Source organism: Melospiza georgiana, chromosome 2 (genome assembly GCF_028018845.1).
Source record: "Melospiza georgiana isolate bMelGeo1 chromosome 2, bMelGeo1.pri, whole genome shotgun sequence".
Lineage (NCBI taxonomy): Eukaryota > Metazoa > Chordata > Aves > Passeriformes > Passerellidae > Melospiza > Melospiza georgiana.
This window is the reverse complement of record NC_080431.1, coordinates 14819364-14891452: the sequence shown is the minus strand read 5'-3', so window position 1 is coordinate 14891452 and position 72089 is coordinate 14819364. Positions and strand designations below refer to the sequence as shown.

The 72089-nt window shown below is 44.9% G+C and overlaps 2 protein-coding genes across 2 annotated transcripts in view; both read right to left on the bottom strand.

Annotated features, from left to right (window-relative positions):
- The window catches only part of UVRAG (UV radiation resistance associated), an 87090-nt gene extending 68365 nt beyond the window's left edge, over positions 1–18725 (bottom strand). Inside the window, exons 1-5 of the mRNA XM_058045746.1 lie at positions 18555–18725; positions 4256–4373; positions 2813–2847; positions 898–1059; positions 1–73 (exon numbers count right to left, since the gene is read on the bottom strand). The exon at positions 1–73 is cut by the window's left edge and continues 2 nt beyond it. Of these exons, the coding sequence (XP_057901729.1) occupies positions 1–73; positions 898–1059; positions 2813–2847; positions 4256–4373; positions 18555–18635 (469 nt within the window). The 5' untranslated portion in view covers positions 18636–18725. The remainder of the gene's footprint in view (positions 74–897; positions 1060–2812; positions 2848–4255; positions 4374–18554) is intronic.
- A 9918-nt stretch (positions 18726–28643) lies between these two features.
- On the bottom strand, positions 28644–53219 carry DGAT2 (diacylglycerol O-acyltransferase 2). Its single transcript, XM_058045153.1, has 8 exons — positions 53083–53219; positions 44911–45030; positions 43832–43939; positions 42951–43021; positions 34221–34425; positions 31658–31832; positions 30824–31026; positions 28644–30057 (listed from the first exon to the last, which is right to left on the bottom strand). The coding sequence occupies exons 1-8, from the start codon at positions 53120–53122 to the stop codon at positions 29903–29905; spliced, it is 1077 nt and encodes a 358-aa protein (XP_057901136.1). The 5' UTR covers positions 53123–53219; the 3' UTR covers positions 28644–29902.
- Positions 53220–72089: the final 18870 nt, after the last annotated feature.

The window sequence follows — 72089 nt, the reverse complement described above, 5'->3', positions numbered from 1 at the left end:
TCTGTTCAAATGAAGCTCCATAATAACCATCATTGAGACCAAAAATAATCTCATTTGGGTTTCTTGCATGGATCTGTAGGGAAGGAAGAAAACAAATCAGTTTACACCCAGCTTACTGCAAATTTTCACACCAAATGAGCACAAATTGCTCCAAGAGTCTAAGGCAGTTTTTCATCACTCGTAATTCTAAAAGAACACAAAAACTCACAGAAAACTCAATTTAACATGGAAAATCTGTTTGCTTCACAGCTTTAGCAACAGTCACCATGCTCAGCCATTCTACTTTGAACTCAGAAACACCAGACAGAGCATCTTTCCTATATTGCATTTCCAGGTGACAAAAATAAATTAAGATAGCTGGAAACTAAACAGAGGTAAGAGTCAAGAGGTTGATGTGGAGAAAAGAAGGCTCCAGGGAGACCTTATAGCCCCTGCCAGTGGCTCAAGGAGCTCCAAGAGAGCTGGAGAGGGACCTTGGACAAGGGGGAATGGCTTGTCCCTGCCAGAGGGCAGGGTTAGATGTGATATTGGAAGAAATTCTTGGCTGTGAGGGTGGCCAGGTCCTGGCACAGGCTGCCCACAGGAGATGTGACTGCCCCATGCCTGCAAGGGGCCATGATGGGTGGGGCTTGGAGCAACCTGGTCTAGTGGAAGGTGTCCCCACCCACAGTTGGGAGTGGAACTGGATGATATTTAAGGTCTCTTCCAACCCCAACCACTATATGATTATGATTTTATTTTAAAGCTCTGATGTAAGCTAACATGAATATCTGTAATCAAACTTTAAAGTGGAATCTTTAAACACATTCATTTCCTTTCTCAGCATTCTATATATTAATTCATCCAGATGTTTTGTTTCCTGAAGAAAAAAGTTGGGAAAAAATATTTTCACATTACCTGCTGGCCCAAGTACTTTAATCCATCTAAATTGACCTTCCATTCAATCAAAAGCTGAAAGTGTTCCTTCTTGCCACCCCAGATCCTCACAACAAAACAAGAGACAGAGGTATCAAGATGATCAGGCATTATTCCAAAGTCCAGACTCCTCCATGTTGGATTCTAAGCATTCAAAGAAGGATAAATACAGTTAAAACAAGATGAAACTAGTCCATAAATTGACAATTCAGAAAGCAGCAAAGCCTACCTCAAAGATTTTTTAAAATCTTAAGAATTAGGAACAACACCCATTTCAAGCTCTGCTGCTTCCTTACACGGTTTGCTAGAGAGAATTCCCCAGTTAAAAGGTACATGCTGTAAAGTACTTCAGAAACTGTGAATGGGTTTTTCTTTCTTCCATTACAAGACTTCAAAGAATTTACTTCAGAAATTACTAATTCAGTTGAACCAAATCAGGAACTTTCAAAATGGAAGTAGCATTTCTTTCACAGTTATAATTCAGCTTCTGAAAACCAGACTATAGCATGTATTCCCAAAGTTAAATGCTGATATATTCCCCAAAAATTAAATTTGCAGAACTTGCTGACGTATTTGTTCACATTCTTCTCCTCTTGACTGATGCTCAATCCTGAAATGCTGTCACTAAAAGCTCATCTTTACTCCACGAGATCACTTGCACCTGGAGCTTTTCAGAACCAGCTCACATTAAGCTAAACTGCAAATTCCACCAGAACTCAGACTTACAAAGATGATGTGTTCCAAGCATTTCCACTCATCTCTAACAACATCTAAAGAACTGACCCAAGCTGTAACAAAACCAAGTCAACCCCACATTACTAGTGCCAAGACACAACAGGGTGTCCAAAGGCAGATATGGGAAGGTGCTTTTATTTATATTTATTTCTCTCCCTCCTCTGCTGAACACAGAAACAGTAGCTCCTGCAAAACAAAAGGTAAGAATCCACCACCCCAAGAAAGAATTCACCTTCCCTTCTAGTGCTTAAGCAGCCTGGAAAAGCTGCTTAGCTTTTCTAGCATCCCTGAACTGGAATGAGTCAATTTGAAATAGGATGCCTCTGAAAAGAAGGGAGAGGCAGAGTTACCCAGTAAAGATTACAGAAGAAATGCATTAATCAAGTCCTCCTAACAAGAAGGAATATTTCATAGCTATTCAGGCCCAAGAATACCAGGTAATATACAAGATGTCCTCAAGACATTTTTTATTTATATTTTTGTTATTCCATCTCTTATATCCTGTGGTTAGTCTCCCTTTTCATTTCTCCTTTTCCTGATTTAGAATAGACAGAACTAAAAACCCTAACAAGAAAAACTGGGTAAGTTAGCAGCCTTGAGTAAGCAGACAGCTCTTCCTTCATTCAGGAGGGTTTCAAAGCATTTACCCAGGGTGCTATAAATGGAGCAGATTTACCTTGGTAATGCAGGAATTAAAGTCTTCAGCAGGTTTTCAAACTCCCTTAGCCAACATTTGCAACATCCTACTCCTATTCTATTATTATCCTTCCTCAGTAACTAAACAGTAATAAACTGTTTAGTTCTGGCCCCTTCATTCATCTAAACTGAAAAATTTAGAAAATCTAACATGTTTTTAAACTTCAGTTTCTAACAGCTACTAGCTCTTCAAAGAATACATGTATATATCTGGCAGGTACATGCTCCTTGCTGTTTTCCTACACAACACAAAGATGTTAATAGAAATCAGCATTTCTACTACTCAGCAGCTCCCTTTTCTAACCTTCATAAAAAGAATCTGAAAAGGAGGAGAACACACTGCTCCTAACAGAACCAAACAGTGGAAAGACACATTAAACAGTTATGGTATTCAGCAGAGAAATCAACATACTGTACTAAATACACAATTTTTAAAACAAAGTTTTTTCACATTAAAGTAACTTACCAGAGAATTCTTGATCACCTCACTCTTATAAAATTCTGAAGAAAAATAAGTAAAAAATAACCCTTTAGATTAAACACTGATAAAAATCTTAGTATTTGAAACAGAAAAAAACAAAATAAGTAACAATCAAGAAATACAACTGTTAGTGGGTACAGTTTATTAGTAACCAATTCATAAGATAGAGTTTGAAATTCAGTCATGGTTTTGACTAAAATTACTCCTTCACACCTATTACAAGTCATGATTTAAGCTTAGTATTTCATCTTTATACCCATGATAACCCCCAGGTTTTAAAAGGCTTTGATTTCTGATGAAAGAACATGGCACAGTAGTTAACAGATTTTGGATGACATTTGCAAAAATGACTGGTTTGCCACACTGGTTTGCTCTTCCTGGAACACAGCAGCTGGGATAAATAATTTACAGCACTTTCCTGCAGAGCGATGGTGATCTGTTCCAGGTGCTCAGAGAGGAAACAGCCAAGTTACCTGACAAAGGTGCCAACAACCCTGTGTTTAAATGGGAATAATCAACTGCTGGCACATGAACCTTGGCTTTCCCAGTCAAAGCAAGAGCTTAAAAAACTTTAGCTCTAGAGGCAGGAATACAGATTTTGTACAATATCCCTGCCCACTGGAGATCAGAGATAAAGCTTTGATAAAATGCAGAAGAGTCCCTAATACCAAACACTGCAGGAAAAGTCATCAGTGACCAGTTTAACCAACTACCACAAAAAAGTCCAGGCAGCAAGCTCAAGTTTTGTATTCTTATCCTTCTAAAACACCAACCTTGGTAAAAAAAGCAAGGCAAGATGCCAGATGTGTCACTGTGCCAGATGAAAATAAAAATTAAGAGAAAAATCAAAATTCATCTCCAAGCATACCAAAAGGAGCATGAAAATGTATTTTTAATAACATCTCTCCACAATGAACTATATACCATAGTGGGAAACAAAAGCAAGAAAGAGAGGAGATCTAATGTTCAAACACAATTATCTAAACTAGAACAGGTGCCTGGATGCTTCATGGCATTGGCTGACAACTCTATTTTTTGAAAATTTTGATAACAGTATGTGCTGATGTAGGCTCTGTAAAACAGCTGGTATGCACATAGTGGGACACTCTTCCCCACAAAAGGCAACCAAAAATGTGCCCTTGGAAGTCCCCAGTTTCTTAGATCAACACTCAGGGAAGAACAATGACAAAAATAGGGTGATTTAAAAGACTACAAAAACCTGTCATCTGTTTTGCCTCCTTGTCTGCTAACACTGAAAGCTTTCATGAAATTGAGGAAACTAAAGAGCTCTTTTCCAGTGTTCGCAAAGGTGATGCAACTAATGGCAGAAAGTTGTCAAGCCAAAAAAAATAAAAGGAAGAAAGAGAATTCATATCATAAGAATTCAAAGATTAACTAGCAAAAAGGTTGATAGCAAGGCTGGTTTACCTTTGTAGATCTTGGTGTTACCACACAAGTGAAGAGTGAAGTAGGTATCCAAGAGGCGGTGACCATTCTTATTAATAATGTTACGTGCAGCAATATTCCGAAGATGACGAAGACGGCGCTAAAAATAAGGAAAAAAATTCAAAACTTTTCTTAGATTGAAAATTACCCTTTCTCTTTTTTCAGAGCATTTTAATGATTCCCAAAGCAGTGTTGTAAAAACAAAATCCCACCAAACACTCAGTTTTCTCTGTCAGACAGCAAGTGTAAACAGCCAGGATTCTGCAAAGCCACAGGACAAGCAATAAGCACCTACAAGCTTGGATTCAGCAACTCTGATATTCAAGAGAAGCTGTTTTTATTCATGTTCTATATGTCATTTTTATCCCATATAACTATATCACCCTGACTCTGAGCAGTTCCAAGCAATGTGATGCTATCAGCTTCAAACAAGCAGCAGCATCACCAGATGTTTTGCATCATCTCACTGGAAACACTTCCCAGCCAAAGCTATTTTCAACAAGCATTAATGGCCAAATAGCTCAAACCAACCACCAGCTAATCCAGAGCCATAAGGAACTGGCTGAACAAAGCTTCCTGATTTCATGGTAATCCTGGAAACTGCTCTCACAACCTTAAATAAAAGTAAAATACATCAGGAAGACATATCAAGATTTTCAGGGAAAATTAAGGGCACAGTGAAATTTGAGATTTTCACTGTCAGTTACCATCTGCTGTGATGAGAGAGTCCTTTTCCCTTGGAATGAATACAGGAGGATATGTCACTAAAATATTTAGTTTAAGTGATTTTATCCAACTCCAACATTATCTTGGTTTACTACATTACTGCACCTTGAATGAAAATCATCAGATCAAATCAATCTCCTCTCTGTGCCCAACAGCTTTAATAGCTGTGACTAAGGTTTTAGCTTCAAGGCACATCACACCCTTAATCTTTGACAAATATTTTACATTATTAACTTCTTATAAAACTTAACTAGTTAACAAAGCCCTTTTGCAGGGTTGTCACACTTAAATCATTGCTTAGCTGTTGTTTCTATTGTAACTTCAAAGACCCATGCTTCAATCAGCCTCCCAGGAATGCAGCACTCAGTGAACTGCCAACTCAAATACATCGAGTTCTCACCAAATCCTTCAGTGGAATATTTTCCCAATCAATCCCTCAACTCACCAGTGTCTCACCCACTACCATGGGGACATTGACAAATGGCTCCACATACTTTGTGGATCACCACAATATACCAACAAGCCTCAAACAACTGCTTAGTGCATACTTTTACCTCAGAGCTCATCTTACACCATTTTTTCCCAAAAGTGTCTTTATTTGCAAGGCTCAAGCCACCTTAAAAGCTGATTGACCAAAAGCACATTTTAAAAGCTTTTGAAACCAAAATTTGAAGACTATTTTCCTGTTTGTTGCTTGTATTAAAGGCTTTTAACAAGAGTTGAAAGGCCATAATCAGTTTTAGAATCATAGTATGACACTTGATGTCACTTAACACCACTCCAGTGATATATCAGTTTTCCTTTATGGAAAGGTATGAGGAATATTCAATTTTTGTTTGACAGCCTAAAAATCACCGATTGAGTCATTCTCTTCAAAGTCTATTTATGACTCAGACTATAAACACAGCCTGAGATGGGATCCCCAGGTACCTCTATTACAAATATACAAAAACTTAAAAAATTAAAAACAAAACAACCTAATAAAGAAAAAACGCTCTGTGAGACTACATGGTCTTATTTTCTTAGAAAGTGGTATCAAAAATGTCAACAGAAATATTATGCCTCACTTAAAAGAAGCCATATAGACCTTTAATATTTTTTCCACATCTAACCTCAAAGCTGGGTAGCTTCCCTGGCTGTTTTTATATACAACTGAAACACTTCTTAAGAAACAGCTTTGCACATGAATTTTGCTACCTATAAAAATGATTCAAGATTTGAATGTGCCATCTCTCTTTTAATTAACATCAGGAGAAAGCAGTAGCAGTGAAATCAATCAACTACCACGCTCATTCCCTTCATTTTTGTTATCTTTTTTGCCTTTCATCCCTTACAAAGAACAGCCTACACTGTACTCTAACTAAGACAGCAATTTTCTCCAGGTCTCTTTAGGATTGCAAACTGATTTGTGTGCCTGCTTTAAGGAATATGCTTCATTGATTAGCTCTCAAGCAAAGTTAAACAAGTTTCTTACCACTTACAGTACACAATGAGGTCAATGAGGTTTGGGGAAAAAAAACCAAAAACTGTGGAGTGTCCTAACCTACACCTGCACTTCTGAACAAGATGTGAGTCCTTATCTCTCCATGATCTGTGACTTCCTAGCACCCTTCAGCATCTGGGGGTTAAAGTCACACTTCTCCTAAACCTGTTGGAAAAAGATAATTGAATCTGGGAGAGATTTAGAGACCACAACATAGTTAAGAACTCAATGTGCAACAGGTAATGAGTATTTGAATCTGCAGCTTAGCCAGAACTCTCCTCCAATCCATTTAGTGAAGTCATGATGACAGAGAGACTTTAATCCTGATAATAAATCTTCCCATTCGCCCACTATGTTCACTGATATTACACTGAATTATTCAAATTTCCTCAGAACTCTACACTGGCAACATTGAGTTAATTAACCTCTCCTGATCAAAGATAATTAGCTTAAACCAGGAGACTATCAGCTGCAAAGACACACCCAAAGACAACTGAAATAGATTCTAGAACTCCTCATCAAGGGCTTTGTTTTGTGACAAAGCAAATATTAATTTTGAGGGAAGTTTTAAATATCTAGTGTTAGCTTCTATGCATCTGATATCATTTTGTGCTGGAGACACTGGAACACACAAAACAAAAACCCCACTGTGCTGCAGCTCAGCCAGCACCAGCATCAGCCCAACAGTGCCAACCCCCAGCACTGCACCACCCTTTCTTGTTCCTCATACCATAACAAGCACTCGTGCAGCTGCTCACAGAACCCTGTCTGGGAACCAGTGTGGATGGAAACCAACCACATCTCCCTTTTGCTGGGTTAGTGCCACCAGCTCACTTCCCCAGTATGGCTGGAGCAGCAGCTGAGCAGACCAAGGAGGGCACAAGCAGCAGCAAGAGGCTGAAGGCAGGGAATGGCTGGAATGAAACCATCAGCCTGAAGTGTACGAGGGGCAGCAGAGCCTGGCACTGCCATGAGCCAAGGGGAGGCAGCTCACAATGAGGTACCAGAGCACTGCAAACTGCAAAAGCAACTCTTTTTAGAGAATAAACCAGTATGGTGAATGCACCAGCTGCAGATAACACACAATTCTTTCATTTCCTCCTCCTTCTAGGTGAAGTGCTAAAAAGGGTCCCTTCTTTATAGTGACAAGTTTCAGCTATTTTGCTCTTTCTGTAAAAGTGTCAAGAAATCTTCATCATGAGGGAGGTTCCCCCAGGATAAGATGCTCTGCACCAGAACAGTCATTCTAAAAAGCTCACCTTAAAATTCAAAATACAAGGGCTATAAAACAATCTAAGGGCCTTGACAGCCTCATGAGTCACTCAACTTCAAAAAGGCCAGTGTGAGTGCAAGATGATAATGCAGGACCTGTTTTCATTTTTAAAAAAGAGCAAAACATGCAATGAGTATAGCTAATTTTCACTGCTATCTCCTCAGTGAGTGTACAGGTTACCAGCAATACAGGACTGAAGACCTCAGAGGGGCATCTAAAGCAAGTATCTTAGTGAGATATCCTACAGCACAAAAAAAGCTATTTTTGCAGAATACATACAATGGAAAAGGTTGTTTAACCTTTCCAAGAGCTCACAATTCAGCACATGCAGCCTTAAGAGGGGCAGATTTGGATCAGTTCTTAGCACAGTGGTACAGCAGGTCTAACAGGTCATTCTCAGGGGGTTGTGACACAAGTTATTTTGGTTAAAACTGTCCTAGACCTTTGCAGTTCCCAAGAAAACCAATGGAGCAGTGAAATTACATTACAGGCCTGGTTATCCTTTGCTTTAATTGCCATTCTAAGTTGCATTTGATTAAAAGCAACAGCTATATAACAACTACATGTTGATTCACATGAAAGAAATTAGTACTTCCTTCTATGTTGAAGACAAATGACTACAAACCAGGAGAAGAAATACACTTATTTTCCATTAGGAGAAATCCTAAGTGCATTTTAAAAACACTGCTGCATGTAAAGACAGCACAGTGATAAGCAGACAGCAATCCCAAAGATACACAAAGTCTGATCAGGAAAGCTGTAGGAGAGATCTGAAGAGCAGAACCTACCATCAGGTTTCATCCCTCACGCCTGCAGAGGCAGAACAGCTCCTTCCCAGAACACTGCAACAGCATCTGAACAGAGCTGCTGTGGAGTGCAGCAAAGCCATCCCTGCCCAGTGACTGCCAGCTGCACTCTAAACAAATCACACTGCTCCACAACCAAGCATTTCATCATCAGCCTTGTTAAGATGGCTTTTCCATCAGGTGATTCTAGACAGTCTGCCACGTCTTTTGAGGTCTAAAGGACTGAAACTGTCCGGTCCCCCCATGCTTTAGTCCCCTCAACACTAAGATACCGTAATCTTTCACTACCTCTGCCTAGAATGCCACCCTCAGCACGTTCCCATCCTGCACAATGTGTTTTGTGCAGTCTTATGGTGAGGATCAAAAAATGAAACCAAGGTAAAGCTGCCAAAACCAAAAGTTAGTAAGGGTAACTAACTGGGTAAGTAAGGGTAACATCTGCCTAAATTCACCTCTCTACAGCTACACGATGTGCCCACCACCACAGAGGAGGCAGACTTCAACACTTAAGTTGCTCTGCAGCTTAAGTTTATCCAGATGCCACTCTTTGCTTTCCTCCAGGCCTGAGAAACAGAAGTGATAAGCTAGTGACTGCTTTTTGTCTAATAATCTGGTATCGTTAATAAAAATCACTGTAGAGATGACACAGCAGGGAGGTAAGAAAAGGAGTAAGTCAAATGAGAGAGAAGTGCACTGCTGTTAACACAAGGTCAGGACTGCTCGTGGCAGGAGAACAGGACTACCTACAACAGCCTCAAGTATTCATGGAATTTCAGAATTATTTGCTCAAGGTCATAGAATGGTTAGCAAAAGTAAGCATGGAGAGTTCTGATTCCTCTTCCATCTTAACCACTTCATTATTCCCTTAAAAGAATCTGATGACCCTCAGATAAAAAAAAAAAAAAAAAAAAAAAAAAGAAAAGTCAGTATATCCAGGCTGGATGAGAACACAGCCAAACACCATTTTCTATTTCTGGCACTCAGCCATCCCACCGACTCCAGCTCTGGCCCCAAGCATCAATTGTGAAGCTCAGGTCACTAATATGGACAACAGCAAAGCCCATTCTAATCACATGGAGCCCATCCTGCTGCCACAGCTGGGATGATCTAATGGCTCACAGCTGGCAAAGGGGGAGCTCTGTCTTCTCCCTGTCCCACATCTGCCTTCTCCCAGTAGCAGTGTTCCCTCTTTAGCACTGGCTCTTTTAGCAACACCCTTCATGAATTCTGCTCTCAGCAGACCCTTTGACATGCTAAATAAATTTGCAAAGGTGTCAAGGGAGTATCTGAACTTAAGCAAGGCAGGCAGTTTGGTTTCTTCCAGCAAGAACCATCCAAGATGCCACCAAACAGTCCCCTGTGTGAATGGAGGGTTTGGCTGACAACTTCCAGATGTTGCTAAGTGACAGTGGGCTCACTGCACCCATGGCCATAAGCAAGTTTCAGAAATTCCTCAGGCAGATTTTCAAAGAATTTTATAAATAGAAATACATTTTCCAGAATGAAGCTTAAAATCAATTGTCCAGGGAGAAAGTTTTATGTATCTGTGACTAAATTTGAAAAAGGCTGCCCCACCCATCCCATTCCTGATGACTTTCCATACAACCCATGTAACCAGAAACTTGAAATGTAAATACAATGGTAAAACCAGCATTAAGAAAGCTGGGAAATCATCTTGTACAAGCAAAGTAAAAGTTTACATAAATTACTTAGCCCAAATTCACCAAAATTAGTCATCACTCAGGGCTCTCTCAGAAGCCTGATGAGCTGAAAAACTATTATTGTATTTCCAGAACAAAGAACTTTCAACACTGGCTAAAATTTCAGCACCAGGTCTACTTGCTTAGCCTTTAATGGAGTACCCTAGACAGTCTTCATCTCTGGGCACCATCTCTGTTTTCAGACTGCTGCCTTCCTCACAATCCTGTCAAGGAAGTAAATTCCCTGAATTCTTTTCTGATCAGGATCAGCTCTGACCTCTGTATGACTTGGTACACACTCTGTTTTTACCTGGCTTTCACATGAATTTCATAGCTTGCTTCCTTGCTCTATGGCCCACAGAAGCTCTGGAAGAATTTTAACAAAATCCTTCCAACTATTTTAGCATTAAAGCAGGAGGCAAAGATTAGTTAGCAACACAAATGTTACTCCAGCAAATCCACTGGTTTTGAACTGAATGGACCTGAGCTTGCAATGTCAGCTATTTAGATTTAGTCTGCATATTTGTCAGAATTAAGTCACATTAAAACAGAGGGCTCTGTGTGCCTTGTAGCTCATAGCAGACAGGTTGAGCTGGGTGTTTTTCTTAAAAAGCATAAAACCTCCAGCCCTAAAACACAAAAAAGTCACCAAAATATGATCTATATTTAGTCAACGTGAGCATTATTTATTATCACAGCACTGCTCTACACCTTCAATGCACCTATCAACTCCCTCAGATTTTCACTATTTGCTTTCACCTCTCCGTGCCAGTTTGAATATTAAGAAGCAATCACATGATCCAATCTCTTGAAGTCAAATGGTAGACAAAAATTCATAATTGATTTTACATAAGTTTTCAAGCTGCCTCATTTTCCAATTTAATACCTTTTTTTTTTTAGTGGAGCATATCTTGCAGAAGGTTGGGTCACCTCTGCTGCAAAACAAAGCTTTTAATATCCAAGAAATGTACATGGGAAGTTTAGGCATTACCTAGATGTATGGCTAATTAAAACCACAGGAAGGGCATGAAAAAGTTTGTACTCTAATTTACACACTTGCTAGGAAGATTTATGAGGTTTGCAATTTAACAGTTTTCCACAGTTCAGAGTCAAGAGAATCAAATGGGCTTTCAGATCTACTTCTGATGCAAAGCAGAAGCATTTGATATGCACTTTTTGTGGGACAAACCATAAGGAATTTTAAGGAATTCTGTTTTAATGTCTTCCAGCACACACTTGAAGACAGCAAGGCCCTCAAAGCTACACAGCCATAATTAGTTCAAATACAGCCATAATTAATCACTTGTAGTTCTCCTCATGACTGTGCCTCCTTCCTATCTCCATTTCCCCACGTCAAGTGACCACCAGCCATCCAGGAACTGCTTTCCCTTTCTAAGATGAAGCTACTTTCTTGCAAGTGCCTTTAAGAAAACAATTTCTACTAGGAATCAGAACTGAGGACAACATTGGTTTGAAGATGCACTGTAGGAACACAACTACACCTTTTTTCCTGTGAAGGTGCAACACACTCACATACATCACATCCCTCCCATTCCCAAAGATCTCATGCAAGGAACCAGGTACACTGAACCTGTGCAGAACGATTTACCCACAAGAAAAATCAAAGCTATTTCATCAACACGGGCTCAAAGTTTTCTAAGATGCACAACTGTGAATTTTAGTTTACAGATCCTTAAATCAAAGTGCCTCCTTTCCTTTACACTTCTGGGCATCTGAAAGGCTTTTGAAAGTTTCCCTTAAGAAGGAAAACAGCTATGCAGTTTTCATGTGAACACCTCAATGGTCAATATAGGTTTGTAGTCATCCATACCCCCTGCCATGGCTACTCCTGCTCCTGTCCTGCACTGAGAGCTTCAGCAGGAACAGGCAGCAAATGGGAGATGCTCAAAAGACATCAAGTCTGCCCTAATTCACACAAGGAGAAAGTAAAACAGGAAGAATAAGGAATGTCTCAATACTTGACATGGTCCAAGCAGAAATATAATTATTTTCCAGCTATCTGAATGCAAAACAGCCCTTTGCAAGGTCAGTATGGAGTTAAAGAATGCATCTGAAGTCAGTGTTAGGTCTAACAAAATATTTTAGCCTATGGCATTATCTGCTCCTTTAACTAAAGCAACATAATGAAAACAGATAACTATACTATAACTGAAAAAACTTAAGAATACCTATTACTCTTGAAAGACAGCTGTGTTCTCTGATCTCTCCTTCCCTGCACCCTTTCCTACCAGCTAAACCTCTGAACTACTTCCTCACTAAATAACTGCATTTACACTGAGGAGCAACTCAGAACTCAACTTCCACCCCCAAGGATGTAAACAGCTGGTAACTGTTCAGCTGGCACAACAAATCTTCTCTTTGTACCCCATAATCACATGCAGAAAATCTACACCATTCACTCTAGAGTCCAAAATGAATGAAAGAACTAAGACTAAAACTGATGGGAGCTCATGATGTTCACACGACTCACTGTGACAATCTTCTGTAGCTTTTTTTTGTGCTCATTTCTGCACAAAGACTCTAAAAGCCTCTTATTTAAAACATATTGTAGGGGCAGGTACAGAAGACACGTTCAGTCTTGGGACACAAACAGATGTGGCAAAACAAGACTCAATGCACAGAATTAACTTACAGACAATGTTAGCAGGAAGGACTCAAAAGCCAAATCATGTGCCTATGCAGAGTCTTGGGCAAATAAAGTTGTTCCTGGGTATTGTTTCAACAGCTGTATTTGGTTATGGTCACTGTAACATCAAGAGTGACAGATCCAGCGAGCTGGCAAACACCACAGCTCCAAAGAGTAACAACTGTCAGCACACCCTAAAACATTGCTCTAAACTATGGCTAAGAAAACCTTAGTGGGCAAATATTGCCCAGTGGCCAGATAAAGCTCTTCTTGCTAGGTGTTTACATAAGATGCAAATAATGGGAAACTAGACAGTCTTTCCATCTTTCACCAAAACCTTTTAGAAGAAGTAGCTAGAAATAACATCTTTCCTTATTGATGCTTTTCTCTGAGTTTGTCTAAGCAAGTGTTTAGTCTCAAGATGAAAGACTGAAAGAAACTGCAGCTGCTTCTTTGACACAGCATGGGAACTAACCCACCAGATAGAAGAGAAGATCAGGGTGCAAGTCCCATCCATTAATAACACTGCAGCAGTTGAGGCAAGTCCCTTAAGCCTCTTAACATGACCCTGGGGAAGGGAGCACTGGTCCACATTCCACATTCCATATTCCAGCTGTGGGAATAACCGGGGAATATCAAGATGATACTCAGAAAGAAGCACCCCAAAGTAAACAGGGCCTTACAGAAACAACAACAAAAACAAAACAGTGGCAGTTTTGACCTTAAAGAAGCATTAAAGGACACTCTGGGTTGCACAAGCAAACAGCATATGATGATTAATAACCTGAAGCATATTAATGCTGATCTTGTTGCTGGATGATAAATCAAGAGCAAAGAAGTCAGTTTCCCTTCATAAATGAGACTTCAGTCTTTAGCTAGAAAGTTGCTCAATTAAGAGCATTCCATAACCCACCACAAACATCCTAAATAAAGCATCAAAACTGATTTAGTACAGCTTTTGGATATAACAGTTTAACTTATCAACAGATCATTTGGTCTGAAAAAAACCCCTGCATCCCTTACAAAATGCAGAAGGTACACAGCAGATAGCAGAATTCCAGCCCCAGTCTTTTGGGCTGAAATTACAATTTTCCAGTAACTTTAACAACTACTCCTCCTAATTCACCTCTAACAAACACTAAACACTGATGCAGCTGGGTATGGATACAACTGAGTAAGATCAGCAGGTCACTCACACTGTGGCCTTTCACTGGAGCAGCACTTCCCTCCCACTCAGCATTTAAAGACAGTGTGTGTCAGAGAAGTGAAAGCAATATTCCAATACAACACTTTCCACGCATTCTGATTGCTCCCCTCCTTCCATATTTTGTAGGAAAGGGGAAGTAAAATATTTAAGAATCAGGGTTTTTTTTCCAGATAACTCAGGAGAATATGTAACAAGAGTAACAGAAAACTAGTGTTTAAAAAGACACTATTTTCTCATTGTTTAGTTTAAAGTCTCATTCATGCACAGCCCTGGGCCCACACAGTAACTTTCTTCACTTTTCCTACACAAGACCCTTCAAACACATCTGCCAGCACATTTTGAAGCCCCCCTTTCTGCCATGTTGCCCAAAATGTTGTGTATGAGTGATGCACATCTTGAAAGAAAGAAACCCGAGTTGAATCTGGAACCGATCCTGGTAGGAGACACAAAAGAAGGGCTTCTCCATGTATGCTACCCAGAAAAAAAAGCCAAAGAAGGTGTTTCCCCCTGGTAAATAAGGCTGGAAAACTGGTAACAGCTGATGAGAAGGGTGAGGTACTCAACAACTCTTTTGCCTCCATCTCCAATGACAACCTCTCTTCCTGCACATCCTGAAGGGATGGACAGCAGGATGGGGACTGGGGGAACAAAGCCCCTCACACTCTAAGGTTGGCTTCATGACCACCTGAGGAACCTAAATGTGCACAAGTCTATGGGACCTGACGAGACACATCACAGAGTCTTGAGGGAACTGGCTGATTTAGTTGCCAAGCCACTCTCCATGATAGTGGAAGTTGGGTGAAGTGCCAGGTGATTGGAAAAGGGGAAGCACAGTACTCATCTTTAAAAAGGCCAGAAAGGAGGACCCTGGGAGCCACCACCCTGTCAGCCTCACCCCTGTGCCTGGGAGCATCACAGAACAGATCCTCTGAGGAGCTGGGCTAAGGCACATGGAAGACAGGGAGGTGATTCCACAGCCAGCACGGTTTCACCAGAGCAAAGTCCTGCCTGAGCCACCTGATGGCCTTCTGTGATGGGGTGGCTACATCAGGGGACAAGGGAAGAGTTACACATGTCATTTATCTGGACTTCTGTAAAGCCTTTGACTCACTCCCCCACAACACCCCCTCTCCAAACTGGAGAGATGGATTTGGTGAGTGGACTGTTAGATGGATAAGGAGGTGTTTGGACGGTCAAACCCTGGGGGTAGAGGTGCTGGTGTGGAAGGCACAGGAGCCATGTACAATGAGCACTGTTCTTGGACTCATACAAGTGCATAAACTCCAACTGGAGCTTTAGGAACCCCAGCCTTAATGTTAATGGAGGCCACAGAGTGTCCTTGACAAGTTTCACTCACTGCTTGCTCTGTTTTGCTCTACCTTAAAACACACTTGTGACACCTGTAGCCAAAACCTCATTGCTGCTCCTCTCCACAGGAACTTCCACTGTCAAGAGATGCTTGTGAACTGAAAGATACAGAAAATACTGGGAGACCTGGTCTGACACTACTCATGGCTGTGCACAGTGGCACAATTTACCCCTTGCCTCCTTACCAGCACATCCCTACTCAGCAGACAGATCCCCCTCCCTCCCTCCCTCACATTCACCCTGCCAGGCAGTGGCTCTGCAGTCCATGACTGTGTGCTTTGCTGTCCCTGGACAAGCACACATGAGCTCTGTTTTGGCCAGCAATTAGCACAGCAGCACTCAGCAGATCATTTGACTGAGGCATGACTGCCTCTGTACACTCAGGCTGCATCTTTCTGTCCAACCCCTTCCACTGAGGATGTAGAAGAGTCTGAAAGGTTTGGGTCCCCAGCCCCTCCACTGCTTTGAACTGCTTCCAATGACAGGATTGAACAGTGTGAGCATTCAGAAATCCTTAAGTTATTATGACACTCCCAGTTTTCTTGCATCTACCAACTGCAAAGAGAGATTACTAAAGAATCTCTGCTCCTGAAGTGTAGTTATTTCACATTTTCAGTTCTGTTGTGCCAACTTGTACAGCAAAAGAAAACAACATCCTGACACAATTACCAAGGGATTCAAATGGGATTTTTATGCATTTCTTTACAGCCATATCCTCTATTTCTCTTTCTTAAAATACAGAATACAACAGCAAAAAGCATTCTTTGCCCCAGTCATCCCACCACACAAACAAGTTACAGAAGAGGTCAGTCACTTTTGACACAAGTATCATCACAGTAGCAAAAGGTTTCAGACTTAACTTTTCACTCCTGCAAGAGTGTCAGTAGCAGGAACATTGTTTTCTAATCAATGTGAATGTTACTGGAACAATTAAAGCTAGACTAAATCCAAATTACACTGGCAGTACTTCTGCCCTTAAAAAGTCACTTCAGTCATTAAAAGCACTCTCTTTGAATTCACAGTTGAGAATTTGTCTTTGGAGAGAATTATAGCCATGACTCAGACCATCCTGCTCTCAATTCTTATAGTCACTATAACATCTTATAGTCAAACAAATGTGGCTTTGGGTGTCCTAGAGAAAGCTACTGAAGCAAATCACTGAGCTGATTTTGTGCTGGCACACAGCAAACAATTACCTTGCATAGCATCACACAGCTTGGGTCAGCCAGACTGTGGCATTACAGAGGTGGTACAATATGGAAGGAATGACTTATCTTTCTCATAATTCTGCAGCAAAATAGCTCCAGCATGCTGAGCCCACACCACACCACAACAGAGCCCCTTCAAGGTATCTTGCACTTCAGTAACAAACTTTTGAGCTCAGAGAATACAAAGAAAGAGGGTGATTTGCTATCAGTGTGTTCAGCTGAGCCTCTGACTTTGATTCCAAGTAAACACAGCACACAGATCCCTCAGCACACGGTCCTTGTGTTGGCACAGCACACAGCAGGATACCTCAGTCTGTCACAGACCTCCACTTGCTGCAATTAACATACAAGCAGCATCCTCACTAAATATTTACTCAACTGGAACAGCCTATAATCGGTGACTCAATTTCTGCTCCTAGGAACTCCTGTAAAAGTGTCTGCTCCTACAAGAAGAACCCTGTGTTTTGGTCTCACTTTCACAAATGAAATCCAATGACTAATATCTCAGGCTTCTCCCTGCAGCATTCACTTGGTCCTTGCACAAGCCTGAGAAAGAATAAAGCCAAAAATTCAGCAAGGAGAAAGCCATACTTGATCTCATGGACAATCCATTGTTTCCTGTTCGTACAGAGCAGCGTTCATGTTTATGTTTACTAACACAGAGCAGACCCACATTCAGAGCAAGCACTTGCTCACAAGTGGTGGCCAACAGCCACCTCCATTTCCCTCCTTTGCCCCCAAGTGGATGTCTTCCATAACATGTTTAACAAAAGAGCAGTTATAGATCCACTTCATTAACATCTATTGATTTTTTCTTTAGGTACTCTTTATATTCCCACCATAGCTCAAGTAAAACAGATTGTGTGGCTAACTCATAATAACATCCACTGCACTGAGAGTCAATGAGCCAAAACAACATTCACATCTTACACTATTTCTAAAGAAGAACAAAATTTTGCTAATTACTCCTGCCTTCACCAGTCCTGCTCCAGCTCCTGTACAATCAAAGTGACCACATGCAAGAGGGGAAAGGGCACAGAGTCGGTTTGATAGGGATTGCTCAATGCTCAGCAGAACCTGGTCTTCCTCACTTAAAATCATTGCTCTCCAAAATGAAAACATGGGACAAATGCCCAGTAAGCCAAAAGCCAACTATCAGCAAACAGGAAAAACAGAGCTGGGTGAAGGAAGGACGCAACGGGGAGAGAACATTTCAGCACTTTTCAGAATACCCCTCATGTTATATCCTCACACTTGCAAGAGAAGGAGCAGGGGACACCCCAGCTGCTCCAGCCCCACGAGGTGCCCAAGTTTAACCCCGATTTTCACGGTGTTATTCCTGCTGCAATTCTCACCTTTAGTCTGATCTTTTGCAGGCACAGAAGTAGTTTTCTGGGAGAGGAAACAGCACCTGACTCCCCTTGGAGAGAGGCACAGACCCCTGCCCCCATGCTGCCTCTGGCCTTCCTACCAGCCTGCGAGAAAGGTGTTTAAACTGTCCCTTGACCCCGCTTCCATCAGCCTGGGGACTCTGTCTCAGGTTCCCTCAGACCTCGGGGAAGCCCCACTGGCCCCTCACGGAGCACCTGTCCCCCCCTGACCGCAGGGAGCAGCCCCATCCACCCGAGGGAGCAGCCCCTGGACGCCTCAGGGAGCTGCTCTCAGTTCAGGAAACATCTCCCTGCAGCCCAGAACAGCCCACACCTCAGTGAGCACGCCCCTGTGTACATCCCACACCTAAAACAGCACATCCCCTTCACCTCAGAACACCCCACACTGTCAGGGGACACCCCTGATTCACCTCAGGACACCCTCCTCCTCCTCCGAGGCCCCTCCGAGCGCCGCGCCGAGGCCCCGCCGTACCTGCTGCGAAGGCAGCTCCACATGCAGGGCGCGGGCGGCGGAGCCGGGCGGCAAGGCGGCGGGACCGGCAGCCGAGGTCATCCTCACGCAGGGGCCCCGCTCCGCTCCCCCGAGGCCGCCGGGCGCGCAGGGGTTAATGGCGGCAGCAACGCCAAGCCGGCCGCCCGCTACGGAGCCATATTACCGCAGTGCCGGGGGGTGGGCGGGGCTCCACCTCCCGCGCGTCCATTGGCCGGCGCGCCACGGGGGCGGGACCCCGCGCTCCTTCTCGACTTGCGACTGGCTTAGCCTGACGCCAATCAACGCCCCGCTGCGCCGGCCCTGTCAAACCGCCGGAACGCGCGCCGGCGCCGATTAGAGCGCCCGCTTCCGGAAGGCGGGACGGCGCCCGATTGCGGGCGATGATTGGAGGAGATGGAGTTTGATTGACAGCACGCCCTCCGTCACGTGTGCGGGAGCTGTTGTCATCACGTGAGGGGACGGAAAATAGTTCGGCGGAGGGGCCGAGGGGCGGTCGCCATGGCGACCCTGAGGGCCGGGCCGGGCTCCGCGCTGTGCATCGGGAATGGCGTCACCCTCAGCACCCCCTCCACATCACCCCGACCTGCTCAGCATCATATCCACCTGCCCCATGTGACACCTCCCCAAAACAGGCCCGCCTGCCTGCCCTGTGCCACATCCATCTGTGTCATGTCAATATAAAAGAGGCCTTAGGCTATTGCAGAGGGTCCAAATGTGAAAAATGGATGTGTTTTATGATTGGCTTTTCACAAATATTAAAATGAACATTATATGTGTTGGGTTAGAAAGTAATGCTGTATTATTGCTCTTAAGTAGTGGGTTAAATATAGTTTCAGGTTATAAAAAATGTAAAAATAGAAACTATGCTATGTAAGATACTTTTTTTTAAAGAAGGGACTTGCAGCAAGATAGCAGCCACAGGACACCTAAATCTTTCAGAGAGATAGAATTTATTGCTCTCTTATCAAAAGAAACAAACTTCTTCCCACCTTGAAGGCGCTGTTAGGATTCAGAGGAAGAAGTTGACACTGACCAGACAGAATCCTGTGTTTGAATGGAATTTATGCATCATGTATGAGGTGTATGAATATACAACAGGCTATTGCTTTTAAGGGTTAATCCTTTGTTAATGGGTGTCCTTTTTCGGACTCTTGCTGCCCAGCAAAAGGTACCCAGACATCTGTAACTCTTTGTCTCTATTGTCTCATATTGTCCTAATTCAATTTGTCCAAATTATTATTACTCTAATTGTATTACTATTTTTATAATCATCTTTTTAGTATAAAACTTTTAACATTTTAACAACAAGTGACTGGCATTTTTCACACAAAGAAGGGTCATAAGGAGGGTCAAGGGTCTGGACAGACTTATAAGGAGCAACTGAGGTCACTTTTGTTTAGCCTGGAAAAGAGAGTGAGCAACAAGAGCAGGCCTCTTTGAAGTCTTCAGTGTCCTCAGGAGGAGAAGCAGAGGAGCATATACCAGTGTCTTAACTCTGGTGGCCAGTGACAGGAGCTGAAGGAGTGGCCTGAGGCTGAGTTGGGAAAGGTTTGAGTTGGATATTAGAAAAAGGTTCTTCATCCAGAGGGTGGCTGAGCACTGGAATGGTCTCCCCGGGAAAGTGGTCACAGCATCAAATCTGACAGAGCTCCAGAAGCATTTGGACAATGCTGTCAGGCACAGGGTGGGATTGTTGTGGTGTCCCACACAGGGCCAGGAACTGGAGTTAACAATCCTGATGAGTCTCTTCCACCTCAGCTTATTCCATGATTCTGTGATTCTGTGAACCTTCCCCACATCACATCCACTTCCCTCGCATCACGCCAGCCTTCTCCATAGCACATCCACCTGCCCCATGTCACCCCAACTTGCCTCATATCATCACCCCAACCTGCCCAACAACAGACCAACCTGCCCCTCATTATGCCAACCAGCCCCATATCAGACAAACATGGACCCATCCCATTCCATGCCGAGCCATCCCACATCAGGCCAACTCTCCTCACAGCATACCAGCCATGATGCCTACGCACACCAAAGCCCACTGCAACCATCCCCTCAGCATCTACCTCCATCCCATGCCACCCAGGCAGCATCCATCCTGAACGGAGGGGACCATGCCCACCTGGAACAGCACCATCCCCACGCAGGGTGCAGCTCTCAGAGCACCAGTCCTGTGCCTGTGCCCACCAGGGCCGTCCATTCCAGGAGCACTCTGCAGCACCTACCTAGTGTTGGTGGTCACATTCAATGGCATGAATATGACCATGCCCATCCCCATGGCACTGCCAGGGACCATCAGGACTGAGCCAAAACACCTGACTGAGAACACCAGATCTGCCACCCTGCAGTGGCACTGGGAATGCCTGTCCCTAATGCATGCCACAGCACTGGAAATGCTTCCCTGGAAATGCTGCTCTGAAAGGGGTGAGTGTGCTGTGCAGTGCTGGGAAACCCCATCCTCTGCTCCTCCTCTCCTCCAGTCCTCCTGTCCTCAACACCATGCACCTCCCACAGCATGGAGAGCATCCTGCTGGAAGCCCAGCAAGCCTTCATTCACCTGCAATACTCTTTGGTTTGTAACATTCCATGCTCCAGTGAGGTGCTGTAACAACGTTGTCTTTAGCACTTATTTTGGTCTAAGGTATTCAAAAGTGAACTTGTTAAAAAGAGGAAGTAAAATAAAAACTGAAATGGAAAGTCATATTTTCTGGGGTTTGATTTCCGTCCTTGTAGCATGAAGTCATCTTCCATCCCGCTCCTTCCTTTGCAGCTGCTCACCATGGTCTGCTTTTCTACAAAATGCTTCCTAGTTGAAATGGAGATGCTAAACTTTTCTTCTGCATGATTCCCTGGTTTATCCCATAGTAACATATCTATATGGACTTCTTTTCCCAAATTGTTTGATTCTACATGTAGGCATCAAATAGATCTGATACCTCAAGCTTAAATTTTGGATATTGTTGAGCCTGGTGTGTGTGAGTAGAGAATGTTGCTGTCTCTGATCAGGAAAATTAATTAAAAACAGTGGCCTTTTTTGGAAGATCTGGGAAAAAAATGTGTCTCCATTATTTTTTCCTTCTGATAAAAAAAAAAAAAAAAACTTCTATTTCAGTATTTTTATAGCCAGTGTTCTGTTTTCAAGCACCCAGACTCCTGAGACATGCTGAGATCAGGAACTTCAAACACAGTGATTTTGGACCTGTTGTGTCAGTTTGATTCACCTCCTGGTTCCTGGTTCAGTACAAGACACTCCTTCCTTTTAAGCATTCCATCTTCACCTTGGACGATTGAATCTTGATTTTTAGGATGAAATCTGAGGATTTTCTTTGCTCAAGGTGTGAAAAATGCATTCAGAATGACAAAATTATGTAAACATCAAGAAATTTTGAGAATGCTTTCTGCCTTGGAGACTTTAATATGTTTCCTCAGAGAGCAAAACTAATTCTAGCTTAGATATAAAATCAAAGAAGATCACAGCTTTAAGAATAGTTTTTTCCTGAGATAAATCACTAAAAACAACTTATGGAAGCAGTGTGAAGATGCCACTGCTTGTTTGCCCAAAATATAAAAAACCCCAAACATCCTTTAAAAAAAAGTCCATCCTCAGATGAAACATGATGTTTCTGATTTCCCCCTACTTCTTCACCTTCTCCTTCTATAAAAAGTATGTTATCAACATTATTCTCATCCTAAATCCAAAACACAACCACATACCAGGTACTAGGGAGGAAATTAACTCTATCCCAGAGAACACCAGGACACTAATTTACAGTGAAAATTGCTGAATTTTAAGTCCATATGTCATTACCATAGCAGGATTTTCCTACTTTTCTTCTTTTCCACAGGACCAGACTGTGATGATAAAATAATGATGCTTAGAAAAGTCAAATAATTTATTTACCATAGCAGTTCACTGGCCCTGTATAAGGAGATTGCATTTGCTGCTTGATGTAGACTGATGTAGACCACAATTCAGGGACTAAAAAGTAAAATATTGCTCAGAGAAAAATTCAAATATGACCCCAAAACCCATGTGGATATATTGCTGATTTTGTAGCAGTGGAACTCATACAGCTGCAAAGAAGTCCTGGCAGTTTTCCAGCTCACACCAGCTCAAGCTTTGGCCTTATTCTAAATTTCAGATTTATTGATAGGTTTTGTTATGCTAACATGAGAAAGAACCATTTCCAAGGGCATTATAAAATGACAAGTTTGTAGGGATAAGGTTTCAGATTTACATCTGATTTTCATGAGTTTTGAGAGGCTTAGTACCTGTCTTGTATAGTTTACCACAATGACCATTCAACATGATGACAGCCATTTAATAACCCAGATTGTTCCTGAATTATAGAGCTTGCAATAATTTGCTCATTAATTAGGATTGTTGGATTATTTTAAGTAGAGCATTTTCAAGCTTCAGCTGGAGAATGGTTTCTTTTGCCCCTAATTATGAGCAGTCACTGGAGGCAGTAATGCTGGAGCAGTACTGCCCAACTCACCCATGTATATGGCATTACACAGGACCCTGTGTAACTTACTGATGCCCTAGGAAACTGTCATCTATAGATGGCCACTGAATTTTAGTATGTATTGTAGGTGGCCTTTGAGCCACAGTAAAATATCTGTATTGTATAAGTGGCCTATGAGTCTCAGTAACGTATATGTATTGTAGAAGTGGCCTTGCCTGGATCCTAGTTGTTCTAAATGGGCTGCAGCTGTAGCCCGTGAAGATAACTGGGATAAAAGGGGGTGGGCTTGGCCAGTCAGGGAGAGCCTTGGAGGAGTTCTGATGAAGAAATGGGAACAACACTGCTGTGAATAGCTGCTTGTGAGAAAACCAGCCAGAAGGAATGGGACTCTAGAAATATGATAACAACAGTTATCTGAATTTTTTAACTAAATCCAAAGGTTGTCATTATCTGTCTTCATTGCAGTAAACCTTTATTATGTCCCCATGGGTGTTCCTGCAGTGTGTTATCATAAAAGATGAAGTTCCTGCAGCTGCAGCAAGTACAGTAAACAGAGCACTCAGGTTGGGCGGATGGAGATGCACACAGTGCTCCCACATCCATAACCTCCCCATCTACCCAGCCTGAGTGGTGTGTCTGCTGTACAGAGGGAAGGGATGGTGTCAAGAGGGATCTGGACAGGCTGGAGAAGTGGGTCTGTGTGAGCCTTGTGAGGTTCAACCAGACCATGTCCAAGATCCTGACGGCAATTGATGAAAGAGACGTGGACTCCACGGTTTGCACACATGGAGCCATTTATTGATTCACAAAGCTGAGCTTATAGAGCTTTTCAGCAATTAGTAAAAATAGCACAACTATAACATTTATGTAACTAGGTAACATTGCTTAATTCAGAGCCTCCTACTAACTAGTGCAGGTATGTGTTATCTCATGGAAGTTCTGCTTACAAAGCACACTGCTAACTTCTGCATTCCTTCTTCAGGGTTCTGCTTTCTGTTGCCAAGGCTTGCAGCCTACTAAGGCTAACATATCCACTTCTGTCATGAGCTGGACAGTGCTCCCAGCTTGGCTTTCTAGCTGTATTCCTACAAAGTCCTGCACATGGTCAGGGCAATCCCAAGCACAAACACAGGCTGGGCAAAGAATGAGCAGGGGAGAAGAATTTTTAGAGTATTGATGGGTGAGAAGTTCAGCAGGATTGACCATGTGTGCTGAGAGCCCAGAAGCCCCCATGTGCTGGGCTGATCCCACAGCCAGGGCAGTAGGGGAAGGGGTTCTGCCCCTCTGTCCTGCTCAGGTGAGACCCCACCTGCAGAGCTGCCTCCAGCTCTGGGGTCCAACATCAGAAGGACGTGGAGATGCTGGAGCAAGTTCAGAGGAGGCACTTGGAGACATGAATTAGTGGTGGGCTGGGAAGTGCTGGGGGAATAGTTGGGCTCAATGGTCTCAAAGGCTTTAGAACTTAAATGATTCTGTAATTCTACGAAACTAAATATATTTTAAATGAGAAGGCAATTAAAGGAAGGAGAACAGCACATGGGGTCCATCACTTCCACTGACCTCAAAGTGGTTGCTACTACTGGGGACCACATTAAAAGCCCAGGTCAATCAACCAGAAGATGCTTTCTGATTTCAGTGGGTAGATCAAGGCCAAAGTCTAGTGGTTCAATACTGAGTGTCACAGCTGGTCTGTGGCTCAGCAATTAATTCAGCTATAAATAAGAAACCCAGCCCAATTCCATAAACTGGTCCCTCGGTGAACAATGATGGGATACATTCAAACCCAAACAGGGACTGCACCCAATCATTCCATCCTAAGCCACAGACATCACACTGGTCAAAGAGCTGGGTGGTGTTAAAACCAGACCAGTCAGTTTAGACCAAGGTGTTTCAAATCCCCTATATAAAGAGGATCTATATGAACAATAAAATCCATTGTTGGTGCATGGATCCCTGAAAGTGTGTGTTGTCTCTGTCTCTGATCACCGACCCCACATAACAAAGAAGCACTGGGACTGCAAGAACTGTCTTCCAAACAAGAATGCAAAATTCCTAAGCTCCCATGTAAGTACAGTCATGAAATATCTCCTTGTACATTACCATAAGTCCCTGAAGGAAACTTATCTCTGAATTCTGCTTGAAATAAAGCCCCTCCCTTTAGTGCACCTGCATTTTCATCTTGCAGAGGTGGTGATGTGATTTTATCACAATCTCATGTGTCATGGTTGTGCTTTCCACTCCTGAAGTGATTCCATTTAATCTATGGGAAAAGTAAATCCTTGTTTGCAATATTTATAGAGATCTTTAAGGCCCTTTGAATGAAAAGGTTCTGCTGGATGAAAGCTAAATATACATAAGAAGATAAAAAATCAGTATAGGCATTGAACTGGAGCCTACTGGCTGTTAAGCCTCCCCAGGACAGCATTTGCACCAAAACTTTGTACTTCCATTGGCTGTAAGCATCTCCCAGACAATATAATGTCATTATACCAAGCCACCAAGACTTTCTTATCTTTGATACTTATAAGGTATCATCTGTAGGTCATAATATCCTGATGAAACTTCACTGATGAAACCTTTACATCTATTTAAAAAGAATTTGGGATATCCAGACCTCTTGTGACAAAGGAAGAAGAATGGATTCTATGGTTGCTGATGCTGTACAGCCTATTTGCATAAAAGTACAGAATCACAGAATCATTCAGGCTAGAAAAGACCTCTCAGATCATCAAGCTCAGCTGTTCCAAAGATCTCACACAATGGCAGTATGACATTTTGGCACCGAGGCTAATATTGGCTCAGCCAAATGTGGCAGGAGGGTGCTCCTGCCTGCACTTTGCTGCCTTGATCAAAGCACACCCCAAAGCCAAAAACTACTGGGGGAAAAAGCTCCCAATGTATGATTAGCTAGAAGCGTGGATCAGATCTAAGAGGAATCAGAGACCCAGTAAATAATCAGACCATGGATGGAGTTCAGATTCCCACTAGGCTTACATTATGGCCTTTTACAACCTGTTAAAACATCTTCACTCCAAAAACCCCATCTGAGAGGAAAAAAAGATAACCACAAAGCAAAACAGAGAAACGCCTACATTAGCATTTTTTTTCCTGCCCTTTCAGCTGCCTAATGTGGTCCCTTGAATCCCGGGCACTAGCAGGCAAGAATATGCCTATTTTTGTGATAGTATGGATTTTTCTTTAAATGGAAAAACTTCAATTATCTAAGCTGTTGCCAAACAGAACCACTTTCAAGGGGATCATTTTAGAGCATGAAGCTTTGAGAATGTGCACAGTAGAAAAATAATTTGCTATTCCTTGTGGTACTGCTGCTTGGGCTAAATTGACAAAAAGTTCATTTAGAGGGTAATGCATCTATTTCTGGTCTCTGCCTCCTCAAAGGAAGGCTGTTCTAGTCTGGGTGAATGATTTCCTAGCTTGGCGTTTCCCCAAAATGCTTGGGAGCTTTGTTACATGATCATGGAGTTACTGACAAGCACCTTATGGGGGCAGCACGTCCTCTCTGTTTTTCAAATCTCCTTCATTAGACCCAGGTCCACTTCCACATTGAATCAAAAAAAAAAAAAAAAGAAAAAAGCTGTGTACACGCTTCAAACAGCATTATTCTGGTTATGCTATGCTAATTAACGAGGGGCTCAAAGCAAGTTGGTGATATCCCACCTTTCTGGCTGGTGCTGTAGGAAATAATGCTGCCCTGCTTCACAGGGTGGGAAAAAACAGCTGAGCAGACCCACAGAATCAGGACGATTGGGCAAGTCCCCTAAGACCATTGAGTCCAACCATTCCATACCGAGCCCACTACTAACCCATGTCCCCAGATACCACACCTACACTTCTGTTAAACCCCTCCGGGGATGGAGACTCTGCCACTGCCCTTGGCAGCCTGTTCTAATGCCTGACTGCCCTTTCAGTGAAGAATTTTTCCCTTATATACTGTGTAAAACCTTCCCTGGTGCAACTTAAGGCCATTTGCTCTTGTCCTGTCCCTTGTCCCCTGGGAGCAGAGCCCACCTTCAGCTGACCTCACTCTCCTGTCAGGGAGTTGTAGAGAGTGACAAAGTCCCCCCAAACTTCCTTTCCTCCACACTGAGCCCCACCAGCTCCCTCAGCCACTTCTGGCACTCCAGCCCCTTCCCCAGCTGCATTCCCTTCTGTGGACATACTTCTGTCCCCAATGCCCTTCTTGTCACAAAGGGCTCAAAACTGAAGCCAGGATTCATGTAAGGTGCTCAGGATGCCCATGGCTGGCAGTCAAGGAAGGGATAAATCACTGCAGGGGGCCTGCATCCAACTGCCATGCCTTTTCCATAAACTGAGTCATGTTCCCTTTTGCTCTGTTTGCCAGAGGGAGAGCTCTGATTTGAGGCAAAGAGGACAAAACAGGACAGTAACTATGTATAAACACATGAGGAAAAACTGGTGGAAGTGGAAAGTCCCCTCTTCCAGCCCGTAATGAGGGACAGATTTATCAGGGTTCTTGCAGGAATAATGAGGAATGTTAGGAGGACAGGGAGATCTTAAAGAACCACAGAAGTGCAAATATACTTCAACTTCATATATCAAGTTTGGCTTTCACCTTGGAGAACAGCATTGTGAGGCTATGAAACTCAGCCAGCACTGATAGATTTCTTCCATGGTTCACAGGACAGACCCAGCCCAAAAACAAGTTAAAACCTCTCTTGTTCCTAGAAAAGCCCACATGAACTTTATTCAATAGCTCACTGTGAGCTATTTCTGCAGCACTTTGCAGTAGTAGAAGTCTGGGGGCTCTGACAAGAACAATCAAAGAGTGGTTTGAATTGGAAGTGACCTTAAAGCTCATCTCATTCCAACTCCCCTGCCATGGGGCAGGGACATCTTCCACTAAACCATGGTGCTGGCCTGGAACACTTCAAGGATGAGGCAGCAAGAGCTTCTTTGGGCAGCCTGTGCCAGGGTCTCACCACCCTCACAAGGAAGAATTTCTTCCCAATATCCAATCTAAATCTCTTTTTTAGGTTTATTGCCTATTTATAGAAGTTATTATTTGGCCCTTGTCCTATCACTAAGCACTCTGTATAGAAAGTCAATCTTTTTTATGAAGCTCCCTTTTAAGTACTGGAAGGGGCTGGAAGGATTTCTTCACCTGAGGACCAGGGATGCAATCCAGCATTTTCTGTTCTAGGCAGCAACAAAACCCAAAGAAATCTGCTGTAAGGGGCAGTAGGGCATGTGCTTTCTGTATCTGCTTAGTGGAGATCCACAGATGGAGGCTGCCTCAGCTCCTTGTACACTCCCAAGCAAAACTCCAACTTTAAACCACAAAGATTTGCTTGAAGTATTCTGGCTGCCCCATGCAGGGAGCATGCAGATGGTAGGACAGAATTACTAAGCTTGGAAAAGACTTTTAAAGATCAAGTCCAATCCTTAGCCTAACTCTTCCAGGTCTACCACTACGCACTTCCAGAGATGGTGATTTTGGTGTGAGTCTGCTTTTGTAGAGACAAACCATTTTTCCCTGTAGGAGAAAAGGCACAACTGCAATGATACAAATTACTGCCACAAACCCTGCAACACTGAAGGGACCAAAGCAGCCCACTATTTTTGGCCAAGTTTATTTCTAGAAATTTGTACAAAAATTGATACTCTGTAATACAATAATCTATCAAATATGACAGATGAACATTTGTCTTTCGAGGCAAGATTCCAGGAATGTGAAGTACCATCCTCTTGCATGGAAGAAAGGCACATTTTAGAGCTCAAGATACACTCAACTGAACGGTTCAAAAGGCAGGTCAGACATGCAAGTAGTGCAGCGTTTCGGGTTTATACATAAACAATTTGTACTCCCAAGAAATCTCACTACAAGCAGCATTAACATCCACATAAACATTTTATAAATACTTTTAAAAGTAGCTCACTTTAGATCCTATGTGTGCAAAGGCTACTCCTTTACATTCACTGGATGGAGTAATTGGAAGCCATCTTCAGGCCAGAAGTAACTCCTAGATTTCCCCAAATACTTCTGGGATCCAAAGCACTTGCATCAACAGCCCCACTGCATTTTCCTCCTAAGGGCTACCCTAAAAGTCTGCAACACCAGAGCTACAGGACTGCACCATCCCACTGCTCCTAGAGCTTATCCTTGGAGTTCTGTGGCTATGAAGAAGCCTCATATTTCCAGCTACAAGCCTCTGTGCAAGCAGCACCTGGGACATACCTGCCTCTGAACTGACATCTTAAATACAGTGGTGAATTTACAGCCACAAAATCATCCACTGCACTATGGATCAAGCTTCACCTGACTCTCTGCACCATCCAGCACAGATGCCACACCAGGGGGGTTGGCAGCCCAACTGTACTTCCAGAAAGGGCTTTTCCAAAGCAGAAATACTCTTGTACTACGAGAGCATGTCTCAACAGGGCTCTTGTGCAACACACCTGTAAAACTGCCACGCTGCTCAAATCAACCTGCTGCTTTTTAGATTGAAAACCAGATGAATCCTACTCTCCCAAAACTGCTTGTGCTAGTGGGTACAGTAGCTGTAGGAATTTTTCTAATTCATTGCTGGTGATCCAACAGCATTATACAGCAGATTACAAAGGCAATCATTTATCCAAATCCTCACAGCAATGGGGAGTTGTGCTTTTTTTTTTTTTTTTGTATAAAAAGATGTTTTAATGGGATTTCTCTAAAGCAAAGCCTTTATTATTTTTTAAGTGGTTTAGCAATACTTTAAACACTTGCTTTGAAGAATACAGACACCCACACAGGCTTTCAAGTACACAGTGACAACTTGGACTCCTGGAAATGATGTGTTGGTTCTGAGAGGAGGACGTGCTGCTGAGCCAGTGCCTTCAGTTGACTTCCAAGACCTCAGTCTCCGGCAGGCCAAATCTGCTCTTGAATTTGTCAAAGAGTTTGATCAGGGAGTCCACGTACATGCTATGGTAGAAGTCCACATCCTGCTGGGATGGATTATCAATTTTGGGGATGGTGATGGGCTCTCCAACTGATAAAAAAAGGGACAAATCCATATTAGCTTAAATGTTCCTACAACCCAAGTTATTTGTCCTCTCTGGACACAGCTATCCATTCTGGCACAGCACAGTTTGCCATTACAGCAGAGGTTTGCCTGATTCCCCACAGTTTTACCAGGCTCTGAAGCACAACTGTCCCACAAGGACACACACCAAATCTGCAGCAATACCAGATCTGCTTTAGCTGCACAAATGCATCTACTGTTCAAAGTGGCTAGGAAGTCCCCCTTCTGTTTACAGCAGGGTGATGAATCCCTCCTCAATTAACATGAGCCAAGAGTCAGTTCTTAGGTATTCCCCTAAACACACCACAAAAGCAAAGCTGACCTTTTCCCCCTCCTCCCTTAAAGCCCTGCTGCTTTGGTTTAGAAGACTCAAATGCAAGATTTGGGGCTGGCTTTAAACACTCAGCTGTCAGACATCCATCCCACTGGAATATGGAGGGGCAGGCTGCTTCTGACTTTAGCTATGCAAGGCCAAAGAAAGTAGAGCTACAGCCTTTCCCCCCCAAAAAGAGCTCTCTTGCGAAGTTGCCTGGAAGCAGAACATTGATTGAAGGCTTGTAACCTCTGGAAACTCTTCTAAGCTCATTCTCAGTTTTGCTGGAAGGTTTTTATACAGGAGAGAAAGCCGTTTTATAGTCAAGACTCCAAAACCAAACTACAGCAGGTGTACAGCACAGACTCAAGTATTCTGCTACCTAGAGAGGCACACAGCATGTTTATACCAAAACCTTACCAACAGTAGTGATGGGCTTGGAGTAGGGTAACAAGCCCCAGGTGTTGGAGGAGAAGAGGCCACGGCCATGAAAGATGCATGGAGCAAAGCCAATGTGCTTCTGGAACTTCTTCTGAACCCATCTTCCCCAGGAACCCTCTTCAAAGATCACCTGCTTGTACACTTCATTTTCCCCAAAGGAGTAGACAGGAACCAAGTCCGCTCTAGAAAGACAGAAAAATTCAGAACGCCACCCCCAGGACTGCAGCTCACATGACAGCCCCACACTTGCTGCTGTGTGTTCTGCCAGGCTGCACAGCTGCTGGTGCCACTGCCCAGAGCTGTCTTAGCAGCACAAGGTACTACATAACAGATATACTTTGAAAGCACACCAGAGAACTGTACTGACAATGGGCCTGTGGAACACTGTGCTGTCAGGCATGGGACATGCTTCCATATATACTCAACTCCTATTTTTAATGGCCATCTCTTTTCAGGCACATGGGGATCAGGGGAACTGCACAGGTCATCACTCCATACTGGCACTGCCTCTCCTTGCTGTGGAAGCCTCCAGCTGTCCCAGGGATCCCCCTAGCCCTGCACCTTGCTCAGGGGCAGAAGGCAAAGGACACTCATGTCTGATGCACTGGGCAAACAGCCACAGAATCCCTCCAAGGTATCAGCTGCTTCAAGGAACAGAATCAAAGAATGGTTTGAGCAGGAGGGGACCTTTAAAGGCCATCTAGTCCTGTACCCATGTATTGAACAGGGACATCTTCACCTAGACCAGGTTGTTGAAATAAAAGCACCTTCCCCATGGCAGCAGTCCTGCTCCAGCCCTGAGGCTGCCCTTACCCATGCCGAAGGGCCAGTTTCACAAATCCCTTCCTGTTCTTCAGCGTCACAGAGTTCTTCCCTGGGGTGCAGTTCAGGGACTCTGCTGCCCCTCCGACCACGATGACGATGGCATTGCCACTGCCATTCTTGGACAGGATGTAGTCTATGCTGTCACGGTTCACAGGACATATACCTGCAGTCAGGACACAGACACAAGGCAATGAGATTGGCTGGGGACTTCAGGATCTTCTCACACTTACAGCACAAAGTTTGTGCCTCAATTGCAAGTGGACTGTCCCACCTCTCTCTGGTCAGAGCAGTGTTAGCAGGGAACCTATTCCTCAACTAATCAAGCAGTTCACAGACACTAGACTTGGTCGTAAACTCCACAGACCTCAGCTCTCAAAAATTTTCCTTTATCAAAAGACTTGAGCAAGGATTTTCTGTATCTAGTGATATCAAAGGCATTGGTGTCAGACATCCTCTCTCCATGTAAACTCTACAGTAGGATTTGGTTTACCTTCAGAAAGGAAGAAAGCAGTTGTATTATTTTGATGGATGGGAGTCTGATATTGACCAATTCCTCAGCAAAATCAGGTAGTTGGATAGATGTGGAATAGATTTAGCAATATCAAAAGAATAAATGGACAAGCCTTTAACACAGATCTGAAATAATATGAAGCTCTTGCAATTTACAGGACAGAGTGTTTATGTAAATCCATGCTCTGAGGAAAGTGTCTGTGAAGGTCTTTCCCTCCATTCCACACTGCAAAGAGCAGGACCTCCCTTCACCTTTAGTAAGCAATCTCTGCCCTAAAGCACCAGTCCCCATGAGACGTGGAGACAAGCGGCAATAGATAAAATTCTGCTCTTCAGCACATTCACACAGTGTACAGGGTTTTCTGGTCAAGCCCTCATGCCTTACAGGGTCCCTGCTGTACCTTAGCCTCTAGCAGGCTGTAAAATTAAGAATTCATACTAGTTGTAAACCAACTGTGTGTATTGGTACAGTGTTATGATTTGTTATAATTTCACCTGGAAATGGTTTATCCACAGAAAAAAGGACTGAGGGAATTATCAGCACTTTCCAAGTGATGTAAAGCCTTTCTATCAGCACCCTTAAGTTCTAGTATAGGGAAAGTAAAAACAAATTATGGCTTTCAAAAGGTTAACTTTGTGATACCTGTAGACTTGCTTAGATCCTAGGAACTGAAGAAGCACAGTTTTGCTCTGGTTTAAGCACAATGCTCAGGGATAGCCAAGCCAGCAATGATGTTGCTAATGCCTACTCCCACATTCCTTCCAAAAAGGAGAAAGCAGCTCTGGCTGGCCACAAGACTTGTCTGCAAGTCATACTGAACAGATTAAAGATATTTAAAAAAAATATAAAAAGGCTGCATGGAAACTTAAGCAACACAACTAAATTTACAGACATGACAGACTGGAAAGCAGATCCCAACTTCTCATGTACTGCTGTCCTGGGAATTCCCAAATTATGGGCTTCACATAACAACTAACATCAGTACAGGAAGAGAAAAACCAGCTTGAGATACATCCTTTCTAGATAGGGACAAACACCTCCTTTGCACCAGATCCAGTTAGTTTTTCTCTCCCTCATTTAAGACAGTAATCTCAGAAATAGTCAATTCTAACAAGTCAGAGTCAGGTACAGCTACTCCTACCATCTTCCCAGCCACGGTACTTACTAAGATATCTGTTTTGAAGTCATTTATTGCTGAATCAGTTCCAGAACCAGCAAACAGGTTACTGGATTGTTCAATTCACAGTCTTTAACACTTTATTGGTATTTTAAACACTGTTTCCTCTGCCCAGTCATAACTTACAAGCCCTCCAGCATTAAAATCCTGGATTGCATTAAAACAGACCTATTAGTGTAATTTGGCACACGTACATCACTGCATAATTCATGGGATCCATCTACAGGAACACATCCAGGGAAGGGGGTCTGTGAACAGCTGGTATCCTGCAATACTTCAGACTCTTTACCCCTGGCAGGCACCCAGCAGTGCAACTGGGTGGAGACAGCATCCACCACCACCACCACAAACCACAGATGTGTGACAAGTGATGTGGTGTGAGCCCAGGAGCCAAGCTGGCCATGGCTACTCAGTATTTTCAGTCAGTGCAACTTCTTCCTGTACCTTCACACATGAACTGGGACATAACTTGGTTCCATGTCTCCACCTTCCATAACCACAGTTGTCAGATGTCTTTACTATGGTTTTGGACAGGAGTATCCTAGAGTTAAGGATGAACACAAGGGAACAGCAGTCCCTACAGCCCAAATCAGGCATATTCACAGAATGGTTTAGGTTGGAAGGGACCTTAAAGATCATCCAGTTCCAACCCTATGCTAGGGACAGGGACACCTTCCACTAGACAGGATTTCTCACATTTATTCACAGCTTCCTCTCAACAATCATATGAAAACAATGTTTGGGTGATGCTACCAGCAGGAAGTGGTTACACGAGCTTCCTACACAGCTTTTCACTTGACAGAGGTGAAGACAGCTCAGAGGCAAGAGCAAAAGCAGAAATGGCACAGTGTGATTGTGCTTACCACCAGACATTAGGTAGTCCCTCAGTATGGGCATCCTGAAGTTCCCAGCCAGGGTAGCAAGGTATGGTCGGATCCCAGGGAATTTCTGGCCCACACCTGTGGCCTCTGTGCTGAAGTTGCAAAAGGCACCCAAGCCCATGATGCCATGTGGATGGTACCCAAAAATGTAATTCCTGGTGGTCAGCAGATTGTGGGTTTTAACCAGCTAGGAAAGAAAAAAAGAGCTCAGTTGAAGATGGATATTTTGAGATAGTAAATAAAAGTGGGAGAAGCAAAAAAGAAAAAAAAAATCATATCCCTCATGTTTTGTCTCTCTTCCTATCAGGAAGAACAGCCTAAGAGCTCATGTATATACTCTCCTGGATTTCAGAGGCTCTGGCAGGAGCAGCCATTTAGAGTTCAGTTTTCCAAGCAGAGGGAGCAAGGTAAACAGACTAATCTCAGACACAAGAAGCTGGCCAGCCAGGTAGGAACAGGGCATGGATTGCTGCAGCCTGGGCCTTTTGCTTCTCTGCTCCTACCTAAAGTATTCTGACACACCTCTTGCCCAAACCAATCAAGTTCTCCAGTCCTGTAGCCACAGCTGCCTCCTTCCAGGCCCTCTCTCAGCACATTAGTGGCTCACATCCCAGCATGAGGCAGAAAGAACATAAACACCACTGTCTTGCAGCAGAAGCAAGTTCAGCTAATGCCTGAAAAAAGAGCCAACCAGTTAATGGGCCTGTTGGCCACCTTCCAAGTGAGAAAATGTGCAGAAGGGTGGTAACCACTGGAAATTATCCCTCCCTTTAAGAGGTTCTGCCCTAGCCTACATGACAAAGGCTCAACAAGACACCTCAAACCATCTCTGATTCCTGCAGGGCACGCACTAGGAGTTGTGATCACATTGTTTCAGGGTGTGCAATATTCCTAACCATTTGCTCCTCTGTTTGCAGAACACGGACTCTCCACAGCTGTCTTAGCTAGCACAGAACAACCCATTTTCCCTGGTACCACTACTGCCAGAGGGGGCTTTTGTGATGCCATAGGTAGCAGCAGCATCCCATGTATCAGAGCATCTTCCCCAGGCAGCACACAGGACAAAACACAGCAGGGCTGCTGCATCATCCTACAAAAATAGAGATCTAATTTAATTTTTTCCATCTGTTAGAAGAGTTGGTGTTGGAAGAAACCTTAATGATCATCCAGTTCCAAACCTCTGTCATAGGCAGAGCACCTTTCTCTAGACCAGATTGCTCCAAGCCCTGTCCATCCATCCTGGCCTTGAACACTTCACTTCCAGGGATGGGGCAGCCACAGCTCCTGTGGGCAGCCTGTGCCAGGGCCTCGCTACCCTAAGAGTCTATAACCTCCTCCTAATGTCTAATCTAAACAGCTCCTCTCTTCAGGCTGCAACAGTGCCACTTTTTGCCAACTGCAACACCCCAGTGTGAGAGTGGTCACAGGGGTTCTTGGATGAGGGAAGAGATGAGAATGCTGACTATGTTCAGAAGGCCTGATTTATTATTTTATGATATATATATATATATATATATATTACATTACAACTATACTAAAAAGAACAGAAAGAATGGTTTCCTCAGAAGGCTAGCTAAGAATAAAATAGAATGAATAACAAAAGTCTGTGGCTCAGACAGAGAGTCCAAGCTATCTGGTCTGTGGTTGGCCATTAATTGTAAACATTCAAGATGGCCCAATCACAGACACACCTGATGCATTCCACAGCAGCAGATAACCATTGTTTACATTTTGTTTCTGAGGCCTCAGCTTCTCAGAAAGGAAAAAATCCTAAAAAGGATTTTTAGTGAAAAGGTGTCTGCGACACCCCAGCAGCTCTCAGACCTACAAGCTGAGGCTTTGGCACCCCATCCCTCAAACTATATTTGCAAAGGCCACTCTGCATCAGTTTCCATAGGAAAAAAAAACTCCAAAGATTTCCAAGATGTCACACCAGCATGTGCCACTGCCTTGGACAAGGAGTGTTTATGCAAGCTCTTTCTGTTGGATCACACTACAGGGAGCTGAAGCACCATTGCAACACCCTAAAGCAGTGTGCCCAGAAACTTGATTCCCTTCTCCCTGTTCTCAGCCTTGTCCTCAGATGAAGCTCTCAGCCTTGTCCTCAGACGAAGCTACAGCTCCTGTGCTATTTAAAACAGTGGCTGTGATACAAGCATGATGCAGCAGCAGATTCTGCAAGGTGACTGGCCCTCCTCATAATTTCCTCTGGCTCTGAGGTCATGTAGAACTCCAGGAAGAAGGCAGAGAGGCTTGTGGTGGCAACAGCTCTGCAGAGCCCATTGCCAATTCTTTACCCATTTGTAGATGACTTAGCTTTCACTTCCAGGATAGAAGGGCTGTCCCCTTGATCAGTTACAAGAAACAGGGATTACAGACTAAAGACCAAAAACCCATCTCCAGAAAAAAAGTAGTGATATGGTAAGCAACCTCTCCACCTATCAATTCTCACTCAGTTGTAGAGAAACTTCTGTAAGAGGCTATCCAGGGCATGGTGGACCCCACATCCCTAGAGGGAGTTAAAAGCTTTGTGGATGTGGCACCTGGGCACGTGGATTAATGGTGGCCTTGGCACTTCTAGCAGAATGGTTGGACTTTATGATCTTGGGGGACTTTTCCAGCCTAGACAATATTCTGACTTTTTGACTACAGGCCTGGTGGATACAGACACAAGGCTTGGCTGCACAAGCAGCAGAAACCCCTTCCTTAAAGCTCCTGTCAGAGCAAGGTAGTGATTTCCAAGCCTCATCTCTCACCTGCACCAAGCACAGCTCCTTTAATAGGAAACACAGCTGAAAGGAGGTTTGTCCTCATCCTTCTGGAGCACGAGGCATCTGCATGCTGAGCTTGGCAGAGCCACACATGGAAGACACGCTGTTCTCCTGCTCCAGCCCCTCCACACATGCAAGGACACCCAGATCCCAGTGCAGCCATTGCTTGGATACCTCACAGGAGCCCCAGCCAAGCTGCAGCCTTATCACTGTGGCTTTTTTCCAGGAGCTCCCCTTAAGGAGACATAGGGTTGGCAATACCCATGACAATCCATCACCCACAGCACTGCAGGAGCTGGGCAAGAGGTGTGCAGGGATCCAACCAAACAAAGGCAAGGGAGAGTGCTGAGATTTAGCCTCATATTCACACATGTGTGCTTCTCCCCTGTTTGTCCCATGCAGGCTGCCACTGCCCTCTACACCTGCCCCACAGCACAGAGGCTCCCTGAAGGTAAACGTGGAGGGTGCAGGTGAGGTTCAGCCTGTCCTCCTAGTGAGGAGTGACAAGAGGACACAGCCTCAAGTAGCACCAAGGGAGGTTCAGATCACGTATGATGAAAAATTACCCAAAAGGCACTGGAATAGTTGGACTCAATCTTCAAGGTCTTTTCCAACCTTGGTGATTCTATGTGCTCTTCCACCCAAGTCAAGCCAGGGAACCAGGGAACCTAACCAACAGACATCAGACAGGGTTGGGCAGTTCTCTGCAAGCAGAGGTCTTGAATCTGCTAATGCACAAACTCAGCCCAGGGATGGTATGACCTGCCAATACCTCCAATCTCTCCCTAAATTTAATCTGGAAGCAGCAGTTTTTGAAGTAGTGTAAACCATGTATTCTAGACTCAAGCAGGAGTGAAGATAGCAAAGTGCACAAGATGGGGCTTTGGAACTAGAATGCATTTAAAGGTCCCTTCCAGCCCAAACCATCCTAGGATTCCATGCCTCTCTTCAGGAGGCTGTTCACTCACTGCTGGTTCTTTGAACCCCTCCCCTTGAGATAACACAAGCAAACAGTGTTATCAGGCTGCCCCAAGGAATTGCTGTGGCTGTCACTGAACATCACCACTGTTCTGACCCTCCAGCTGGCTTTTCCTTTAGCCTCCAAGGTCTTGTCCATTTCCACACAGCTCTGTGGAGCCTCGGTGCTCCCAGGATGAGGCAGAGTCAGCACATCCCTGCTGCATCTCAGCTGGACAACCAGTACTGGGAGTGAAGATGAACCTTCACCCCACTGCACTAACATACCTGTTCCTAGCTGCTGTTAGAGACCAAACCTGTTTCTCTGGGAGCAAAGTCCATCCACCTTTCTAATAATGACAGATTTCTTTACACAGAATTAAGCCAGCCTACAGAAGCAGTACGCCAGTGCAATAGTGTAAAGAAAATGAGTGTTAATATTTCAGTGCCAGATACAGCTAAAGAACCATATTGCCAGCTTTATTTTTAGCAACAGTGGCACATTCAGTAGTGGAGAAAGAGGACTGCAGAACCACTGCTGCTCAGCACGAGGAGCCAGAAAGCAGGGAAAAAAATCAGTTGTCTGGGTGGGAGCTGAGCAGCACTGACTGGAAGCTTTCAGAGAGCAGAAAACCAGAGCTCATCCTGCAGGATCCAAGCAGCAGGTCCCATGAGCATGTAAGCTTGCAAAACAACCCAAAACCTGCACTTAGCCACATCACACCCTGCAACACAATGGAAGGAATTATCTTCCCTTCCCAGCAGTGCAAGCCAGGACTTGAAGACCCCTCACCAGGCTCCCAGTATTATATATGTCACAAATTCACAAAATGACTTGAGTTGGTAAGGACATTAAAGCTCAGCTTGTTCTAACTCCCTGTCATGGGCCTTCCACTACACTAGGTTAGGACAGAGCAATCAAACCCTTCTATTTCCATTCTGTAAATCATGTACAATGATTAAGGAGGAGCTTTGCCAGGAAGCAAGCCAAGACACAGAATACAAGATGAATTGAAGAAAAAAAAAAAAGACGCTTTTGGCAGCAATTCCTGCTCTGGCCAGATGCCAACTCTTCCACAGCAGTGAGCAGGTCTCCCTGCACACACTTGAAGTGCTCACAGTCTGACAAAGGTAAGCCAAAGATCTGAAGCCCTGGCTCCCTGGGATCCTGCTGCATGTGGAGGTGCTCACATGCACAGGTGACAGCTTGACAGCTTCTTTACCTAAACAAAACCTTTAGGTCATGGCACTGCCAGCACGACATCCTCAGATCAGCATGTGCTTAGGAGGCTGCTGGGATCAAGCATGAGATGGAGGTGGTGTGTGCAGGTGAGTGTGTGCATGGGACTGAGGTGGTGTGTGCAGGTAAGTGTGTGCATGGGACTGAGATGGTGTGTGCAGGTGAGTGTGTGCATGGGACTGAGATGGTGTGTGCAGGTGAGTGTGTGCATGAGATGGAGGTGGTGTGTGCAGGTGAGTGTGTGCATGGGACTGAGGTGGTGTGTGCAGGTGAGTGTGTGCATGGGATTGAGGTGGTGTGTGCAGGTGAGTGTGTGCATGGGATTGAGGTGGTGTGTGCAGGTGAGTGTGTGCATGGGATTGAGGTGGTGTGTGCAGATGAGTGTGTGCATGGGACTGAGGTGGTGTGTGCAGGTGATGTCTGCTCAGTCCAGCCCCATGCACACACCTGCCAGGGCTTCACCTGCACTTCAGGTCCAGGACTCAGTTCACTGGAACATTCCTCAGCCACTTCACATGGTCCTTAGCTTAAAGCACTATTTGCAAGGCCAGCCATTAACCAGCAGACAAACTGAAGTTTCTAGTGCCCTAAAGTAACTTATTATTGTCAGAGCAGCTGCATGAAGTTCCAGGGAATGTGGCCAACTCAGCTCATGCTGAGTAACTGAGACAGATTCAGGATGCTTTCCAAATCCACCTGGTATTACAAAACATGACCTCATATCTCCAGGTAGGGGTACAATAGTCCTGGTGTTTCAGGCTGGGAGGCACTGCTGACTCTAGTGAGACCAGCCTAATCAGCACAAACACTGGAGCAGAGCTTGGTTCTCATGCAGCTGCCTCAATACAGCAAGCCAAATAGGAAGGAATTCTTGTCTGTGAGGGTGGTAAGGCCCTGGCACAGGTTGCCCAAAGAAGCTGTGGCTGTCCCATCCCTGGAAGTGTACAAGGCCAGGCTATACAGCCTGATTGAAGCAACCTGGTCTAATAAAAGATGTCCCTGACCATGGCAGAGGGGAGGAAACAAGCTTTAAGGTCCCTTCCAACTGTATTGTGATTCTATGAATTAAATCTGAGCTGATAGCTGGTACCCATGCAGGTATGGGTGCAGCTACCACAGCTCTATATGCAGACTTTGCTGGAGGCCAGTCCAGCATTACAAGTGCCACCAGTGTGACTGTCACTGGTGTGATCTGTCCTGGCAGTGCTCAGCAGACACATGGAACAGGACTGTGACAGTGTTCGCAGGGAAGAGATGAGAATGTTGACTCTATGGTTTCAGAAGGCTTGATTTATTATTTTATGGTACATATTACATTAAAACTATACTAAAAGAATAGAAGAAAGCTAGCCTTTTGATGAAATCCTAAGAATAGAAAAGGAATGAATAACAAAGGCTTGTGACTGACCGAGACAGTCTGGACAGCTGGACTGTGATTGGCCATTAATTAAAAACAACCACATGAGACCAATCACAGATCCACCTGTTGCATTCCACAGCAGCAGATAACCACTGTTTACATTTTGTTCCTGAGGCCTCTCAGCTTCTCAGGAGAAAAAATCCTAAGGAAAGAATATTTCATAAAATGTGTCTGACACAGGATGAGATGCAGCAGAGGACTGTCCTGACAAACCATAAGCCTGGGACACAAACCAAGTCCTTGAGCCATTACACAGATCAGAATCCAGTAAAAATTATTTTTGCAGAGAGAACATTTAAACAAGTGATCCTCTGTAGAACCATCTCCCTCTTAGGCAAGAACAGGTAACTAGTTTAACCCAGGAGTTCCCATGCTCTCAGCAAGCCCAAGGCATGAAGAGACATTATTCATTGTTCATGCATCCGTCCCATAACTGCAGAAAAACACTTCTAGCACCTCTCTGGCCTAAGATCCCTGCAGCAGCTTTTCCCAGCCCTGCAGCCAGCTGGCTGCTCCCCCAAAACACGTGCAGGACTCATCTCCCAGCTGTCAGCACTCCTGTCCTGCCCTTTGCATGTGAAATACCAGTCTGCTCCATAAACCTTGCACAATTCCTCCTCCCTCTCAGCAGCAAAGGAATTACACCCATAAGGGGTTCTCACGAACGGATATGTGAGCTAGCAAGTATTTAAATAAAAACTGCTGCAAAGTTCAGTTTATCTACACCATCTCATCTCTAAACCTACCTAAACAACCCAGCTCTCTGACAAACTTTTAACATCCCCAGTGAATCCGACCTGCAGGGCTTGTGCAGAGCATATTTCCATGAAGACAAGGATAAATGTGCATCAAAGGAATGGAATGATGGAACAGCAGAACCAGCACTACAGGTGACCCTTTGGAACCAAGTCCCCAGCATAACAGAGCCCATTTCAGCAATATCCAAGGCAGCAGTGTTTAGTGCAGCACTAAGGACTTGGTACTAGAACACAGCACATCTGAGACCCATCCTGAACAGCAGAGCCAGCTCAGCTCTCTGTAAGCCACGAGACCCAGGCTGACTTCCAGCATGTGCAGGCATAGTGAATTTCTCTGTGTACACTTAGACTTGCCAAGAATTACCTGTTAACAACAGCAAGTTTCATGGTGAACTCGGCAGTGCTGGGTCAATGGTCAGGCTTGCTCTTAAAGGTCTTTTCCAACCTAAATGGTTCTGTGCTTCTCAGAGTACAACAAAAGGCTTGTTCACCAGCAGCACGTTCAGGTACCCCGAGAGTTCAAGTGACTTTGCAAGGGAAGAATCCAGTCTAAGCTGCTTTGGCATCCTGCTGGAACTGGATTCCCTGTTCCTTCCTGAGGCTAGACTATCTTGGGGATAGGTAGCTCAAAAGCTCTACCAAGGTCCCTCCCTCATAGTCAAGCTGAGTAAAACTTGCCAACAACCTTACATAATAGTCCTTTCAGCTGCGTGCCCTTCCAAAGAGGATCGAGTTCCCTCCTAGCCGAATTTGACCCCTGCTCCTTTTCCAAGTCATCCAGCTAATTCTGCTGTCCCAGAGCAGCCTGGCAGCCCTGTCCTCTTTCTGCAGCATGTCTGAACCAGTAGGAAAAATACAAGTATGTGGTGAGCAAGTTACAAGCTGCAGAACTGAAGCTATTCCCACTGCTGGAAAACCCACTTCTCCAAAGCAAAAAGATTTGAGGACAAATTTCAGGGCTCCCAGTGAAGTGCTGACTTTGGGTGCACAGAGGTCCCAGATACTCTGGCCCAATACATCCCAGAGCAGAAGTGTTACTGGAAAACAGGCAGAAACTGAGCTAGATGTTATGATTTATGAGAGGGGAACAGTGTTAGGGTCAGGCACTACACAGGACCGCTGCAGCACAGAAGAAACTCACAGGATGATTTGCCTTGGAAGGAACCTTAAAGATCATCCAATTCCATTTCCTTCCCATGGGCAGGGACACTTTGCACTAGACCAGGCTTCTCCAAGCCCCATCCAGCCTGGCTTTGAACACTTTGAGGGATGAGGCACTACCACTTGCTGGGACAACCTGTGCCAGTGTCTCCAGAAGCTGGAGAGATGAACAAGGATTGCACACTGCCTCCATGAATCTGGTAAAACCACAGCAGCTTCTGGCAATCACATTGCCACCACTGGTAATACATTTCAGATTTTCTAACCACAGCTGCCACCAGCAGCAGTGTGGCAACAGCAACTGAGCCATGTCCTGCTTGCAGTTCAGTGTCATAGACAGACTAGTGCCAGTGGAAGACACTAAAGTAGTTAAACCTCAGGGTACAAAGTTAAATTTTTACTTACTCTTATTGGAAAATAATCCCTGAAGTACCTCCATATAGCCCAGTTTCTCACCCACTGGGATCTTCTTCCCCCTGTTGAAAAAAAGGCATCATGTCTTTAAAGCTCTTTCCACATGGCTGTCCATCAGCAAGCCTGAAGGACTCCAGGGTTTGCTGTCTCACTAGAGGAATCAATACTCTCATTCCTCCCAGTGGGAGACCTGCACCATTCACTGAAATCAAGGCACATTCTGGAATACAAGGCACTTCAAACAAATTAAGGCTTGACTGCAAATTCAGGATAGACAACTCTACAATTCAAACTAGAACCACTCCAATGCAACCTTTGGGAAAGGCCAAAATCTCAGATGGTTTCAGTCACCTTGAAGCAATGGACACCTGTGCTCATCTGGCTGTAAAAGCAGTTGCCAAAGCTTACCACTGCTGGTTCCCAGAGCTGGCTTCTACAGGTTTGGGATTTTTTTCCTGAAATAAAGTCATCTGCTTTATCTGTAGCAACACTGACTCCACAGAGGAGCTACACCTTGATAATGACATCACAATCTGAACCTTGCAAGAGCTGGACAGGACAAAAAGGTCTTGAATCTTTAGATCTTACTGAAGTAAAGAAAGAACCTGTGCCTTATAAATATGTTAGTAAAAGCCAGTAATGGCATAACAGCAGTGAATGGTAATTTTGTGTTTCCCTCAGCACCACTGAAACCTGCAGTCACTGTTCATGCTGAGGGCTGACATTTAAATGCTACACTGAATAATGCTTTTGGTCAGTGATTCAGCCAAGTCCCACTAAAAGAGAAGTCATCCATTACAAGGAAGTGCTTCTTTGTCCAAACATGGAGACAGGGACACTTGAACAACAAGTATCTCTTCTGCAATATTTACCTTTCTTTGGTGTATTCCAGTCAAATACCAGCCAGGCTAAATAGAGAGCAGCAATCGCCCAGCAATCTGTGCACAGTATGTACATGAGGATTAAAGTGCAAGCAATACCTGGAGAGGTGCAAGAAAGAAGAAAACAAGGTTGCAGCAGGTTCTGGTCTCCACTTACACCCCCTGCCTTTTGACTCTTCTATGCTGAAATCTTAGTCTCAGTCTGATGTCATTAATCCTCAAATAAATTGGATTTGGTCAAAAGCCCCTTATGCAGGGCTGAGGCAGCTTCCTCTAGAGATCTGGAAAACCTCAACTTCCCCTTAATGGTGCCTCCAGGCATCTCCTCTATCTCCAGGGAGGGCAGCTGCTTCATCAGACTTGATGAGCATGAGGATTTCTCCACAGCCCACACCAATGGGATTTTCCCCCACAGCTACACACATCTCCCACAGGTTACACCAGCTCTGTATCAGCCATCCCACCAGGGTGCCAAGGATCCCACCCAAAACTGACACATTTCAGCACAAACTGAACTGGGAAGGTAGAGTGAGACAGATGCTGAGAGCAGCCATTCTCCAGTTTAATCATTAACAATCCAACAGAGCAGAGCAGCCTGAGGTTTCACATAATCCAAGTACCCCGGGATAAACAGGCTTCACTCTTTTACTGGTCTAACACAAACAACTCCTGCTCATCTCTGGTACCTCCTGGAAGCAGACCAAGCCAAGAGGAGAGCATTCCTGTTGCATCCACTTGCATCAGTTACCAGCTGCTTCTAAGAAATCTCTGTGGATATTCCCATGAGCCAGCCAATAAAGGCATTTCCAATTGTTTCAGCCTCATTTGCATGGTAGACACCAACACAAGCTAAACATCAGTCACTTTCCATAGCTCTTATGATTTGCTAGAGCCAGGAAAAGGCATTTATAGTTGAAAATATCAATGTAACTGGTTTACAGTAACCATGTACCCCAGGAACTACACTACACATCTAGTAATTAACACTTACAAAACAAGTTAACATTTTGCATTAAAATTCATCCAGAATTACAGCCAAAACCCCTTTGCTTTAGGTCAAAATGTGTTACCCATGATAAGGAAAGTGAGAACCCATTGCAGCACAGAGATGATTTGGAGTTGTTTCTCTACTTTGGATTTCAATAGCCAGAACAAATCCTGCAGAGCAGAAAGAATGTTCGATCCCGTGCCTAAAGAAAGAAAAATAAAAGAAATAAAGTTATATTTGCACACTGAGCAAAGGAAACAATATTTTTCCTTTGAAACAGAATCACAGAAGGAAGGGTCATCAAGTCCAGCTTATTTTAGTAAGAGGTTTCAGATAAACGTGCAGTTCGCTTTTACAGCAAGCCTTGCTTAAAAGCTAATATTTTCCATGGAGTTTGGGCATCCTGGAAGAGGAAGGATTGCCATGTGCCAACATCCAGCTTTTTTCAGAACACTGGAGGGGATTAATGAGTAATCATCAGTACCCATCCGAACAAGCCTCTGTTAACCTGACCATAAAAGGGGAGAGGATGTTAACCCATGTTCCTAACACCCATTATCACCTCACACTGGCAGCTCCTCACAGTGGTGTTTGGTAAAAGGGAACCCCATGAGCTCACAGTAAGATAAAGATCAGCTGCCTCACACCACAGGCAAGCAGGCACATGGCTGTGCTGTGAGCTATTCTCCCCTCACAAGGCCTGTTGCACAACTCCCAGGGCTGTTCAAGGAAAGCTCTGTGCTCCAGCCTTCCCAGCACAGCCCAAACGCTGGCTGAACACCTCAACAAACAGCGCTGAGGATCCACAGCTCCATGAGTAACGAACGCTATCAGCATTCCCAAAGCAGTAAATAAGAAGGAAGGAGCTGAAAGCCACTCATGTAGAAGCTTAAGATATTCAAGCAGGGAAAAAAAACCCAGAAGTGGGTAAAACACTGAAAACACTTGCTTTCTATATGAAGAACCACCCACTGCAGCTTTTGACAGCATACACAGCCCCCAGAAAGAAGCACTTGCAAGTGGGTTTTCCTTCACTTTTCTTCATTACTTTATTTATAAACAAGCACCATAATAAACTGACCAAAATACAAATCCCTTTATGTGTAATTACATCATTTCTTTTGTCTTGTTATTAGAACAATGAAAGAAGCTATTACACTGAGCAGGTTCAAGATATTACCTGCTAGTGGTAATAGCATTGCAAGTGTTCACACTCAGTCAAAGTGACTGAAAATAGCTTCTCTAGGTATAAACAGGCACTATGATTTTTGGTAGTTTCTACAAAGATACTCTCACTGGTGCATCCTTTAAATATGTAAAGCAACTGTTTCTTAGGAAGGAGGGTCAATTTAAATTAGGTAAGGAAGAAGTCTTTTATTGTGAGGGTGGTGAAACACTGGCACAGATTACCCAGAGATGCCTCATCACTGGCAACATTCGGGGGGCAGCCACACCAAAGGCTGCAGTCTAAATTTAGAGCCAGCCACCCAGTTCAGACCCTGGATTCTGCTTAGTCTATGTTACATGAACAATCCCAGTAGTGCATTGGGCATTAATTACTCTAAGCAGACCAACTTTTGGGCTGGGATAGATCATACAACTACAACTGCAAGTGAACTGAAACCTACAGCACTAATCCAGGTTGAAACAACAGCTAGAGCTGGAGGCAGTTCTTTACAAGATAATATAGTGCAGTATTAAGAATGAATCCAGTAAATAGTTTCAGAGGTGAGACAGGAGAATATGTTGAGTTAAAACTGTCACTGTGCATTGGTTTTGCCACACTACAGTATCTAAGCAGTGAGATTCAGAAACCTCATGCTGTAAAATCTAGCAGCAAATCCCCAAATTTGGGGTGAGGGATAAACTTCACCCCATTTTTTACAAAGCCAGTTGCCTGTTCAAGGCTAAAATAAATCTTTAGGTTTAGACTGATTTGTATTCAAAGAAACCTTTATAGCTCACCTCAATCTAATGCCCTTCCATGGGCAGGGATACATTCCACAAGACCAGGTTGTTCAACTCTTCCTGAGGGGCCACAGCTCCAGGTATTTGCTATCCCAAAAACCTTACAAAATTGCATGTGGACAGACTTGATATTGACTGAGGATTACCAGACAAGTTTAAAGAAAGCATTTAGCAATAGTAGTGTCACTGGACATATGTCTATGTCCTCCAAAAGAAGCCAAAAGTCTTTATTTGTGACACAATAAAAGCCCAGCCCCATGTAATTTTTTAGTTCCAGCACACGCATTTACGCTACCAAACCTCTCTGGCTTCATAAACCAAACATTCCAGCCTTGGATCAGCTAAATCCCTATCCTCTTACCAAAGAAAACAGCTGTTTATCCCTCTAGATGAGAATTTGTACTTCAGCATTTTCTAGATGTTCGAACAAATTGTAGGCATTGTAAATAGACCAGTATTTATTTGAGTAGCACAAGTCAACCTGTCAGCTTGTTTTCTGAACCACATAAAACTCACATTCAGCTCCTGCAGACAGAGGGAAGGCAGTGGCTTGCCAGACAGCTCTAAGCCCCTGCCCCTGGACAAGTGTCCAGGGTCAGTTATTTGCTGAAAGCAAAGGTATCCTTCAGAGAGAACAATATTCTCCACACCGGGTGTCCTAGATTGCAGGGCAATGTGTGTATTCCATTTGCCATCTGTTAGAGGTGGGGCAGTTTCTTCTGTTAATTGGGCAGTTTTTCTTTATCTCTTCCACAAGCCAATCCTCCCCCTAGGGAGACATCTGCTGTTAATGGGACATTGAGTGTCACTGCACGGCTGATAAAAGTTGTGAGATACTCTGCCCAGAGGGAGGAGCCAAGCATTCTCAATTAGCTATAATCTGAGATTTTGGGATACCAGAACAGCCTTTCCACTGGATTCCCAGAGGAGCAGCTGCCTTTTCCACGGGATCTTCAGGGGAAGACTACACCCCTTCTACAGGATCCCTGCTCCAACACTGACACTCCAGGAGCACTGCAGCCACAGCTCCAATTGGACTGCTACCAACACCCTGACCAACAGGATGTCAGGTTGTATTCTGACTCTGTCAGTGTTGGTTTGTATTACTGCATTGTTTTTTTAAATTTTTTTTTATTTTCTTCTTTAATAAAGAACTGTTATTCCAACTCCCACATCTTTGCCTGAGAGCCTTCCCTTAATTTCAACTTTATAATTTAGAGGGAGGGGGTTTACATCTCCCATTTCAGGAGCAGCTCCTGTCTTTTCAAACCAAGACACCAGGGAAGTCAGTAGCTACCACGGCCTGAATATTAGCATTTATTTCCCAGTTAAGAAATGAAAGATGCCCAGTAGCAAAGGAAAGTACCATGGGAATGGTCAGTCGAACTGGCAAGTTCATCAGGTCTACCTTTGCACCAAACCTGCAGACTCCACAGATTAACCCATTTCATCAACCAGGCATTTACAGACTTTAGTGCCAAGACAATCCTTTCCAGAGAGTCCTGAGCTTCTCGTTCATCGTGTCTGACTGACACCAACCCCCCAAGGAAAGCATTACCTCCTGCCAGCTTCAGTAGCCAGGAGGCATTTTTGGAAAGACCCTCCATGCTCTGGAGAACCAGACCAGTTACTAGGGACACAGAGCAGCAGAGCTTTCACAAATCAACAGAAATGGGAGGAAGGGGGGTTGGCATTCAGCCACAGAAGAATAACCCAACGCTGACACCCGAGTTCAGTCCACCAGAGAAAATACTTCCTCCTAATGGGTCACCTGTGGGCCCACACCAAGCACCTTGCACACATTAAAAACCCAAGGCATTTTCTGTAACTTTCAGGGGACAGATTATCCTTATAACCTACTTTAAAAGGGCCCAGTAGACATAACTATAATTTGTATATTCCTACCCAGTAGGCATAACTATAATTTGTATATTCCTATCAGTCTTTCCCCAAGGAAATATCCTGGATCCTGAAGAAACCCAAACCTCCATCTTCTGCCACTGAAGACAGTAGCAGATCCTGTGCTGGCCACACAGCACTGTCCCTGGAGCATTTTCCAGGTTACCTGTCCCAGAACTGGGAAGCCTGACTGGGGAGCCTTAACTAGATGATCATTAAGATCCTTTCTAACCCAAGCCCTGTTGGGATCAGCCTTGGCAAACCATATCTCCACAAGACATACTTTACCAACAGCTTTCCTGGTCTCAGATGAGCTGGTCTCCAGCCCCCACTGCAGCCATTCCCTGGAGTCCTGATGGGATACTCCCTGCACTAAGCCAGGCACGGCTCTCAAGAACATTCCCTGTCACAATGGAGAGAGTACAACTTCTCAAGGACATTCCCTGTCACAATGGACAGAGTACAGCTTCTCCCTTGCTGCTCATCTCCCAAGGAAGCTCAGGGGCATTAGCCACCTATCCTGCAACTGGTGATGGGCTCACCACACTTTCATGATTTAGCTCCATTTAACACCAAATGCAGGAGTTGCTACCAAGGAGATCCTGGAAGCAGGAAATGATTCGACCAAGCATTTGATTCCTGCATTACGGACTCAGCATCTGGTGCTGTTCTAGCACAGTTTATTTCAGATAAATTACACAAACAACATTTATCTGGGCAGGGAAGTAGAATCAAAGATCCCAAGAGGGGAAGTAAACAGGATTTCACATGCGGGCACCCAACTGACATGACTTAATTAACTGTCAGCAAAGGAAATTAACTGAGAAGTACAAGTGTTACATATAGTTAAAAATACACTGAAACCTTGTTAAACCCAAGCTCCATTTGCCACCTTTTCCAGACAATTAGCATGTTAATTCTTGGCCAATAATTAAACTGCTTCACATGGCTTATTTAGAAGAAAACCATATTAGATCCATCAAAGCATAAACTGCAAATGGACATTTTGAGCCATATATTTTGCAGAGAAGCTGAAATTGGAACAAAGACAAGAAAAACAGACCAGTACTAGAAAATTCAGGAGGACTCAGCCACCCATGCAAGAGCAGGAGCACCTGGAAAACCCCTTGAGCAACACAAGTTCTTTTGGGTTTACTTGGGTGCCTCAAGCACAAGCATATTCAATATAAAGGAAACAATTCGTTAAGAAAATAATGAGTAAAGAGCACAGAGTATAGCTATCCTGCCTTGTACACAGCTTTAGAACAGTTTGCTCCTGTCCCAGGAAGCTACTCAATTACATTATCTGCAGTACGGTGTGTTTATGACTGGAAATCAACAATATTTTGAACAGGGACATGCAAATAAAAATTTCTATCATCTCTTTTAGAAAGGAGCTGGGATTCTCCAGACCCAGGAAACAAATCTGTCACGATTACTCATGTTAGTTCTGGATTTACTCACAGCACTAAACTCAGCCCTCAGCCTCCACACTCACAGCAGAATGCGTGCTAAAGTGATGTAGCCACAAGACCCCACTGTCCAAGAGCAGCCAACAAGCTTAGATTTAAGTTAGCAACACTGCACAGGTCTGGAGAAAATGACCCATCCTACTACAGCTCATCAGTGTCTTGAGAGCACATGAGGGCTGTGACAGAGGGGTTTCACATCAGCAAGCCCAGACCTTCACCTCCCAAGCAACTTTGTCAAGAGACAGCACCTCATGGCAGCCAGCCTGATCCTCTTCTCCCAAAACAGGAGCTCCCAGGCTCCCCAGAGCAGAACTCAAGTCTGGTAACCTCAAGTGCAGTGTAAGACTAACTCCAAGGTAAAGCTGAGCAAAGTCATCTTCATCCCAAACTTCTTGGTGGTGAAGTAACATTAGAAAAGACACTTCAGCACAGGACAGCCTTTCAAGGTTCCAGCCACACCAGACCTCCTTGCTGCCCTGCCCAACACAAGGAGACCTCCTGGGCCTCCTATGGCCACAGTGGGGCAGGTCAGGATGAGGAGACCACAAGCCCTCCTACCCAACCAGGTGTCTCAGAGCACCATCCAACCTAGGCACTGGTACAAAGTCTGCTCGGATTTTTGCAGTTATAAAGGAACATTCCTCTGCATACAGACAGGGATGAATACAGAGGCAGATACCTGCACCTTTTTTTTTTTTTTGCTTGTTTTTAAATAAGATCAGACTTGATTCAACCAAATTTACCAGCACCAGAGCAAAATCAGATGCCAGGAAAACAGTAAGACTAAAGGACAGTATGAGCCATTCAGATGCTCACCCCAAAGTCAGCCCTCTGCACAAGCATGATACTTGGAAGAAAATATTCAGGGATGTAGGAAAAAAAAGTCTAGTGGGCTTGTTCTGCACATCTTCTATAGTGAGAGAAGTTGTCCAATATGATCAAGCAGTACAAAAGGTCTCATAAATGAGCCTCCATATCACTTCTGCCAGCTTTGATCTGCAGGGTCCCACACCACTCTCTCCATACCCAGTCCAAGCCAGAGCTCCTCTGGGAGGCACCTGGATTCGGCTTTGAAGCCAGTTCTGTGCTTTCCTGCCCAAGCTACAGCACTGGCAAGGGCTTGGTAGATGTTGCAGTCACCAAGGCAACATCCCTTCTCTTCCCAGGCAGAAATAAGTTAAATTAAGCTAAAAAGCACAAATATCACTGCAGGATCCCCACGAGGTGCCTCAGAGGAAAACTGACCTGAGGAGAGTTAAGACAGCTTTCCATCACTAATCAGGATTATCTAGAGATGAGGCCAATCACTGTCCCTAAACCACAGTCCATTTTGAATTATGCATGTGTCCTAGATCCACATTAACATGCCAGTGCCAACAAGGTGGCTGCTGAGGTCTCGGGTCAACCCTACATATTTTATAGGTTTCCTGAATTATTTATTCTCTGCACCTACTCCGCAGTTAACTCTCAATATAATAGTTCAGAGGATGCTAATTCAAATAACCTCCCTCCACTGAAAAGATAACTTGTCCTCGGTTAGTCATGCAAACAAGCGAAGTTATTTTAAGAAACAGATCTGAACACAGGAAACACATGAAGGTCTTCTCCCCAGTGAGTTCACAACTGAGCCTTCAGATCAATCTAACATCCTGGCTGAGATAAGCACCAGCAGCTCTACACCCAGGACCAGACAGGCCATTGCAAAATCAAGACTTCAGAGGTTAATTCACCAGGTTCACGTCCCTTCAGCTCTGCTAATGATTTGTTTAGCCAATAAAACATGTCACAGGTCTCTTCATCCCAGGAGGTGTTAGCAGTTTGCTTTTTGAGGGCAAAAAGCCTTTCTTTCACAACACAGAGCAATCACTCAAGGACCCTCCACAAATCACAAGTTAAATCGCTGTCCAACTGCATTTTCACGCAAAGCTCCTCCGTCTGCAAATCCTGACCTTTCTCCAGACAAGCACCCTTGCAGAAGGCATACAAAACCCCACCTAGCAAAACATTTAGACTTGCTGAATCAATTCCTAGAAGACCCTTTGAGATGCCTTTAGAAGCAGGCAAGGTAGCTTATGGTTTGGGATTTCCTATACTCTCTCCACAGCCCTTAACCAACATGTCCCAGCGTGCAGGGAAGCGCCGGGTGTCTGCAGCAGCTCTGTCCACGATGGGTGCCAGTGGTGACACCCGTTCCGCTTCTCTCAACAGGTCACTCACCAGCTGGAGGGCTGCGACAGCAAACCTGGCAGAACTGGCTACCACCGAACTCCTGCTCAGCACTGAACCTTCACCTCCTCATTAGAAGACAGCAAAAATAGCAACACGTTGCCATTTTCCCCTTGATGTAGGTGTGGGGAACACAGTATTATGAAACACTTGGACCCGCTGAGGAGGCCTTTCCCAAGCTAAATGCAATTCTACGAATAGAGAGTCGAGAATGAACTTTATCCGATAAAGCGACTACACTTCTCTTCCTACCCCGACAAAAGGAAGGGGTGGGTGAGGGGAAGACTCCTTCACACGCAAGTGCCCCAAGCCCACAATTTTGCAAAGGTGCAAACTCACTGTAATTTGCACCTCGGCAAAATGTACAAGACCCAACTAGAGCCGTTCCCAGCAGCCCCAGGAGAGCACCCCGAGCTGCTAAAACACAGAACCTGCGCAGAGACCTGTAATCCTCAACCAAGGAAAGCTACAGCTCCCTCCCCGCCATTGCACATCGCTCTTCCCGCTCCTTACTCCCCGTGAACAACGTTCCTGAGGCCAAAAAAAAAAAAAAATAAAAAAAAAGAAGAATATCGTGTTTCGGTGCTGCTCCCAGCCCAGCCTCTGAAGGACCGGAAAGCTGCTCCGCACCGCAGCATCCCCTCCGGGCAGGAGGCTCACGTCCCGCCCTTCCCCCTGTGCCCCGGTACCTCGGAGCACGCCGGAGTAGGCGGCGATGATGGTCTTCATGGTGGGGGGCGCGCTCAGGGCTCGGGCAGGGCCATGGGACGGAGGAGCCCCCCACGCTCCGCAGCCCCGGCGCAGCCAGCGAGCAGGGGAGGCTCTGGCCGCGTATCCATATATAGCCCGGGAGGAGGAGGAGGAGACGCGGGGAGGGTGCAGGGGCGGGCCCGGCACAGCTCCCGGGTCTCTCAGCACAGCCGTGGGGGTGAGGGGAAGCTCCTGGTCCCGGCGGTGCAGATTTCTGCATGGGATACATGGGGTAGGGATTAGGGAGCGGGGAGACCAAGCAGAGGCCCGGCTCCTATACAGGCTGTTTCATGCTCTGTTTTATAGAATCACAGAACGATTTGGATTAGCACGGATGTTAAGACTCATCCATTTCCAACACCCTGCCGTGGGCAGGGACACCTTTCACTAGAGCAGGTTGCTCTGGGCCATATTCAACCTGGTCTTGAGCACTTCCAGGCATGAGGCAGCCACTACTACAGTGGGAAACCTGTGCCAGGGCCTCACCACCACCACAGACAAGAATTTCTTCCCAATATCCCATCTAACCCTGCCCTCTGTCAGTGGGCAGCCATTCTCCCTTATCCTGTCCCTCCATGACCTTGTCCAAAGTCCCTCTCCAGCTCTCTTGGAGCCCCTTTGCGCACTGGCAGGGGCTCTAAGGTCTCGAGCAGCTCCACATCCCTCTGATGTTGGAGGCAGCTCTGCTGGTGGGGTCTCACCTAAGTGGGGCACAAGAGCACAATCACCTGCTGCCCATGCTGTGGGATCAGCCCAGGCCCAGGACATTGGGATTTTCTTGCTCCATATGCTTTTCTCACTCCATATGCTGCAATGGTATCCCAGCCTAGATGGATGCATTAATATTTAAATAAATAAACTAATAATAATAATAAAATCCTTTAGTGCTTCATGGATTATTACAACTGTAAGGAGTAAAGATGCAACCACCATAGACAGCCCCAGCCTCAGCAGCTGCTTTGTGACTTGAAGCTGTACATTGTGTCACCAAGTTTCTTGTAAGGAAGGAAAACGTAAGCCCCAACCTGATAATACAACTGAGCCCCAGAACAGGCTCTGCCTTCACAAGGGCATGCAATGACACAATCAGGGGAATCCCTTTAAACTGAGAGAGGACAGGGCTAGAATGAATTCTTGTCTGGGAGGGTGGTGAGGCCCTGGCACAGGTTGCCCAGAGCAGAGTGGCTGCCCCATGTCTAAAAGTGTTTAAGGCAGGTAGGATGGGGCTTGGATCAGCCTGCTCTAGTGGAAGGGGACCCTGCCCTTGGCAGGGGATGGAAACAAGATGGGCTTTAAGGAACCTTCCAACCCAAACCATTCTCGGATTCTTTGACTCCCACTTCTTGAGCAGTGCAGTGCAGTGTCTCTCTTCTTTGAAGAGTACTTGTCCTGAAACTTATTTTTTCCTCTCCCATCCCACTCACTGAAAATCAGCAAACAGTCCTAAATAATAGATTAGAAATATCTTGCCTGTGTTCACACAAGGATGTTTTTCCCAACAAGAAGCCACACACCAGGTGCTGCTTTGATAATGATTTTGCAAGTACTCAGGACATGTTTTCTTGATGTTTTGGTTGACACAGGAAATATACCACTTTGTCTGTTATTAACCTTTGTGTCTGGCATGATTATTCTTGAAAAATAACATGTTTTCAAATACCCTACTATTACTTCACATGAGTCTGAAAAACATGGGCTATGGACAGAGAACACAGATAGGAGCCAGTCCTCCAGCTCTCTGCAGTTAAGAACAATTCACAATAGTTTTAGACTCCTGTTTTAATACATATACTGAATTTTTAGGGCAATGCCTATTGAATAAAGCTTTTGAGAACACACTTATTTTTCCCTTCCCACTTCTATTCAGAGCCTGCAGGAATTGTTTGCAAGTTGTGGGGTGGATTTGCAATGCTTTGAGTCAGAACTTGGTTGCAGCTCTGTAGCTTTATTCCTGTGCAGCTACTTTGAGGCAGAAAATGCCCTGTTTTCAAAGAATCAGTGTTCAATGTCTTCACCCAGCAGCTTGGATGTATATAGGATACTTCGAGTATTTGGCTCATCAGGACAAGCTTACTGGGGAACTAAGCTGAAGAAACAATGCAGATTTAGGTAGTTGTGGGAATTTCATGCTTGGTCCTTCACCCCATTCCTTAGTCTTGAATTCATGAGCTTCAAAGCTCCCATTGGTTTCTCCTGCTTCTGGCTGTGGCTTCTGGTAAGATCCTTCAAGTCCTTGTTCTTGTGGGTGGGTGGAAATGTTCTGTCCCCCCAGGTTCACATCACCATGCTTCTGAGCTAGGTGTTATGATTTTAGGAGCCCAGACTGGTACTTTCCAATGCTCCACCACCAGAGAAGTGCCTGCCTGTGGTGGTGTTTGAGGGTCCCCAGCATGAGGGAAGAGATGAGAATCTTGACTCCATGTTTCAGAAGGTTGATTTATTATTTTATGATATTACATTAAAAGAAAATGATATACTAAAAATATACTAAAGAAAGAGAGAGAGAAAGGAGACATCAGAAGGCTAGCAAGGAAAGGAATGATAACAAAATCTTGTGACTGACCAGAGTCCCAACACAGATGGACCTGTGATTGGTCATTGAGTACAAACAATCCACATGAGACCAATCAAAGATGCATCTGTTGGTAAGCAACCTCCAAACCACATTCCAAGCAATCAGATAATCATTGTTTACATTTTGTTTCTAAGGCCTCTCAGCTTCTCAGGAGAAAAATCCTAGCAAAGGTGTTTTTCAGAAAATATCTCAGTGACACCTGCCATACGAGCAGAAGCCAGCCACACTTCAGACATGCAAAATAAGTGTCAACCAGGGTATCTCTGAACCCAGTAACAAATTGTGCATGGCCATTCTTTGTTGTACAAATGACAACCTCTGATCATAGAATTATAGGATCATAAAAGCACAGAATGGTTTGTGTTAGAAGGGGCATTAAAGATCTTCTAGTCCTTGCTATGAAGAGAGGCAATTTCCTAGGTTATTCCAAGCCCCATCCAACCTGGCTTTGAACACCTCCAGGGATGGGGCAGCCACAGCCTCTCTGGACAGCATGTGCCAAGGCCTCATGGGACTTTCTTCTTAATCTCTACTCTAAACCTGTTCTTTTCCAGTTTAAAGCCATCATACACTTTCTAACAGGAGCATAACAGGACAAGGTGTTACAGACGCATGAAGTCATTCTGGGCCAGGTGATCAGCATGGTCCAGTGACACTGGCTTATCTTTTGCCAGGGTGCAAAGACAGGGTCCACTACCATGTCCAGAGCCAGAAAGAGCTGAGTGAGCAGGGAGCAATGCCTCCCTCCCCAGGAGAGCTCAGCAGAGCCCATGCTGAGGTACCTGTGGACATCTGAGCACCACCGTGATCACTGAACTGGCTGACCTTTGCATATGGAGGATCCACGTCATATGGCCAAAAAATTGTCCAATCCCCCAGCCCATGGCTTGAATTTTCAGCCAATTTGTGCTTTACACCCTTCCTGTTCAAAGAATTTGCTTGGAAGGGGATGTTTGCATGACAGAGCTTTGCAGACCCTGTTCTCTAGAGGGATTTCTGCAGCTGTGGGCACCTTAGGAGTACAGTGACACATAAAATCACAGAATCACAGAATCACAGAATGATTTAGGTTGGAAGTGACCTTAAAGATCACCCAATTCCAACCCTCTGCCGTGGGTAGGGACACTTTCCACCAGACCAGGTTGTTCAAAACCCCTATCAAAACATCTCTGGGACTTTTGCATCCTGGGACATCCCCAGGAAAGAAACCAAGGAAGTGCAAGCATTTATTTAGCTGGTGGGGCAAAGCAAAAAAAAAGTGTGTTAAAAGCAAATTTGACTGATGAGCAGACCACTGATGCAAGAAATTGACAAGAAGAGGGTAAAACCCCAATGAGCATGGAATCACAGAATCATTTGAGATGAAGAAGCCCTCTAAGATCATCATGTCCAACTGTTAAACCAGCACTGCCACTAAACCCTGTTCCCTGTGCCACATCCACATACCTTTCAAACACTTCCAGAGATGGTGATTCCATCACTTCTCTGGGCAGCCTATTATAATGCCAGACAACTCTCTCAGGGAAGAAATTTTCTCTTATAACCAACCTAAACCACACCTGGGGCAAATTGAAGCTGCTTCCTATCGTCCTGTCACTTGTTCCCTGGGAGCAGAGCCTGACCCCCACCTGGCTCCACCCTCCTGTCAGGGAGCTGGGGAGAGTGAAGAAGTCCCCCCAGCTCCCTCAGATGCTCCTGGTGCTCCAGACCCTTTCCCAGCTCTGTTCCTTTCTCTGGGCACACTCCAGCCCCTCAGTGTCTTTGTTGGAGTGAGGGGCCCAGAACACCCCCAGCACTGGAGGTGCCTCAGCAGTGCCCAGCACAGGAGGAAATGCCACATTTCTTCTGTCCTCCTGTTGAATACTGGTCCTGGCTCCTTTCTGATGCCACACCACCTATTAGGTATTGTCTGGGGTAGGTATTGTCTGCAAACCTCCATGCTCAGTGTACAGAGCCACTATTTTTGTAGTATCGGAGCAAAGAGCATTTCCTCAGCAACTCACTGGTTAATTGTGCATCCACTTCAGAGCCCAAAGCTGGCATCAGCTGTTTTCATAGCACTTGCCTTTTTTGTTCAGGTAGTTAAGTTATTTAACATTTACAGAGGCTTTGAAATGGAGCCATTTCTTCCCCTCCCAAGCTGCACTTACACCTCCTCTTTTTCACAAGTGGAAGCAAACTTCAGGCCAAAACTGCAAGAGAGACACTTCACAGTGAGCTTTGTGTTAAAGGGCATTAATTTATTTTTTATTTTAAAGTCTCACCCTCATTTTTCCCCAGCAGGCAGATAGGAAGATTTATGCAAGTCAGGGAGCAAAGATTTTGGCTGTTGGCAGCAAGTCATGGTAGAGCTGCCTAGCTGCAGTCTAAAATTAGAGCACCTAAAAATTAACTGTATGTCCAAAGAACTTTGGTCTCTGTGCTGAACGAGCACTACTTCAGCACAGGAGACAGACCAGGTGGAGAATTACTAACAGACAGTTGAGCAGCTCCACTTCTAATCCAATTGCAGGGTGTTCTGCGAAACAAGAATTAGCACGTGAAATAAACAGGGCCAGGAGACTTTTTCTCCTTTTTAATGCCTTTATTAAAAGCCGTCAGCTCACGTTTAGGCGACTCGACGGGTCCGCAGCACACATCGTCTCTCCCAATGCGAATTAGAGCAGGAGGAGATGAGCAGCTTTGTCCACAAGGGGCAGAGCTGGGGATCATCCCCTCATGGAAACCTTTGAGGGCCTGCTGATCCCTTCCCCGTTATCAGCTCTCCCAGCCAAGTCGGCCCGGTCTCACCGCCGGGGACGACTCCCATGGTCAGGGCGAGAGGGACTCCGAAGGTGTTCCCCATCTCTGCAGGCTCAGCACTCGGCTCCTCACGTCCAGACATCACTCCAGTCTCTCAACTCTTATTTGGCTCGTTGTTTTTGGGGTTCCTGCACGCTTGGAGTAGGGGTCCTACAGCATGCTGGTCCTTGGAGTCACTTTGCATAGCTCCCCCCCACCCTCTCAGGTCTCTTCACCCTTCAGGGAAAAGTACACCTTGGCCTCGGGAAGGTCCCCACCCGTTACAGGCTCAGGAGAAGGGCCATTAACTCGCCCCAGCCAGGGCTTTTACTAATACAAAAACAACCATTAACGACAACGACCCGTGATTACAACAACAAAACGCGCAGAACTTGGGCAGGGCCAGTGATCTGGCTGCCTCTTTGTAACTTTTTTCTCACAAAAAAATATTAACCGAATTTTTGTTCATAACAGCACACGCAGACCAAAAGGGGTGATTTTAGTGTTTTTCTTAAATAGATTTGCTTTCTTTGCTAAGAGGGGTGTGGGAGAATGAGACATTGGAAAGTGGTTAAATATAATAGGGAAAAAAGTTATTATTGAAGGGTGGGAGACTTTAATGATCTTTTAGGAAGCATCTCGCTGTACTTCTTTAAAAATGAGCATTTTCAGCCCTTGCCCATGATGAAGATTGCATTTTTATAAAGCCTTCCCTGAAAAATCCACAAACCTTTGTGGTTTTTTTCTGTGTTTGCAACCAGACAGCCATGGGACAGCACCGGTGGGGAAACTGAGGCACAAATCTTGGAAAGGTGACCAGGCACACACAGACCATGCATTTCTGGTGAAGCCAAGGCAAGTGCTCCTCTGCATCTCCCTGTTTCCATCCCAGCTCCCAGCCAGACAAATTCCTAGCAAAAGCATCATACACCCTCCATCCCCTGGGCACAGCAAGGGCCAATGAGCAAGGCCTTAAAGCTATTAGCCAAGGTTGTCCTTCCCCCACCGACCTTTCAGCCAGCCAAGCCTCTCAAGGGCTCTCCACCACCCTGGGCAAAACAGGAGTGGCCCCAAATCCTGTAGAGGATCCATCAGTCCCAAGATCACAAAGAAAACATGGATTTAAAAAAGTAGAAATTTACCCAACAGATGACTTGCAGTTTGCAAGGACATATCCAAGAATTGCCTCATGGAATTAGCACATCCTGTGCCTTCCAGCTTCCAAGGATTTTACCAATTGCAGCAAACCTCCCTGAGCGCTTTGGGGGCCCTCCAGCACCAGCACCCTTTGCAGAGAAAAGCAGAGACTGGGAAATCCTCCCTTTGCCCCAAACTCCTGCAATCCTCCCTGCAGGTTTCAGCCATGCATAGAGCACAGGATGACTTAGAGCAGGGAAGCAGGAAAGATGCACCCACCCTTGCAAAGCAGCCTGGTGGTATAGATGGATAATGAGAAGATCAGCTCTCACAATTAAAACATAACTATTGTGTGAATATTAAGAAAAGCTTTAGTGATGTACAGTTATGTTATTGCAGTTTAGATGCCCTCTGCTCTCCCCACAGTTCCCTTTCCCCCTGTATTGCTGCCATCACACAGCCGGGGCTGTCCAGGACAGGTACAAAGAAGCTGCACAGGTGTCCCTGGCATGGGGCAGGGGGGAATGGAAAAGCTCAGGGGTTGCTCAGGGGGTGCAGCATGGCAACACCTGACCTCCAATGGAGTCACAAGAGAGCAATCTCCACTGATAAATGGCAAAGAAGAGCTGAGTGACAGACTTTGGGAGGGCTGGGCTGGCTGATGCAGCCCCCAGGGGTATAAAAGGCTGAGCATCCATCCTGAAGACGAACTGGCCGTGTGGTATCCATGAGGGCAGTTCCCAGCGCTGCAGCTTTTTCCTTATGTAGTCCTTTGTTGTATTTTTGTTAAGGTTTAATAAACCTTTTTAAATTTTCAAAGTGAGCAGTTGTTTCTCATACTGGTGAGAAGAGACCACCTTGCTACATGACAGAGAGACAAGTTCCCCACTGCTCACAGGCACTTGGTTCCTCAAGGCTGTAGTACAAAATGTTTTGGGTACATCTGCTCCACGAGAAGCGGCTGTGGGCTGTTTCTTAGGAGACTGTCTCCCTTAAGCTGCAGTCTTTCTGCTCCATGTTGTTGGCTGCTTGTCTCTTCCCTTCACTGAAGAAAAGATGTAGGTTTTTAGAAAGGGAGGATGGATCTCTCCTATGGGAGGATGCTTGTGGCCTTTTTAAGAGGTTAGGAAGGTTTCCTTAGGACTGCAAACTGGGTGGTGTAGTTTGGAGGCAACAGACTGATAAAAAATTTCAATAGCCAAAGCAAATTTTATTTCTATATCTTTTATTGTAAAGAAAGCAAGCAAGCAGTGCTGGTGGCTGGGGAGTCACCGCTCCACTCACAGCACACACCACTACAAGTTCACCAAAGTATATACACTGGTATTAAGCCTACAGAGCATTTTCCAATGTGCTCGGTTAGTCCGAATCAGCAAATATCAATAAGCTGGGATCAGCAATTTCACAATCTTTCCAGGTGGTCGTTGGCTTCCTGTCCTTCTTGTGGTCATCTGGAGGGAGGCCTTACACTGCTGTCTGCTACATGATTTTGTCAAGTGCATCAAGCTTTTTATTATCCATAAGCATTTAGTCACTTTGTTGCAATATTTCTTAGCTTTACCGCAACTTATTTTATTCTAAGCATCAGTCGTCTTGCTACCTCATCTCTTTTGCTCTACTATAATTCTTTTATTTGATGCTTTATTTGGCTATTCGATCAGAAAGTTTCAAAACAGTTCTTTGTGTCTATTTTCAACACAGCAGATAGAAGCATTTGCGGATTCCATTGCCAATTGACACGAATCACAAAAACACCTTTCACACAGACATTGGTTTGTTATTAAGTTCATGTCTACGTTTAGGGTTTTCCTCAGTGGGAGGAGAGGAGGTGAAGACTGCACATGGATGACCCCCAGCATGCGGATCTCAAAGGAGAAGAGGAAGGGGCTGTGCATGGGAGTACAGAGACAGCGGAGATCTTCCAACAGTGAAGGGGACCTACAAGAGAGGTGGAGAGGGGCTTTGGCCAAGGGCTTGGAGTGATAGGACAAGAGGGAATGGTTTCCCACTTGTGGGGGGTTGGGTTTTTTCTTATCTTTCCTTGTTACTTGTGGAATTTTTTCCCATTGAGTTGCAAAGTAGCGCTGATGGCTGGGCGCTTAAGGCTGCTGGGTGGGGGAACTCCTTTGGTTTTTGGGAGTTTCTCTCGAGGTGGGGGGCGGAAACAGAGATACTGCAAGAATAGAAAGAGGCACATAAAAAGACGAGGGCTGGAGAGTTGGGAATGCTCTCTCTCTGCTGGGCTTGGGAGGAGGACGGTCAGACCTGCGGCTTGGGGAAAGGAGTTCGCTGCCACCACCATAACCCAGCGGGGAACCTTTCTTCTGCTGCCGAGCCCCGCATCCCCCTGCCCTGCCAGGACATCCCACAGGCTCCAGCTCTTTGCCGTGGAATTTCTGCTACATCTGATATGTCCAGCGCCCCGGGATCTTCTGCTCATCCCTGCGGTTCCAGCCTGCTGCTTCCGACAGCCCAGCTGGGGCACCAGGACCGGCTGCCCCAGGGTTTGGGGATCAAAGCCTCTCCTCCACGCTTTCCCCAGGGCGTGTGGATTAAAGCCTCTCCTCCACGCCTTCCCCCGGGTGTGTGGATCAAAGCCTCTCGTCCACCCCTTCCCGAGGGTTTGTGGGTCAGAGTCTCTCCCCCTGCCCTTCCGCAGGGCGTGTGGATCAAAGCCTGTCCTCCGCCGCTCCCCGCGTGGGACGAGCCGCCATTGCGCCGCGCTGCCCGCGCCGCAGCGCCCCCTGCAGGCCCGGGGGGGATCCCCGCCCCTGCCCCGCCCACCGGGGGCCGCCAGCGCCCCTGCTGGCCGTGAGCGGAACTGCAGCCCAGGGGAAAGCGCCGCGGCCGGGACTGGGTTCGGGTTCTGTTTGCTGTGAGCGCCGCGCTTGTGGTTGTTTGTTTGCTTTGTTATACATTCTAGTAAAGAACTGCTATTCCTGTTCCATATCTTTGCCTGAGAGCCCCTTAATTTCAAAATTCAAATAATTCAGAGGGAGGGGGTTTACATTCTCCATTCCAAGGGAGCCTTTCTGCCTTCCCTAGCAGACACCCGTCCGGTAAACCAAGACACCGATGCCAAAGGACAGGGTTAGATGGGATATTGGGAGGAAATTCTTGGCGGTGAGGGTGGTGAGGCACAGGTTTCCCACAGAAGCTGTGGCTGCTCCATGCCTGGAAGTGTTCAAGACCAGGTTGGATGGGGTTTGGACCTGGTCTAGTGGAAAGAGTCCCTGCCCGTATCAGGGGGATGGAATGAGATGAGGTGTAAAGTCTCTTCCAACCCAAACTATTCCAGGAGCCCATGATTCTTTGATCCCGAAAACTTCTTCCAGTCTGAGCTGCCCTGGCCCATCCTTGGTCTGCAGGACCAGAACTTCCGTGAGCTTTGTGCTGGGGAAAGGTGCAAGAGAAAAAACACGTGGCCATCTGCTGCACCATTTTCCCCATTGTGTGAGATGTGGCTCTGCCCACAGGCTTGGGAACACACTGTCACCCACCTACCTGTGCTTTATGGATAGTGCAGAGGCCCACGTTAGTCTGTCCAAGCTGCCTTTGAGGTCTTGAACAAAATGGTTTCTGCTGAAGAGGGGCTGGAAGCAAAACAAGGGGACTCAGGAGGGTCTCAGTCTCAGTCAGTCTCCTTCCCAAGAATGCTCTTCCTCCCCAGGCATGTTGGAAGGCTGATTTCACCATTTCTACCAAAAATTTTACCTTTCTCCCCCTGTATTTTCACAGATTTCTCCCCTTGGCTAAGTCTGGCTGCAACTTCCAGCTACAAGACAGGATCGTGATACCAAATCAAACCCCTTGGAGCACACATAAGGAGCTCTTGCAACACAAATCAGTAATAATGATATGAAATTTAGCAGGACATTCAAAAGAGGCCCCAGATCTGCTGCAGATGCTCATTTGGAAGCCTTCGCCCTTGAGAACAGCTGCAGTGAAACCCCTGCTTGCTAATTATGCCTTGCAAAGATTATTTTGCCTCCTTTCATCCTGTCCCAGAGCTCTCTCCTCTGAATGCAGGACAGCATCACTGTCAGTGGTCTGGGAGACACAAATGCTCTTGCCCTGAAGTACCTCTATTTATTCTCTATGCTACAGAAATGGATGGAGAAAGGTTTTAGGGCTTGTTTGCAATGCTTTAGTTTGCTGTTTTAGAGCAAATGCGCTCACCAGCCACCACAGCAATTAAAATGGAGGGATATTTTAGCACAGAAAAAAAGTTAAATGTTCAATTACAAAATTAGAAATGCAGATGCAAAGAGACAAAGCACAGGACTCTTAGGGCAAAGTGTCAGGACCTACCTGATTTTCTCCTGATGCTCCTTCTGCAGCCTGGTTTCTTCTTAGGCACTTAGAGTCCTAGAGTCATAGAATCCTTCAGGTGGGAAAAGCTCTCTAAGATTATTGAGTCAAACCAATCCCCTGGCACTGCCAAGTCCAACACAAGTCCCCAAGTGCCACATCCACACACCTTTCAGTTTCAGGAATGGTGATTCCACCACCTGTTCCAATGTCTGACTGCCGTTTTGGTGAAGACATTTTCCCTGGTATCCAACTTAAACCTCCACAACTTTAAACTGTTTCTCTTGTGCTGTCACTTGTTCCCTGGGAGCAGAGCCCAACCTCCACCTGGCTCCATCCTCCTGTCAGGGAGTTGTAGAGAGTGAGATGGTCCCCCCTGAGCCTCCTTTTCTCCGGGCTGAGCCCCCCCAGGTCCTCCATACACTCCTCATAGGACCTGTGCTCCAGTTCCTTACCCAGCTCCATTGTCCTTCTCTGGACACCCTCCAGCACCCCTTGCTGCTAAAAGAACCCCAAAGACCTTGACTGGCAGGGCTTTGGTGCCAAAACACCTTTTTCTCTGAGTCTTTGACTCATGCATGGTTGGATATTCTATGCTGGCTCTTGAATTCCAAAGCACATCTCTAGAAGCCATGCATGGTTGAGAATACCTCCTCATTATAAATGAAAAAGGATCTTGCAATAGGAATTCCTTTCCTTCCCTCAGGAAGGCAGCTAACACACCATCCCCACTGCACTTTGCATGTTGCATGGCAGAAAGGGTTTGTGGACAACCTGAGGGAGGCTGAATCTTAATTACTCCTGGGTCAGCCAATCTGAGTAATAATCTGAGCCCTCCCACTGTGTTAGAATAGCTTGAAATGTGGAAAGCATATTATTTCTATAATATTTTTACAGCCCTGCTACTGCAGGAATTGATGTAGAGATTACATGTGATGGACTACAGCTGCCTGAGTGCACCATGCTGTTAAATTTAGCAGGTTGCATCACAATCAAATATAAAACTATAAAAAACTAACAATCAACAAAGTCTGCAGGAAGAGGTGCCAGCTTTATTTCCCAACTCCTGCAAATCCCAATAGGGTTGTTCCACACATGCATGTGGGCTGTAGGCACCAGACAGACTCAGTCTTGCAAGCCTTTATTCAGCAGGCAGCCAGACTGTTTCTACTCCCTGTGCACTCCACAGCTGCAGGAACAGGGTAGGAAGAGCAGAATAAGAGTGGTACTTGGTGTCATTAAGGGCTCAAGGACAAAAAACTAACCTGGTCACCTGAGGTTGTCTTTATTCTCTACAGAACCTTTCAATGACTCTTCATCTCATCCTGCATTTCTGGAATGTTCTCAGAAAAGTTTATTGTAGAATCAGAGAATGGCTTGGGCTGGAAGGAACCTTGAAGTATCATCTGTTCCAACTCCCACTTCTTCCATGGGCAGGGACATTTTCAACTAGACCTTGTTGCAGGTCTTTGCAGTGATCTGACACATGAGAAATTTCTTGGCCAAATATGGACCGGTGTTTTGAGGACATCCAAAACCAGATCAACATCTTTGGGGTATAAATGGGAAGAAGGGAAATCCTCCTTTTACAGGCCATTTTTTATCAGCTTTTTTGTGCTGGAGTACTTTCAGACTCATGGAAGTCCTCATAACCCTGTGTTGTCCAATTCCAGAAGTTGAGATGATCATCAAAATATACAAGCCTGGGTATATGCAAGCAACCGTTCTGACAGCTATTTTTATGGAGATTTTAGTGGATCCAACTCATCAAATAAACTTGGTTTAGCCTGAAAAACTGGATTGAGAAGACATGACATGTGATGACATGAAGACAGAGAAGGGAATAACCTTATCTTATTCACATACTGGATGGGGGTAAAAAGCCATGAGCCAAAGTACATCCTTGAGAATTTGAGTTACAATTCGTGTTAGGTATAAATTCTCTGGGAAGGTTGTGGCATCTTTATCATAGAAAGTCTTCAAGAGCATATTAACACCACGTCTGCCTAGTGACATATGACATGGATGGACTTGATCCTTCCTTGAGATAAAGGGCATGCCCCCACTGACCTCTTAATACCCCTTCCCAGCCCTGTTCCTCTGTGACTGCAGTCCTGGGAACTGTAACATCAGCTGCATTGTCACCTCCACTGCTCTAAGAGGATTTCCCTCAGGATGTGCCTCAGCTAATAGGCTTCGGAAGATCTTTCTTGAGGCCAGTTTTAGCATGACCTGCTAGGATGTGATGAATATTTCTTTGTTCTTAACAGACACCAGTGTCCAATGGCTTTGCTTGTTACTGGGTTTCATTACTTCTAATGCTTCTAACACTCCTAATGCTCTGCACTGGTCAATACAAATGAAAGTGAAGTGGGAGATGGCCTTCTTACCCAAATAAAGCTTTCAACAACGATTAACCTTTCCTGCTGCTCCAGCCACGGCCAGCCCTAAAGTTTGGCAAGGGAGAACCAGCAGCACATCCTGTTATCATCAGTGTGGTGACCTCTGTGCTGCTGCACACATGCAAGATGTGAAATCCATTCCATCTCATCTTTGGCCAAAGGATGGGGACATCCCAGACACAAGGAGGTCTGATGCAACACGATTGCAAGAGTTTCTGCAAGGGAACTGAGGCCAAATAGAGTAGCAGGCTAAGAAGGAAGGAGAAGAGAAATAGAGACTAACAGGGATGGCCACTGAAAGAGCAGGTGGGGCTGTCAGGACTCCTGAGACATGGGGCTAATGTGGAGAGGACTTTTCCTGTGTCATATGGACTTTCCAAAGAAGGGAATAATTTTTGTACCTAAATCGCTGTCAAATCTGGTCATCACTTCTTTATTTCTAATTTTTAAATAATAATTTAGCAATTCTTCTTTTCTTCCTTTAAAATAATTGTAATTTCAACTTGTTTGGCCTTTTTCTTCCTATATTTATATTATTTTTTCTTCTCCTCTATGCTTAACTATAAGTATTCATAGAAAAGAGAATCGATTCAGATTAGATATAAAGAAGAAGTTTTTTACAATGAGGGTGGTGAGCTATTCTATGATTCAGGAGGATCTGGGTCTCAGCTTTGCTATAGTCTTCCTCTGACCAGCCACAAATCACATGGAACAAGATGATCTAGGAATCTCGGCCACAGGTCATGTTTATTCTTGCTCTCTGGCCTTGTGACGTTCATGATCTTGGGTTGACAGTAGCCCAGCATGAACAGAGGGGTTAAAGTAGCTCCTGTTCTACCTCTCCAGGGATTATGGATCCTATTTACTTGTAAAGTGCTTGGCAGTTCCTGGAAGCAAGGCACACTGTGGGATTTGTTGGTAATGTCAAAAACACAGCATGGAAAAACCTGGCACCCAGCTCATTCCCTCCTCTGAGGGACACACTGATCCTATCAAGTGAGCATCTCCAGATTTTGAGGTTGCTGATAAAGAAAATGAGGTGCTTAGCCTTCCTTGGAGATCCTGCCAAATGGCTTCTTAGAGGATCTCCCCCTCAGAAGGTACAAGCTAAGCACTTTGTAAATAATTCTGAAATCCTGACCTCACAGCCTGTTTCCATGCTCTTGACAATGCAACACTGCTCTCTCCCAGTTCAGAGCGCTCTGTGATGTGGAGGTGAGTTCCTCAGCATCCACATGCACCCTTGTCCATGAAGCTTTTGTTTGCAATGAGCAGCCAAGTTCTGTCCTTGCTGGCAGTGATGAAAACAAAAGCACTGCTTGCTAGCACTTGTTCCCTTTCAGTTCTAGGGGATCTGAAAACTTTCTTTACCAAGAAGAAAGCATGAATTTTTTTTCTTTACGTTACTTTTCTTCTGTGCATGCACAATTTTCTGTGAATACATGATGTTCATTGCATTCATCGTTTTCATAAACCCAAGTGATTTCAAATGCTTTCTATAGTGCTTTCTGTATGTAATCTTCTGTGTGTCTTGAATTGCTCATTAAAATGATGTTTGAGCTGTATTTTGTTGGCTTCGTATAATCTAATGAAATATGAATCCCTTTAGCTCACAGGAATTATTTTGTATCCTGACACCCAAGATGCTGGCTCACAACTACCTGATTTTATAGGTGCATTCCCACCTGACAAGTGCATTCTCTGTTCTGAAGGCCACATGTTGCCTGAAACACACAAACCCCCTGTGCCCCACAGAGGTGGTGGCTCAGTAGGCTGCCAGCACAAATTTAATGGCTTAGCATCTCCAAGGGGGCTGGGATCAGGACATGGGTAGGAGTAAAACCAAGCACAAGCTTGAAAAATTGATAAATCATACCAAATAATTTCTTAAATACAGTATATACCCTCCTGCCTTGTTGGTCATTGTAGATTGTTTCTTCATTGATGGGTTTTTATAATCTGAACAGGGTGGTTTGCCAAAATCCTGTATCAGATGTTTACTCCAAGAAAGATTGTGTCAAGAGGTGAGCTCACATGATGGGAGATGCAGAAGAGAGTTAATTGGTTACAAGTCAGACAGAACTAACAGATTATCCCAAAAATAAGTGTTGATATTCATGAGGAGACCCACACTTTCTTAATGTTTTAAATGTAATTTTTCCAAATGTTTAAATTGAAAAGGAAACAAAAAAAAAAAAAGTAATTTCTTGATTTGGTTTTGTGTTTCTTTCTTTTTTTTTTTTTTTTTTTTTAATGTAAAGTGATGGGTTTCAGATGCATTTGCAATTTTATTGAAAGGTATGCCATAAGAGAGGGATGTTTAGCATATCATGTTTTGGGACTTTATTGAACTAAAGGCAGCAAATCTTTCCCTAAGCAGAAAACCACACATTTTTCTGCAACAGCAGAAAACCTTTTAATTTTGTTTGCAACAGCAGGCAATTTTTTAATCCCATTCTCAGGGCAGTAAAACAATTTTGCAGCACTAGAGCTGCAAAAGGGCAAAAAAGCATTTTTTGCTTGGCTTTCCTGCTCTTGGAGAATTAGTCCATATTTTGTATTCATCAGTCATCAGAGGTTTTCTTCTGAGCCTCATGATCTGAACCTGCTAAGTAAGGCAAATCCAGATTAGAGCCTCTCACAACAGAAATACAGGAGAGATCAGGAGGGAAGAGGTGGGAGGAAGAGGCAGGCAGGAGGGGAATACCGAATCACCACACTTTTATTTCTTACTGTATTTTCCAATTCAGAATTTCCACAGAAGTCCCAAAAAGGGTAACATTTGACATTTCTGCAAGAAAGGCAATTGGATATATCTCTTCTCCTTGAGCTTGTTTCTCAGATCAAAACCAGCTGAGTAACTAGGGAGTGGACATGCTGGAAGGAAACATACAGCATTGTTTTAGCTTTAAGTGGTCCTTATTTGTGACAGCTTGAAGGTCTCTCAGTTGAGAGACCTCTCAGTTGCCTTGGAGGCAACTCCAATTAAGCCAGTTTCAAACTGAAGAGTCAAATCTAAACATTGTTTGGTTTGGTTGATCTGAGCATTTTTCCTTCCTTTAGGCTTCTCCTGCCTTGTGTAGCATCAGAGGAGTTTTAATCCTCCAGACAGCTCTGTGTGAAATATTCACCCCTTTTTGTGCTGAAATAGCAGAAAAGCTTCTTGGCTTACAGTGTTTTGCTCAGAGACAGCTCTGGCTTCTTGAGATGGTCCTCTCATTGTGCTGAGCTCCCTGAATAGTCCTGGCTGCAAGGATGCCTATGAATTATTGTTCTTATTGTTATATTTAACACAAGCCCAGGCACTGACCTCTCCCTCCTGGGTTATATAGGTCCCTGGGGCATCAAGGGTATTTTCCTGTCTGTGAGATAAAACTGGCCTTGAAGGAAGCCTATTATGTACAGCCAACACTCTCCTCTAACTCCTCCTCTCCAGCACTGTGGTCTTTCTCCACCTTTGGATCTCTCTGACCACCCCAACAACTTTCAGACAGCTCCAGCATCCTCCTTCCCATGCCTCCCTGAGATATTTTCCTGACCAGCCATTTTCTTCCATTTCTCTCTTTCAGAATGGGATCACAAGCCAGGAAGGTGATGGGCCAGCCCACCTCTCAGGTAGGTGTGTCTCTGGCACAAGGGCCATCACTTCAACAGCCCCAAAAGGGTAAGACTGAGGCCTCTGTGGCCAACTGGGAACACTCAGTGGGGTAGAAGTCTCTCCTACTGACCAAACCCCTCTTGCCAGTACCAATTTCTGCCATCCTTATCTGTGACCTTGCATCCTCCCCTCTCCATTTCCTACAACCCCAAAATATCACCACATCTCCACAAATCCTCGCCCTCCCCTCACTGCTGATTGCCACCTCAACAGCAACACCTTCACTCTTCTTCCCCTTGCATTGAGATCTCAGCTCCTCATCCTCACCTCTGGAGACCTCCCCCATCCCCACAGCACATCATGCTGTGACTCTGGAGACGTCTCCATCGCTTCCCTCTGGCACTGATCTCCTCTGGGATGTTTCCATAAGGTCATGGCAACATTCCTGAGATCTCTGTGTGGATGGCCACGTAAAAGGAAAGGCAGAAGAAAGGATAGAGAAAAAAACCTGGAGCTAGGGTAAAGCTTGGATGGTGATGAACTCCAAGAGAAAAGGGTGAGAGACACATTTCTTTTTGTTTCTGGTGCAGAAAATCTTCCTCCTGCTTGGGCACCTCTGTCCTTAACTAAGAACAAACGAAAAAGAAAAATAGAATTCATAGCATGTGACCTGTTTTATTGGACTAGATTAAGTGTGGGATTACAGGAGTGTTTAGAATGTTGAGCAGGGTTCCATTAAATTCTTCCTTGATGCTGCTTGTTTTCTAGGAATGGAAGGGATTTGCAGGGGGTTATTCAGATTAAGAATCCAGTGGAATCCTTGCAGCCTTGGTCAGGACAGGAGGCAGAAAAAGGAAATAAACCCCAATGGTGACCTGGTATTGTCAGTTGATACACAGTTTTCAATTTTTTAACAAGTTTTTCTTGTTAAATGCACTTCTTGCAGTTTCAAGAACTAAAATGAAGTGTGTGTGATCTGCAGGATTTTTGGTGGCTGCTCTCAAGTGGGGAGTAGGATGTGAGGAAAAGAAAGAAATGAAGGGAGGGAGAAAGAGGAAGATTAAAGTATCAGCGCTCTGTAAGGGTGAACTGAGCAGATGGCTTCCTGCCACCTGAAACTTCCACTCTGCAAAATCCCATTAAGTGCAAAGTTCAATGAAGTTCTGGATATCAAAAGGAAGCTGCTATTTAGAGCCTTGATCACCTGCCAAATGTGGCTCCCCCAAACCCCAATGGATATTTCCAGCCCAAATCCCATTTCCTTTCCCCCATGTCCTAGTCATGCTCCTCTTTCCTAAGAAGATGGTCTCATTTGTAAAACAAAATGCACAGTGACCCTGCTCCCACAGCTGGTGACTGGTCATGTTCCCATGCAGAGATGTCTGGGACTAAACAAACCAAACTGGAAGCAGAACTCCTAGAGCCCAGGTATGGTGAACCCTTTGGACGAGTCCCTAGACATTACAAATTTATTTCTAATTTAGATTTCTAAGCTAATTATTAAAGAATGGATTCAGAGCAGGTAGCAAGCAGCTGAGGGGCAGCTGCAGTGCCAGGTGTAGATGGAGCTCTGGTGGCAAGAGCTGGAGGCAAGAGGCCACTGCTGACCCTCTGCAAAACAAAAGGGCACAGGGACCTGTGGCACAGACAGGCACGTGGACGCTCCAAGACACAGCAGGAGCCAAGGACTCAGCAAGAAGAGCTCAGACTTTCCCAAGCACTCAGATAATAAGGGCACATAAGCCAAGAGTTTCCTTTGTTGGAGATTCCTTCTGGAGGCTCTCACCCCAAGCTGTTATTTTGTTCTTGTATGATTAAATTGTTTGAAGGATCCAGATGTCTGAGACTGTGCTGTGGGAAACCAGGGACTGAGCCAGTCGGTAAGCCCAGTCTGACTGAGTGTGGAGTGTGGAGCCGCCAAGGCTCAATCCCAGCTCTGATGGTAGTGTGACTGCCAGAGTGGCTCCTGGTTTCTTTATATTAATTAGAAATATTTTATAGTTCCAATACACATTTCCAATGGAATTTATTTAATTTCTTTTGTGTGAGAGGGCTTTGGCATCATGCTGCTGAGGGTGCTTGGCATCATGCTGGACCTTTCTCATAAACTCTGCTTCAGGTGGTGAGAAAAGAGCCCAAAGC

Bases quoted from the DNA above. Each gene is read 5' to 3' on its own strand.
- DGAT2 (XM_058045153.1), bottom strand. From the start codon at position 53,122: ATGAAGACCATCATCGCCGCCTACTCCGGCGTGCTCCGAG. The intron at 45,031-53,082 runs GTACCGGGGCAC...TTCTTTCTTTAG, and splicing joins CTACTCCGGCGTGCTCCGAG to GCACGGGATCGAACATTCTT. The intron at 43,940-44,910 runs GTAACACATTTT...GCACCTCTCCAG, and splicing joins TCTCACTTTCCTTATCATGG to GTATTGCTTGCACTTTAATC.